Source organism: Apteryx mantelli, chromosome 14 (genome assembly GCF_036417845.1).
Source record: "Apteryx mantelli isolate bAptMan1 chromosome 14, bAptMan1.hap1, whole genome shotgun sequence".
Lineage (NCBI taxonomy): Eukaryota > Metazoa > Chordata > Aves > Apterygiformes > Apterygidae > Apteryx > Apteryx mantelli.
The window spans coordinates 19,762,406-19,817,176 of record NC_089991.1 but is presented as its reverse complement, the minus strand read 5'-3'; the positions used below and the strand labels follow the sequence as shown (position 1 = coordinate 19,817,176).

The 54,771-nt window shown below is 44.1% G+C and overlaps 2 protein-coding genes across 2 annotated transcripts; both read right to left on the bottom strand.

Annotated features, from left to right (window-relative positions):
* Nucleotides 1-5,301: 5,301 nt before the first annotated feature.
* Nucleotides 5,302-13,488, bottom strand: LOC106488062 (kazal-type serine protease inhibitor domain-containing protein 1-like). Its single transcript, XM_013946899.2, has 4 exons — nt 13,032-13,488; nt 7,374-7,534; nt 6,428-6,572; nt 5,302-5,432 (listed from the first exon to the last, which is right to left on the bottom strand). Exons 1-4 carry the CDS (start codon nt 13,486-13,488, stop codon nt 5,302-5,304), a joined length of 894 nt encoding a protein of 297 aa, XP_013802353.1.
* A 12,727-nt stretch (nt 13,489-26,215) lies between these two features.
* On the bottom strand, nt 26,216-45,098 carry GABRP (gamma-aminobutyric acid type A receptor subunit pi). Its single transcript, XM_013946927.2, has 9 exons — nt 45,043-45,098; nt 43,550-43,662; nt 38,869-38,936; nt 36,541-36,758; nt 35,550-35,632; nt 32,967-33,104; nt 31,482-31,634; nt 30,686-30,879; nt 26,216-29,411 (listed from the first exon to the last, which is right to left on the bottom strand). Exons 1-9 carry the CDS (start codon nt 45,096-45,098, stop codon nt 29,097-29,099), a joined length of 1,338 nt encoding a protein of 445 aa, XP_013802381.1. The 3' UTR covers nt 26,216-29,096.
* Between the last annotated feature and the right edge of the window lie 9,673 nt (nt 45,099-54,771).

The window sequence follows — 54,771 nt, the reverse complement described above, 5'->3', positions numbered from 1 at the left end:
TCAATTAGGAAAACACTCCATGTAATGAGAGGTTGAGGAAATCAACATTTAGATTACCAAAGATATGGATAGGAAGTGCCTTGAACAACATGTACAAGTATCTATGGCGAAAAAGGTGTTTGGATGCAGACACCTTCTTAAGAGAAGAATGCATAATTGGTTCTAATTATTATAAACTAGGCAAATTCAGAATAGAAATACGCAGTTCTGGCAATTGTCCATTGGAGTGACACACACCAAAAGATGGTGTATTGCGAGTCACTAGATAGAGACTGGTTGTTTCCTAAAAGGTGATGCTGTAGGTGTGTGAGCTGCTATCTCAGAGCAGAAGTTGGTGAAGTTGTGTGGCCTGGGGTAGGCAGGCTGTCACGGACTACGTGATCAGAAGGCACATACCAACATTGCGTTGTATGCAATAGAAGAGCAACAAGCATTTGTCACTAATGAAGAAATGTAAGACGAGCCAAACCAAGAGAAGCATTTCTGTATTCCCTGTCCCACTAAAGGGGAGTGGTAGTACTTTGCAACATGAAGCCAAACAGAGCCCAGGGTAAAATTCAGCTAGTATTAGTTTAGGTTTCATACAGATACTGCTAGAGTCAGTGGCATGGGGAGCAAGGAGGATCAAATAACAACAGATGAAGTGATGATGTGAACAGATGATGTGATGGTAGGGAGGAAGCAGCAAATGTTGAATGCATGATGACTGGAAGTGATATCAGCACGGACTGGGGAGGAGGATGCAAAGAGTTTAGCAACAGCGAAGACCAGCCACAGGAAGTCTAAGGACTATTGCTGTAGCCAGCTGACAGCATTTATGAATGCTGCAGGAAAAAGCTTGAAATTCTCATTGGGCACCCTGCTTTTTGATGTTATAATACATTAAGAAGAATTTTTGCCTTGATCATCCCTTCTCTGAACTCCATGGTAATTGTGGTTCCCTGTCATTTTTATTCTGGTTGGCAGATGATATGGCACCTTACAGTTTGTGTAGAATTACTACTGTTTCCCTGCTGCTCCATCATCCACATAAAAAAAATTCTCATGCAAAGCCTGATAGTCCCAAATGAGAGGGCCAAACTGGTAGCGATCCTCTGGAAATGGAAGCCTCTTTAGACTGAGAATGACAAACGAATGCTTTTGTACAAAAAATCCTTAAGTATTGGAGAACGAAGTGAAATCAAAATGGAAAATGGTTTTGAACAGTTTCTTGTTCTCTTGCCCTCGCAACTGAATCTGATGGTCAGCGCTTCCGAAAATCAAATGGATTTTGCAAAGCTGGTTCAGATTACTCAGTCCCCTAATCACTGTGCCTCAGACCTGACATATGCCTTAACACCATTTTACACCCCTTACTCTGTGTAGAAACAGAATCATTTATCTGTAGCCATAGCCTGTAAGAAAGGAGAAGTCACCAAACTTACCAAAAGGCACAGAAAAACAGGACTGGAGATACACACAGAGGAAGGGGGACAAAACAGATTGTAAAAGGAGATCAGAGGGGGCGGACCAAATAGGAATTCCCAGGACCAGGGAAATGTGGAAAGAAACAGTGACTCAGGGGTGATAAAAGTTAACTGTAAACTATAATGCAGAGACTGTGGGAGAATTTCTGATGCAGTATAGTCATAAACTAGCCAAAGAGCCAGAAGAGGCTTGCCAATACAGGTTGGAAAGGTCTTGCATATCCTTCAAGACCTTGACCCCGTGAGCAGGGTTTCAGCTTCAGCAATGACTCCCATGGATTTTGCTCTAGGTGATGGACCATTGCTTAGGCTATGCCGCTAAGCTATGCAAAGACATGCAGAAACAAGGTTAAACTGTTAGAGTTCAAGCGCTTAGCATAACCTAGGGACAGCATAGGTAGCTAAGTGTGAGAGAGGGTGTGTGGCTTCTGCAACGCTGACCAGCTGCTAGCTTGTTTCTTTTGCCCAGAGACACCCATTCCCTTCTGGCCTTGGTCTTGGTCTTGCTGTGTTGACGGATGAGCACACACACAAGTTAAGATCTCAATGCTTGTAACAGGAGGTAGGTGAGAGGCACTTGCTTCACTGGATGCTCAGCTGCACAATGTGGCCACTATAACTGTTTGTTCCTTTTTTTAATCATCAATTTAATCTCTCTCAGACACAGGCAATTCTGTATCTGATTTCTGTCAACTATAGCCTGATTATTTTAAGGAAAAAAAAGTGGTCTAGCTAAAGAATTAATGGATTCCTAGACTAATACCTAGCAAACTCCTGAGATTTAACATAGCAAGTAAGAATGTTAAACTGTAAAACTAGCTCAGAGTATGTCAGAGTCCTAGCCCAAAGGACAAACCTGTGTTAAGGAGTACAATTTATTCAGGAACATTTCATATAATTCCCTCATCTTTGCATGAGGAGGTGGAGATAACACGGAGAAGATGCTTGTGTGACAGGCATTGCCAGGGAAGGAAGGCATGCCGTAAAATTCAAAGTTGCTTCCATGGAAGATAACACCAGAATTCTTCCTGTGCTCCATGGAAGCTGAGTTAAAGAAAGGTTGTAAATCTGCCTCACAAGATACAGTACTGAGACCTCCCTGCACTATTACTATACTGTTCCCAGCTCAAGTCTCTCTCTCATTTTCTGCTAGGTGGAATAACACCAACTTCCTGAATTTGCTGTTACTTTGGATTATGTGAATAGATCTGTTGCTACAGGCACTGCATTCGCAATTAGATCCATTCATTTGCAATTCTCCTTAGAGAGGATTCAATCTTCTCCCTCTTTTTTATTTAATTTTAAGTGACTTGATAAAGCATATAAACAAAACCAACTGTTTCTGTCCCCTCAAAGAAGAGTTAGCAAAAGTTCATGAGTTCATGGTATCAACATTCCTTCTTTTTTTTGCATTATTTCAGGATTTTTCCAGTCATGCAGTTTTCTTACTGAAAGAAAGAGGAATTATAATAATTGACAGCAAAATGAATGATTAAATATATAAAAGAATACAAACATACACAAATGCTGTGCGTTTAATTTTAAAACCCTTTGTTCTAGAAAGGCCTGCTTTTTTAAATAGACATAGTCCATCAGGTGAAACAGCCTCAGTCCAGTATTTGATATGGTTCTGCTACACATTTGCTCCTTAAACTATTATTTTCTTTCTGTTTCTCATTTTACATTAGCAACAGTAGAAGGCCATGAAGAATTATAATTCATTTCTATGGCTAATGTTTTTGAGATTAATTTCTCTGCCATGTTTTAGTCTATGCCAATATATATTGTGCCACAATTTAGTGACAGGTTTAGTAATCTAAATTCATTAATTTGTAAAGTAGATCACAACTGATCTTCAATCTGTGTCTGCAGATTAAACAATTCCATTATAAAATACCCCAATTTTTTTAAATTAGTTATTTCTACTGGAAAAATTTCTGTTCAAATTGATACATAGTTAATAAGCAAAAAAATTATTAAACATATCACTAACAAGACCAGGAAGAGCCTGTAACAACAAAACCAGTAGTTAAATCTGAAATCATTTGATATTCCTAATTGAAACAATCTTTTCAATGACAGAATGGCATGGTTTCTACTCATAAGTTGACAATACTCCAGGAAGTCTAAAACAAAACAAATTATTCTTTGCTTGTTTGCTACCTGGACAAAGATCAATAATACCTCAGGGCAAACACAGTCTATAGTCAATCTATTAATGTAATTCAAACTGAATGAAAAAATATCTGTCTAATGGCAAAAAAGCACAAAACAACACATTAAAAGAGGAGTTTGTGATGAACTGCGTATACATTCAAAAAACCTACAAAGCATATATATGCATACAGTACGATTGCCCTTAAAACTTCCTTAACATGATTAATTCAGCTTCAAGTTACCTCAGTGTATATAGCAGTCACTATACGATTTTGTGCATTGAATAAAGAAGATTGCAAATAATGAGGCTTTAAATTCAGATGGCTGAACTTTTGCTTCCTTAGTCGTAAATGAGACACTTCATCTTACTCAGCTGATGGGAACTGATAGGTGAAAAGGCTTCCAACAGTGGTTTTTAGTTTGGTGTCTGAAACTTGGAGAAACTTCCAGCACCCACGAATGCAGAGTCTGACCTCATGTACTGTAATTAGTTAGCAGAAGCAATTGGAGAAGTTTTTCAGGATGATCGTTTTGCATTCCAAAGTCTTGTGTTTTTTGAGTCGCATTTGATTTGCTCTCTGGTTCACGCTGAAGTGATTGACACAATTTGAAAAATATGTATATGTTCTGGTGTGGTTTTAGGAAAGAAAATAATGCCGGCTTTTCTGTCTGGCATTTCCAGAAGCATGGCTGGATGTGGGAATCCTGAATGCACCCAGGTTGGAAATAATATAGACAGGACAGATAGTCTTGGACAATCCAGAAGGGGCAAATACTGGATCTGTTATGAAGATCTCCATGTGTCTGAAGGGCATGTACAGAGCTATGGAACAGCCACCTTCCTTAAACTGCAGTAATTCCCACCAAGCATAATGCTGATGAAAGCATAAATAACGATCCCAAATTTTGAACCATTGTCTAGGCTACGGGGAAGGAGCAGCCACTGGTAGGACTAGCTTGGGAAATGGTATAGAAAGAAGTCAGAGGATGTGCTCATCAGTGCAGATGCACCAGAAATGCTTCCTGTGTATTTTTGAATATTGCTGGTAAAACACCTGCTTAAGACTGTGATTGCTTCATGTGTCTATTAAAACTAAACCAACTAAAACACCAAATTGCAGATAATTCATCCTTGATGAGACTAAATATGGAAATTTTCAAGAAAAGAAAAATCTTCCTGGAACTTAAGAGAAAACATGAACTAAGGAGATTAAAGACTGTTTTCGACCTTCCTACTTATGCTTGTTGCCATGTGAACAATCATCTCTTGATATTTCTTAGTACATTATAGAAAACAAGAAATTGATACAAGGCGAATTTTTTGTTTAACCATGGACATTTTTTGGTAAGCAAATTAGAATATTTTAAAGAAATTATGCAATAATTTACCATTTAAAAAATTAATATAAAAGGTCGATCCTTTCAGGATAATTAATAGACAGGTGCATGTTTAGGAATTTTATTTAACAGTCTAAATGTTTGAACTTATATCTGTTCTCATTTGTGGTAAGTAGCACAATATACTTCAGCCCAAGTTGAATTCCTTGAGAAAGGTGGAATTCACAGGTGAATATTAGTGTTACCAGAGCAGCCATTTACAGCACAGATTATACTAGTAAATGTAACTGAATGTGAACGGTATTGGACAGCAGCTGTATAAAAATTATTATAGACAGTTTCAATTTTCATAATCTCCAGATTCATATTCTTCCTCATCCTCCTCTTCAGAATGGTCATAATAGGCATCGTAATCAGTGTTGTAGCTTGCACTTCTACTGCCAGCAGTAAATGCAAATGTGGAAGATGAACCTGCACACCAAGACATAATTGATTCCAGATTAAATTAGCTGTAAAAAGGAATGAAGAAGAAGGTAGGATTTTGGATTGGTACAGCAAAGTCAATGTTCCTCACTCCTTGTTAGTCAGAGAAGTAATATTTTTAAAAGAAAGTGGATCTATCCAATGGCTTGACCTCATACCAGTGAAGCTCGTGATATATGTCCCAAATTTTTATATCACATTTTAACATGTTGAAGATGCATTTAATTCCAAATACTAGTAAACTATGAGTTCAGTCCCCTGAAAATCCTCTGCACCTAAAGATACATCCAAAGCCAAAAAGGCTTTGAAAACCACTTACAGAAACAAGCTTGCTGATAAATAGAAGAGCCCTACATCAGGGGGCAGATACAGACAATGTGTCTTTATCCTGCATTTGCCAGCAAACCCAGTTTTCACTGCAGTCAGTAGGATGTTATCCTGCAGGACTGGGTCCAATGCAAAACAACAGCAAAGCTATTTCATTTATTTTTCCAAACACTATTGTTAAGAGCAACAACTGTTTCCTTTCTAACTTTTGAAAAGTAAACAGATGAGCAGAAGTGCCATGGTTCAAAGACTGCCTCAGCTCCAACAGCTGTTGCTCTGGGTGCAGAGCTCCTACTAACATCAAAGGGCTTGTGTAGGACAAGAATAGGGGAATAATACTTGTCTCAGCTCTGTGGCTATAAGCCACAGCTTTCTGTTACACTGGAAGATGGTATAATTTGCAGCAAAATATTACAATATTAACAATATTTTTTTTCCCAGAATTCCTACACACTTCTGACTAAAAATACCTAGAACTGAATCTCTTTGAAGGGGTAAAGTAAGAAAAACACACAAATAAAGTTCAAACATGGAAATCTTCTAGGTCATTTCTCATATCCTTCATTTCGATTCTGATAAACCCATACCCTTTGCTGGCTGTTTCTCTTACTTATGCATTTTTGTATTCTTCACATCCAAATAAAAAACAAAAGTACCATCAATGACTTTCAATCTTGCAGAGGCATATGTTGCACCATACTTATTCTTGGTATGGCAGATGTAGACACCCTCATCTGATTTTTTGAGGCCTTGTATCTGCAGCCAGCCAGTCACACCATACTTCTGAGGCCCACCTCTTGCCTTTGAGAAGACAAAGAAATAGTTGACATTAAGCAGCTATGAGACATGATGATATTTTTGATGCTAGCTTCAGGCATACTGCAGTCTACCTGTACCTCTGGCTTTGTTAACTTTTCTCCCAGGAATGTTATTTCTATTAAAAAGAACTTACAGTTTGAGTTATTTAATTTTAGCCCAAACTTTACAGCTATTTCTCGATTTCCTTGAAGTCCCTACTAATGCTATTCTACTCTTTTCCTTCAGGTTCAAATAGTGGCCTTCATAAAATTAGACAGTTTCTTTGCTTTCCTTTTGAACACCTCAGGGGCTGAACACAACCCAAATGGCAGGTCTCCAGAAACAGCATCTCACAAAGGAGATGTTGAACAACTGCTCTGGTTTTCTGGGGACATCTGCCAGAAGTATGCACCTGCATCAAGAGTAGAAAAACAGTTGCCCACAATCATCTTTCCCAGAATGAACTTTCTTTTAGGTAGTAGGCTAAACATTTCCCTTTATGTATTAACCCATTCTTCCAGAGCCATACATAAACAGAAGCTTCCATCTTTTCTGTGGATTATACCCTCCCTGTTATTTCTTCTACTCGGACTGCCAAAGCAATGCTCACTGCACTGGTTGAAATCAGGATTCTTTACATGATCAGAAGGCCCCTATTGGGAATCTTTCTATTGCAACAGTATTGTTTCTTGTTACTTGCCTTCAGATAAACTAGTCTGTGTACCAAACGTAGGAGAAATTCGCTGGTTAATCCCCCTTCTCCTTATCCCCAAACATAAGACCCACTGAGAACCCATGTTCTACCTGTACTGAGATATGGGCGTCATCTCCTGGCAGAAACATTTTATTCCCCTTTTTTTTCCATTCAAGGTGTGGCATAGGATAGGCTGACACCTCACAGCCAAAAATGATATCATTGCCTGTGAAATTCTGGGCGTCCTGAGGCGGCATAGAAATCACAGGAGCTGCAAAGAGCCGGCAGAGTACTTCATTAGAAGAGAGTGAGCAAAAAAACCCAAACAACGCAAATACAAGAGCATATAACATAAATTCCTATTTTATATGATAAAAACAGTTTGCCTTTTGCCATCTCACTTCAAGAACCAGTATAAAGAGTCCCATGATTCCCAATGGCATATACGAGCGTGAACAGCCTAACAACACAGACGGCTGTGGCAGGCTTCGACAGCATTTAAAGCTCAGAACGTGTTGCATCCCATTAAAGGGTGAACAGACTATTTAAAGATACATTTTTCTTATATATTCCAAAGGACCTCTCTGTCCTTTCTCCATGCAAACAGTCGTGAAACCTAAGCTGAAATTAAAGGTTTAGTTTGTGTCCCATGAACTGTCATTATGGACTCGACTCATCAGTCTAGCAACCAGTACTAGGCTAGACCTTCAGAGGAAAGTACAAGAAATTCTGTAGTAGCCAACTGTAGAATAACATGATTATAGATGACAGTTCTTCTTAATTTCCATTACATTTGGGTTAGCTTAAAATTTAAAATACTGAAATTGCTAGGTCATAAAAATTGCTTTTCTGTGTACATCATTGCTTTGAACTTACTAAAGTCTTACCTCCCTCAATAATCCATGGAACTCATTGCAACAAGTTAACAGAGTAACAGTATTATTTTTAATAGGTTTTACACTTATCTTTCGATTTCATCTGATGTTCTTGTGCTATGAAACATGACTAATAAAACTACTTGCAATCCAGTTACTTGTATACATTATGTTTATTACAGTTATTAGATTTCTACTTACTTGTTTCCTATCAACCTCTTACCCTCGTTCTTCTCCTCCACTTACCTATTTCCTCTCTGAATTATCCTATTCCACTTTATCCCAAAGAAAAAGCTGATGTAAACCGGCAGAGGGAGCCAATCCAGGGCTTTGAAGACATTAAGAAAATAAACATCTCCTGATGTATTCTCACATGATTTAAATACATAGCCCTCTATAAATATGTATGAACATACTAAATATTAACAGTAGAAGACATGTTCCTTAGCAGCAGTGGAGAAAATAACATATCTACTGTTATCACAGCTTTCCTTCTTTTGGTAATCTTTTTGCATTTTTCCTCATATATTTATCCTCAGCAAGAAATGTTTTTCATTCTAAAGTATGTTTTCCTTCTCTTTTTATTTCCTGGCCAGTTTTTATAAATGAATATATTTTCTAGGCCATTAGACTTATTAGACTTATTGACTGTTTTCTTTTTTTTTTCATAGACAAGATGTTTGGAAATGGAAACTTCTGGTAACTAGCAAAAATATTTTTACTTGCAGTATTTGAATCAATAAGTAGATACAGCATTTATGCATCAGCATCTGAAATTATAACATTCTGTACCAGGTTTCCAAACAATGTTTCTAATACATGCTATCAGATTTTAACAATTGATTTCTGTGCAGAAAATATCAAATACATACTGGTCAAAATTAATCACAAATAAATTATCCAGAAAAGTGTCTATTTTCCCATTTATGCCTTTCTTGTTAAACAATCCTGGTACTCTTCAAAAATAAGATTGTCAAACTTACTTACTAAGATACTTAAACCCTTAAATTCTTATTCTTTCATGGGAACTGGATATTCACAACCTGTGTACTGTTTCAAGAATCTCACATTCAAATCAATGTTGACTGAATATCTTGGATAAGAATTTTTTTTGCCTATGAACTTATCGTGTAGAATCTGACGTTAAAATTCACATTGAAATATTAAATTTCAGTGCAACTGCACTGATTTTAACGGTACTAACCACTGTAATTAAGCTTAATATGTAAGAAGAAACCAAAATTTGTACATTGTCTCACATTAGTTTTTTTAATTATTCCTATATAGAGATAGAGTGAAAAAACTTTTTAAATAGGCGGTTGACTGGTTAGTACCCCTGCTGAATTTTGGGAAGCTTTTGTTTCTGTACTACCGCAGATGCCCTGCTGAAGTACTGGCCTTACCGAGATATTCCCAAGACCAGAATCCTGCTGATGTGCCTGGGCACCAACAGGGCTCAGCCGTGCACGGCTGCCTACGCTGGCTTCACCGTGCCATGGAAACACATGCTTAGCCTGAGGGACATTAAGGTCTCATTGACAAATCTACTTCATAGTTGTTCACATATGAGAAATTTGTCTAGCACTGCCTACCATACGCTAAGGTGAACTCCACACTAGACATACATGTTTCTTCATTAAACGTAAAGAGCATCTAGATGATAGCTCAGCTGGAAATGTCTAGATGCCGTGCGAGTCCCACCCAACTGAGTACACGCAAACATGTGCTTTAGGGCTCTGCTGGACAAGGGCAGACCAGCTTGGCATCATGTGAGCTCAAACTCACAGCAGATAGGAAAGAGCACAGTTTTGATCAGATCAGACTGCCTTTCTGAATCTGAACAGTCACCAAATACTCACATTATTTAACCAAACTTGAAGTACCTTCAGAAATAACAAAACACAAGTATTACAGCAGAAAAGTGAAGTCATGGTCTAGTATTTTAAGAGAAAATTTCAAACTTCATTTTTGAGTGTTTTGTATTTTGTGTTCAGCCAGCTTCACCCATGCATACCTCTACGTACTTTTTATATAACTGCGTCTTTGAAAAACAGATCTTTACTGGTATGATAACCAATCATTTTAGTGCCAAGAGTACATAAATTTTTCTTGATAGCTATAGACTGCATCCTAATACCTCCATGTCTGATTTGATGAAAATGGCAGAAATTTTGGTGAGTTAGTTTGGTTTTTACCCCAAATTTACATTTAAAACAAACTGTTATGTGGCACAGCTAATTATAGCGAGAATCACTGCTAGATTGTTCTGTTGCTTTGCTAAATCATCAGCAAGAGAGGTTTGAATGGGGATGGATTAAGTGTGGAGAATCTGTATATAATCAATGTACTTAGTAACCTTGGTAAATTATTAGAGAAGCTGATCAAAACTAGTCTTTGCAGAAAAGAAGGGCTTTTTTCACGCTGTTACTTTAGGGAGCTTGGCCTTTTTTTTTCCACTTGCTTTTTCTTTTTCTGGTGATAGACAAAAGATAAAAGGCTATACTCTTCTGATGAAAGGGGTTTATTGTTATTTATTTATTCATCGGTTGCTGTATACAATTAATCCATTTGGCATCAATAGGACACAGCAGATGCTTCAAAGGGGAAATAACAAAACAAAGTACTTGGAGTTGAGCGAAAGTTATATTTATAGAACGGTACCAAAACCCCATAGTGTTCAGTGTTTGTTTCTCATGCAAATTGGAGCCAGCGCAGAGGCAGTGCCACAGCTAGGTTGCTCCTCGTGGGGCCTGGCTCCCCGTTGCCTTTTGTCATCAGCTGCAGCCATGTAAAATCAGTGCGAGTCACTGTGCCCTTTCACATGCCCACGGTGCTGCTTCAAATACCTGCTGTGGCGACAAAGGGACTTTCTGCTAGACCCCTAAGGGGGACGGAGGCAGGGTGCCACCGTGGTAGCACCTCCATGCCCTGCTGCTGGCCATAGGCTTGACTGAAAGGCTCCAAAACGCAGTCTATAAAACCAGCCTGGTCAGCCCCCAGCTCGGAAGAGGTGGGCAGAGGAGTCCTTCCATTCCCCCCCTGCCGGGGAGGCGAGCACCCACAAACGCTCTGCTGCAGCCAGGCTCATACACCAGCTGGGCGCTTTTCTCTGCAAGAGTCACTGTTTTGCTTAATTAAACTCTGCACAGCAGAGAGAAGTCTGAATTTTTCCCCAGGCTCCTATGCAGTTCAAGCTAAGCTATCCTAGGAAATTTCTGCGTGTTCCTGAGAGATGGTTTGGCCTTTGGGGGAGATGGGGAGCACTGGGAAAGCCCTGGGGGTGATGCCTGCGTGCAGAGCAGTTGAGCTCGTCTTTACTGCTTGCTGTTAAGCGCCTCAGAGGGGCTCCAGGGCCTGGTGGATGACGACACCACCAGTTAAAAATGCTAGCGCTTCCAAATTAAAGCTTTTTGTACATAGCCAGGTCTGTTTAATTATTCAGCGTTAACCATTGCTTTGAGCCTGTATGCCTCAACACCTGCCTCTACTGCAAAGTTAAGATCAGTTGTCATTTGAGTGGCACTTCAAACTGAAATCTTCCTGGAAGGGTTACGCTGCAGGAATTAGTGCTCTTTTAATCCCAGATAAGAGCATCCCCCCAGGACCTAACAGGCTTTCAATCATGTTATTAGCTGATTTGCACTGAGCTTTCTGAACATCTTTTTACTGATGAGCCTCATTTCTCAGTTTAATGCCATAACGGCAAATAAGGAATTCTTTAATGGATGTGTCTCTTGCAACTAGAGAAAGAAGAAAGAAGCCTGGTACTAGCTGTTCATCACTTTGCCTTTTCAGTACTCAATATCCAGTGTTCATTCAATATAAAAACACTGCATACAACCTAAATTGGAGACAACAGACTGCTAGTAAGGAGTGGGTAAAAGGTACCCAAGTTACTCTCATACATAGACCTTTGCCAGAGATACAATTGTGGATGCAGTTTTCCCAGAACTGTGACCCATTTGTGACCCAAAGACATCATCTACTGATTTCATTTGAGAAAATATTTCATTAACTTTAAGAAAAAAAATTCTTATTCGAAAGAACTCTGCTCACTTTTCCCTTTTCATTTTATATTCATGTGACTTAGGTGTTTATGAAAGGTCCAGGAGTAAAGACTTATAATCATGCAAAGAATGGATACAGCCTCTGAGCAGGAGGGAAGACTGTCCTGTACAACCTGGCTAAGAATCCTCCACTGACAGTCTTCTCCTCAGACTGCAGTTCATGCACTCAGCATGATTGTAAATGTCTTTAGGGAAATTGTTTTGATTTGATTTTGTCCTAATATTTGGATTTCCAAACCACAGGTACCTGGATTTTGTAAAGATTCCTAAATTGGATTATTTTGAGATATATATATATATATAATATATATATATTTACAAGAACAGACCTGTTTAATTAAGCCCTATCTTATTCTAGTTCCTCTAGCTCACTGATTACGGTGTATAAGCACAGGTAGACATATGTATGCGAGGTCTGTCTTGCTCTCACTCTATTAATAATAATCAGGTCAGTCTTCATATAGTAATAGTTATTTGTCCAGTCCCCCCTCACCTCGTCATTTAACTATCCTATCTGTTCATCTAGTCCCAACTACACATAAAATTTTTGTAAAAACGGTTGCACACTCTGCTTATTCAGAGCAGAGCTGGTCTGTAGTGGCCATGTGATATAAAATCCACTAGGCTAATATAGAGGCTTATAACGTACAAGATTAAACACTGACTGCTGAACTGTTTAAGCACAAAGTAGTATCGTAACAAAATAATGAAATTATGACAAAAATGCAGTATTAGTTTGTTACAGTTAGACTGAAGCATTTAGTAACACATCTAAAAATCAGATTCAGCTCTTTCTTTAGTTTGAAAGCATCTCTGTACATGTTACCTGATTCACATGGTCCTTTATGTTTCACACTGATATTTCCTCTTGTGGCATAAGCCATGTTGAATTGACAGATGTTCTCATAGGTTTTTCCTTCAGGTCCGCAGACGCTCTCTTGAGACTTGCACACGCACTGGGGTTCAGGCACCTCCCCAAACCTCGCTTCATCGGCATCCAACCTGCACTCTAGGTTGTCTCCGCACTGCCCGTAAAAATGATTGCCCTGGTCCAAGTCGCAGATCTGACCTTCCACATTTCCGCATTCAGGACAGCAGCCACAGCGATCCAGTACGGTCCCGGCTGGACAGTGTGTAAGCTCAGAACAAAGTGCCAAATCACATTTTCCACAACTATCTCCTTCCCTTAGCAGTCTCCACCAACCTCTGTGGTATAAGGCAGGGAAACTCTGAGAAACCTGTACCAGTACTACCAGCACAGCTATAACCACCGGGGGCTTCATCTTGAGAATGCAACAAACAAGCAGGAAAGGTCCTTGGAGTAAAGCCAGGAGAAAAAAAGGCAAGCGAGTGAGAGAGAGAGAAACGTCACAATCCTTTTTTGTTTTAGAATACCAATTCTACTGCAAACACAGGCTTTAAGAAGAAATTAGCATCAGATTCCTAATCTGGAACTGATAAGAAAAGGCATACAGACCCACCGGCTTTCCTCTAATGCAGGCTGGAATGTGAGTATTACTCGCACGGAGACCAAACTGCCCCTTCTGACAGCTGAGCTGAAGCTTGCAGAAAAGCTGTTTGCTCAGTGTCTCCTTGAGCCAAATTTGCAAAGCATTGCTCTATTGAAGCTGCATTATATTGCAGCTATTGTAGAAAGGGGAACAGGGTAGATTAGTGGAAAATGAAGTGAAGTGATGTATTCCTCTGGGTTTTTTTGCTCATTGGTTGAAAGAGAAGGTCACAAAAAGACAAACGTGGGTAGAAAGTAGCACCCCAGGTATCAGGATATGCCCATAGGGCTGAAGCCGTGCTCTGGAGTCTGGAACAAGGTTTAACACCAAATTTCACCCATTAACACTCTCAGCTACCTGTTTCTGAATTAACAATTTGCTTACGGACTCTTTACAAGCGAGAGACAACCCAGGACAGCTGGAATTGGCTTTGAGCTCTTGGATTTAAGCTGATGGGTGCTTAGACCCATTGAAGAACCCATTGTTCTCACTCCAGTTAGCTTCTTTTCGGTGTTTATGGGTTGGTTTGCCACCCAAAATAATGTGGTCCACATGTTTGGCTCTCAAAACAAAGTGCAAGTGGTTTAGAGTGCGGGCCAACCCAAGCGAGCTGCCGCAGCGTCTTCAGAGCACGGCAGAAGCAGGCTGTGCTGAAGTTAGATGCCTCACTCATCTCTCCAGAGCACTTTTCTGCTTCTGTTTCCTATTGATGTACTTACATGGGGAATTATGAAGGAAGATGAAGGAGGTGATTGCGATTTACCCTGTATTTTTTCTGTACATGAGCTTCCATTGATTTAGGGAGATAGGCTTGCAGAGTCATTTCTGGCCCTGTCTTATGCTTTGCTTTGTAGAGCTGAGGATTTGGGTATGCTCCCTGCTATTCCTACCTCATAGCAGAAAGCTCCCCTCCCTCACAGTGCAAAGTGGAAGATGTCTCATCTGCTGTGTTACCACTGTTCAAAGCACGTGCAGCTCAGTGGAGACACATCTTACTATCCATTGGAGACAGAGGTGAAGCATCTTGGGTTCATATACCCTGCAGGCATAGCTCAATATCAAGGGTCAATGATCACCACTCCTTACAAATGAAACATCTTTGTGTGCTAGTTAGCCTAAAATCACTCTATGTGCATACAAGGTAAAGGCTTAAAAAGTTCATTTACAACTATAAATAAGACTAAGACACCGTTAAAAAGGCAAATGAAATAAAAGAGAAATCATTCTTATATCTACTTGCCCCAAAATCATACACAAGTGACTTTTTTCTACTTTTCTTTATCCGTTTCGCTTAGCTGCTTACTTAAGCGCAGATAAGGATGCCTTTTGTTGTACCAGCCTTACCTCCTCTGGTCATGTCTGTAAGGGCAAATCTTAAGGGGAACGTATGTTTACTGTCCTTCTCAAACATATTTGTGGCATTTTCCTGAGTCCAGCTTCACACCTTCTGCATCAGCAGAGCTTACCTCAAGCCTCGATATGAGTAGGAGATTGTTTTGAGATCACTTCCCTCTCCAAACACTGCATGTAGTGTGATGTCCCCCTTGCCTGCCTTGGTGGAGCCCTTCTTCAAACTTGCCAGGAGAGACCTACAGGACCCTTCTTACCGCTTACGTGGTGCCTGGGCACATTCATCTTCTGTGCTGTTGCCTGGCTTTGAACACAGAATCAGACTGTAACGGAGTAAATTATGTGTGTAATCAATGCTTTTAACATTGAGAGTCAGAAAAAAAGTAACCAATGAATTTAATGGGAAATTGATTTCATGTCCCACCTTCTTATTCTGCTTAATGTCTTTTATTTCACACTTCTTCATCAGATTTTAATTGGACGTTTTAGTTTCGCATTATAGGGTTTAGTCATCACTGTCTATTTTATTATTTGTGCCTACAGCTGTGGGGGATGACTATATAAAGGACAAGGATTTGCTGAGCCTTACACGAAGTTCAAACTGGATGTGTTTGTAGTGGGACCCCACATATGCAAAGTGGAGCCTAGGCAGGCAAGGACTGCAGGCCAGCACTGCCCAGGATAAGACTGAACTTTGCACACCTCCTTCCAGATAACAATGATTTAAGAACTGGAAAAAATAAATATGCAAGGTCCTACGTCCTGCCGCTGTCATATAGTGGTTGGCACCAAAAAGTCCATGGTAAAGCAACATCAACAAGACTTCATGCTGCCACTGAGGAAACCTGTCATAAATGTGCTAGTAAGCATTTTTTGCATTGATCCAACTAATACAATCTGAGCTCTTGGTGGGTTTAGCCTGTAAATTAAAAAGCAGGCAAGCCTGTGGTCTCATTTGACCAGGTGCCACATGATAGTCTACAGCTGAAGGCTGTTTTGCCCAGTGATTCCTAGCTCACCTGTGACAAGCTGAGGGGAAGCAATGTGGAGCAATGCAAACACAGGGCAGATGTGTTCAGAGGTTCGTAGTAAGGGTTGGGAAAGTGTGGGAGCAAGCGCAAGGAACGAGAGAGTCACATTTGGTCTGTGAAGCGTAACGTATGAAGGTACAGTCCCATCTGGTTCAGTAATAAAATATGCGTTATTTCAGTATGCCTCTAATCCCGGAAGCTTGCTTGGTGGGCATGGCTGAGAAACAGCATTGATTTTCGTCACGAGTCCCAAACTACCTGAACTGCTCTGCAACTAACCTAGTAGCCTGGCCCCAGAATGAAACACAAGCAATAGTCCCTAGCAGCGCATTAGCGTTGCTGTTGGAGCAGCAAAACGAGCAGCAAAATGCACTGACTCTTTTGCAGACATCATCCCCCAAACATTGCCAGGAAGACTGAAAACCAGGTCAAACGAGCCCCTCCGCTGAACCTCCAGAAGCTGCTCCCCCCAGACGACGCTCTGAGCAGGGCTCGTGCTGCCGGGATCGAGCCCCAAGCTCACGCAGGTGCTGCTGACGGGCAGCAGGAGACCAGCAAGGAGAGTGCAGCCATGCGCCCCTCAGGAGACCCAAAACTCACACGTGCTTGCACCACTGTGAGCTGGATGTCCACGGAGGTAGGCAGCTGCAGTGCAAGCGGGGATTCTTCTACCGCCAACTACAAAATAAGAGCAGCGCAGTGAGTAATTTCTTTAACAGGCAAACTGAAGAGCATTAGTGTCTCCTTAGTCCCAGCGTGGGAGCAGTGCTGGACACGGAGCCCGCTTTGTTGGGCTGTTTCCATGTGGCACAAGCAGAATGAGGAGTTCTTCCAGGTTTCTGCAGAAGGGGCAATATTTGAGTCAGGCAATGGGCAGCGAGTGAAAACAGCAAAATTGCCTGCTCTTCCAGTTCACTCAGACTGTTTCTTCCACCAGAACAAGGGCAAAATCTTGCAGAATAACTTCTTCAAGTGAATAGTTTAGGAAATTGTATTCCTGTTCATTTCCTGCCTTCTTGTGGCCCAGTGTTATGCTAAGCTGCTGTGTTGTATTGCATTATTCATCTTTGCAGGGTAATATAAGGTATGTGGCTGATGCAATTTGAAATCCTGTTGCTAGCAATTCCTGAGATACTGTTCTTTCAGACAAAACACTGTTCAGGTGACCAAGACTGTGGGCTTATTCCCAACATCTTTATTCTGTTTCTATTTGCATCAGTGGGAGTTTTACTTACGTAAAGGTCTCCAAGTCTGGCTGCTGATCTCTGTAAGCACTCAGCACACGTTTCAGACTCACAGGGCAGTTCTTATACAGACTTGTGCAGGAGCCCCTGCAAAGAGTAAGGGCAAAGCGCAAAAAGTTTTGAAGTTACTGTTCTGCCTTCTCTGTCCCTCACTGGTTCCCCTGCTTGAATAGGCAAAGTGGAGTTTGTAAACCATAATGCTCTGTCTGTTAGGTTGTATTTACTACCTGTTCTTGAGGTTTATTTGGAGAGAGTAAATCTTAGCTGACTCCACTCATTTCCATCCAAGAAAGCTTACATTTAGCTTATTACACACACAGAAAAAGAATTAAAGAAAATCAGTGTTTAGTCTGTTACAGTGGGTAATAGCAGATGGCTGCAGGTGGCTCCTGCTGTTGGGTATATGCCGTATAATGCATTATGTGATACTATGCCAGCCCTGTAGGATACCTTTTTTCTCTAGAGTATCTGGCATTGAACTTCATTTGAGGTATTCAGAGAACATTCTTTATTTCACTTGCTGCAGGGGCTGCTTGTGCAAATGTGATAGAGATGTCTCAGAGCTGCACCCAGAAAATGAAACCGCTTTACTGTGAAAACGGTGACATGAGCCACCTGCCTTGCATCTCCCAAGGGTTTGGCAGGCCCTTCCTGGGATGCACAGTGCCTGAGGCTGTGCCCTGCTGGTTTTATAGGGGCCTCTCTCTCCGCTGACTCCACTGCTGTTACTGATACAATGCAGCGCAGAAGCAGCTGTTGCTTATGGAAGCAAAATGGTATTGGAGAAATGGTTTCTCAGGTCATTTTACCACTTTCCTGCAACCTAGCCCTAAAAGCAGAAAGTATGCTGCCACCTGAAAAGGATACTTTATTTTGTAGAAGCAAGCGGATGGCAGCAAATGGTGGAGATTAACGACAGATGAGGCAAAAGTGCTGGGATGCCATTTGTGGGTTCCCAGCAGAACTGCTGACCTGCAGCGGCACAGGCAGTCCTGGCATCTCTCAAAGTGTCCTTTTTGGGTGCCAGTCCTATATGATGACACATAGCTTTCATGAATCTCATCATTAGTGCTGTGAGCACATGAAGTATAAGTTAATTCTACTGTAACATGATTATTAAATCCATTAATCAAAGGCAGGAGATCCGTAATTAACTTATTCTCCAGCATCAAGTAAATGATTCTACTGTGTGCTTTAAGAAAGCAATTGTTCACTAGCATGCAAAATACAGTGGGGCTATTAGACCATAAGGCTCCGTAATTGTATAATTAAATTATAAATTTTACATATTTTAATCATATGGCATATATACTTAAATTGTTTTCTTCATAAGCTTAAAATAGAGAATCATTATTATTATTATTATTTTTTTTTTAGCTCTTACATCTAATGTAACAAAAAAAAAAAGCAGTAATGGTTGCCTGTTGCCTGGAAGCTGACTGTTACCTTGTGTGGCTTCAGCCAGGCTTTTGGTGACTCAGCTTAGCCCTATCTCTAGCAGTGGCCGACTGTAGATTTTTGCCGTTTCACACTTCAGCATTGTTGTCAGTGGTGACTGTAGGCATTCAAATTTCAACCTGCAAAGACCAAAGAAGGGGCTGCTAGCACTGTTCTAGCCCCAAATGCTTGGGCTTGATTTATAGAGGCTTACTGATTCCATTTCACACTAGTGAATCTGCAAGTCCCTTTTCACAAGCTAATCTTGCCTTCCAAGGGACCAGATATTTCAAGGGGTCTTTTCCCATCTGCTTCACTTCTGTGCTATACTTCAAGAAAACCAAATTTCTGAAAGCTTTATAGTTTTAGTGGAAACACCTTAGCCTTCTATCCCATAACAAGAAGGTGACACTGAAAACATCTGGGGAGTCAGCACGAAGTAGTCAAGTGTTCTCTGAAGCCATTCTTTTAAGGGGTGAGAGGTGTCTCCAGTCTCCCTCCTCGGGAGGGAGGGAGGCATGAAGGGTCTCCCGCCTTTCGCCTTAATTTTAGACAGGGATGACAAACAGGGTTTTGCATAGACCCCAAGGTTTTCAGATGTCATGATTTACTGCAGCAGAGGCCATGTAAGCAAACATTGCCTTTTGCTAAAGATGCTGCCTTGTTTCACTGCAGGAAGGTCCAGTTTAATGCAGGGTGAAACAATCTGTGTGTCAAACGCAGTTGTTGTCTGCATTGACAGTGACACACCAGTGCTAGCGGTACCGCGGTGCTTCAAAGACACCACAGCTCAGGGAAAACAAACCAACCCTCTTTCTAAAAACAGACCAAAGGGAAAAGGAGGAGCAAGGCACATCCACCAGCTACGAGCAGCAGGAGAGAAACGGGGCAATGGGCTGGTGGCGGACGTGCCGGTGGCTAGAGATGTCCGTGTGCACCTAGCGCTATTCTCAATGCCTCCCAGGTGCGACTCGCACCTTCAGCAGTAGGTTTGAAAACTGGCCTAGTCATCACTGACCTGCAATGAACAACTTCTGAGCATTTGGAGAGGGGCCAGAAGATTGGAGAGAAAAAAAAGATGATGGTGTTGGCTCTGACCAATGTTTTGAGGTACATCCATCCAACGACGGCTGAAAAATAACGTTAGTTCTGGCCAGTGGCCACCGAAAGCAAGGCGTGCTTGCATGTATCTGTCCATCAGCTCCCCACCACAGAGACAGCGAGAGGAGACGAGAGGACGTTTAAGCCTCAAGGACGACCCTCGTGACTTTAGCAGTTGCCTATGCCAGCAAAATTCTTAAAAGGTCCAAAGCACAGTGTTTCCTGGGGAAGCCGAAGGGAGAGAGGCAACTCTGAAATTTGCAGACAGTGAATATAGTCATTCTTCTTGGCAGTGCTGATGTTGACAGATAGGACAGTTTGCCTTGTCCAGTTTATATAAGAGCAGCTGATATAAAATGACTTCATTGTTGGATATTTATGAGAAGTTTCATTTCAAATAATATAGTTTTAGCCTCTGGCGGTGCTGTGGTTTAGTCCTCTTATTACTGGGAACTAAATCTTTAGGATATTCTAACTATAACTGCAGGGCCTGTTTGATCTACCCAGCAAAGTTAATATTTTCCAAAGCAATGGAAACTTTATAATGGAAGGTCTCATTAGCAAAAACTACCTGTCCCTAGAAGCAGCCAGAAAATCAGCAGATCAGGCACAGAGAGGAAACTTTAAGGATTTTCCTGCAGTTTCACATAGTTTGTATCACACAACAATACTGAAAAAAAGCACTGCTTTCTATTACAGGGACTGTACAGATAGATTGCAAAGGTCCTTCTCTAGGAAAACAACTAGCAACCAATTTCTGTTATAAAGCAAAATTCTCCCCGCTTGTCTCCACTGCATGTGGATCTTGCATAAAATAGTTGTCTCCTGAGGAAAACAGGATCCACCTCCAATGCCAGATCCTGCACCCAGGCCAGCGTTGCTCTGTGATCTGTGCAAGGAAAGGCCTAAGGAGGAGGCACTAATACCCCCACTGACACTTCCAAGGTTGTATTTTTTTAAACAACCGATTCTTCCAAAAAGTCTATTGCTTGGACAAGGTGATGGTGGTCAGCTCAAAATGCCCCAGCAGAGATGCTGCAGAAGACAGCAGGTATCTGCTGTGCCACCACTGTGGTCATGAGTTAGGTTAAACCTTCCCAAGATTGCTGGCAGTTAGGCTGGAATTGATCCCAAATTTAACACTTCTAACAAACATCTACGTTCATCTGTGACCAGAGAGCTGGAATGCGAGATGTGCTGTGCCACCGAGGCGGAGGGGCCACGCGGGTTGCCTGTGGCAGAGGAGGCTGTGCTGGCTTTGATGCGGGAGGGCTGGTGCATCTGGGAGTCAAGGAGCTGCGAGAAGCGCCGGGGCGGGCGAGCGCAGCACGCGTAGCCTGCGAAGGGCTGGGGGCAGCGCTCGCGGGCGGAGAGGCGCTGGGAGCTGGAGCGCAGGCGCTGTGCGAGACCTGCTGCGTTCAGGGCTCCGTGCATCGTCTGTGGACAAACAGGACTGCGTCCAAGAGCCCCTCAGACGGGCACCCCTCGGCTCTCGGGCTCATGCCTTTGGTCACAAGGACTAATCTCCCAACAAGATCATTCCTCTAAACACTTGGAGGTTAACAAAAAAAAAAAAAATCAAGTCAGCGGTGGATCTGTATCGCAAATGCCAAAGGCCACGTTGTGCCTCCGCAAGGATGAGGCTTGTCTAGGGAAACTTGCTGCTGCTATCAAAAAGGAAAGCTGTCTCGTGCTGGCTTTGCTTTCCGCGGAGGAGATGGGATGAGGGTCTGAGCTCAGGCCTCCCACGTGCAACCACTCAAGGGGCATCTCTTGCTGGGGAGGTGCCAGCATGATGGTAACTTCCTTGAAATTACTCTAGAGGTGAGGAGGACTGATGTACGACCAGGTCGCGCTTCTGGAGATCGCTCCTCGCCGAGTTGCTGTTGTGGACGCTGCGCAGTCAGTTGCTAGAAAGCGAGAGCCCTGGGGATTCGCCAGCTGCAGAACAGCAGCTCTGGGAGCCACGGACAAGGCACTAACCGGGGCCAAACAAAACGCCTCCCCTCCCCAGGCTCTAAGCGGCGGCCAGTAACGCCCACCCGCTTCGCAAGCCCAAGAAGGCAAGCGCAGATGGGACGGATTTGATCTCGGTCCTAGCAAGGCTCCCGCTCCCCGCTCGCCGGTCGGCTGGCAGCCCAGCGCTAGTCCTGCACCTTGCTGTCCTGGTTCAGGGCGCCGCAGGACGGCGGCAGTTCATGCCGCGACAGCTCTTAGCCTAGCTGTTTCTAAAGAAAAAGTCATGAAAAGCAGAAACATCATTATACGAAGGAAAAACGTGGACGAGTTAAGCAGCACGGGTAAAATCCTGCGTCCGTTTAAATCAATAGCCAAACTCCCATTAACTTAAATGCGCTGAGGATCTCACCCAGCACTTTTAGCTTAGCTGGTTTCCTGTTTAAGTTGGCAGGGCGATGGGCTTTGCCTCGGGCCAGCAGGGCGTCCTGCAGGCTGTTTTTTCGCGGAGGCTGATGAAACACTCTTAGGAGTCTCGGTCTGTTCCAGCTGCAGCGTGGCTGGAGGTGCCGAGCGCAGACACCTCGCACGCGCTGCAAGTCGCTCTGCTTTCGCATGAAACGCTGACCTACTTGCGCTAACGTCGACGGCTGAAAGCACAAGCTCCGTCCTGAAGAGCTGACCTGGTCGTACACTTGTCCTGATCAAATCACAGGAATCTAAATTTGCGCTGAAGAGGCCTAAAGTCCCAGTCGAAGAGCAGCCATTCGTGCTGCGGGGGCGCGTTGCTTTTATCATCCGGGCCGAGCGAAAGGGATGCTGCTGTTCTGTAAGAACACGGCAGCAGAGCGATGACCGACTCCTCTCCTACCTCGGCACGTGGCACAGGCAGACCTGCTCCTGTTGGAGCTTTTGAGCTGGAGCTGGTGGACTGTAGCAAAAGACAACTAAAAATAGCAGGACATCTCTGGAAAAATCTGAACTGACAGTCCAAAACCAAGATGTATTATCTTTTTTGGAGAGGAAAAAAAAAAAGTATTTCTAAAGCAAGGCTCTGCAGGTGGACATATTCTTCAAACTGGACAAACTAAGGGCTGAACAAGCCTTAAAACCCTGGAGCGGTGGGAGGACTTGGGCCTGCAGCAATGGTCAGAACTGTCTGCACAGGCTGACTCGACCTTCGGGTTTTTCATTCCGTGTCATTCAAAGTTTGGGGAATCATCTCACGGGCCTCCGGCTCCAACAAAAGCATAACAGGTGCCAGATTATTAAAAATCAATGTGTTTTGTAATATAGTGGAACTAAGAAAAGCATCCAAATGAATATATGCCATTTCCAAATCCCTCCTCTGGTAGAGGTTTGGGTAAACAGAGAGACTCTAGAGAGCAACTGAAAATAAAAAGAACAGTCTGGAAAAAAACAAAAGCAGAGATGCCTTGTGGATTCCTGGACTTGCCAAGGGGCTCGCTGTCGGGTTGTGCCTCCGCGCAGCTCGGTGCTCAGCGGACGGAGCTGCCCAGCAGAGCCAGCTCCAGCTCTGTCCCCTGGAAGGCAGCATTCGGGCCCTCCCAGGCTGATGCTCCCCGACTCTGAAAATCTCTTCGGTTTCACAGTTGTGCCCATGTACGTGCATCTTTGCTGAGGGTCTGGGATCTCTGTAAAGTACATTGGCATTATACAAAAGCCTTCCTTAAAAAAATAATAATAATCCATTCATACCATCCTTCAACTAGATTTGCTTTGCCTGCGTCTCCTTTCCCTTCTTGGGTCACAATTCATAATTCTGCTGTTAATTTAGCTTACTAGCAGGGATGATCACCCAAATGTTAGGTTTGTGTGAATGCTCCCAAAATATGGATTTCTGATTTGCAATCATAAGTACCTGCCCAAATCCAACCGAGAAAATAAGACATGACACAGACTTTTGTGTCCTACCAAAAGAAGCTTGCATTTCAATACTGCATTTCAATTCAATACTGAATTCCCTTGGTGAATTGCTAGCAAAGACGACAATTAAAATGAGTCTCGAACCATAGGAACTTTCAGGAAAACCGCACAGATCTCAAAAGGGGAGGGAGAAAGAAATAAAATGCATCAAATTATTCATTACAGACTTAGCACTCACCTCAGATTAACAATAAGCCCATTGTCTCATCCCAAGTGTAGCAACAGATCATAATTTAGAACAGCTTTTATTCATCAATGAATAGAAAAGTTATTTCAGTGAGAAAGTCTGGAGAAAACCTGGGCCAAGTGCCACCACTAAAGAGTCTTTTCTTTGTAAAGACAGGGCTTTCTAGCTGTCTGTATGCTGTGATAATAAACACAGTAAGCAAATAAGAGTGATTTCTGCTTCCAGTGCAATGAATACGTTTGAGATGGAATTAACCTTTTAAAAATGCAGAGTATTCCTTGCAGCAGACGGTAGCGTTTGCATATACAAATACCTTTTGGCAATGATGAGGTAAAGCACGTGCCCCGAAACAATAGGATTCCTGAGCCGAATCCTTTGTCCTCCTGAAAATAAAAGCTGTGACTCCTCCAAGTTCAGACCGGAGGCTGCTGTGGCAGCACAGCCCTCTACGGTGCAGCTGCTTCGTATTTTAAAATGCATAAATGAATCCCCCAAATGCTTTCTGCTACTGTGGCTAGACCACTTTTGGTACCTGTACTAGCTGGGATGAGTCCATGTTGCACACTATGAGGCTTTATATTCCTCTGTACTGCATGAGATGGAAGCATCACAAGCTCACAGCACTACCTTGAAAGCTACTCAATGTACCACTGTTACCACTTTACCACCATTAAAAAAAAAAAAGGAGAGGAGAGATGGAGACAGGAGAAGAGAGGAAAGACGGAACAGAGCAGGAATGAAAGGAAAAGGAAAGAGATTCTAGAAGTTAGGGCTCTAACAGAGATGCGGTGTAAGGAAACATTACAGCAGATGAGAACATTGCTGCAAAGCAGAAGAACTATCTCGAAAAAGAAAGTCATTCTCTTCCTCCATACGTTCCCATTCTGCCAAACAAACCAGCCCCGTGGGGATCGGTCAGGAGCAACACTGGGGTGACTTGGTCCCATGGTTTGTCCAGATCTGTGACGCAAAGCTCCCTCAGGTCCATGGGGCAGATGTGGTCGGTGGGATGGGAAGCAGCTCCCAGCTCGGGCCCCCTCGACCCTGAGGCTGGGGCTCTCCCCGCAAGCGGCTGCTACTCAAGACGCCTCCATGTCGTGGCAGGGCACGCCCGAGGCCGGACCTTCAGCCCTTCCTCTGTGTGCAGGCCTTACCTGGGGCTTTGCTCTCACGTTATGCACCAGTCCTGGGCAGAAAAAGCTGGTTTTCAGCTGGCGCCCGTCAAAGGAATCAGGGCTTGTCTTCTCGCACAAGCAACAAGGAAGCTGCTCTGCTCTCCTAGACGGACACGAGGGCTGTCCAATGCAGCGGCACTTCTAGATCACATCGGAGAACCCCTGCGTGGGACAGGAGAGGCTCAGGACAGTGCATGGTGTCAGCGGGACCACACTGAGGAGGACCCAGGGGCTCATGAACCTCTCACTGCTGCCTGCCAAGCCTCTTGGTGGGCCTGGAGCAACGCCAGGAACATCGCAGGACTGCTCCATGGCCATTAGGAAGCTCGGACCTGTGAAGCTCGGTTTCAGTGCCTCTGACCTGCCTGAGGTACCTGCAGCAGGACAAAGCCCAGGGCACTTTGTCTCCTGCTCTCCAAACCTGGTCCTTGCTGAGGAGCACTGAAACAGCCCCAGGACCCCACGTCGTGTGTCACGGCAGGACCGCACGGGGAGACGGGCACATGGGAGGCATGGTATTTAGGAAGCGGTGAAGGCCATCACTGAAATGGAAAATGGGATGGGGGAGGAAATGAAGCAGGATTCCACACTCTCCAGATTTTAAGGGGTTTTGAAGTTAAGTGTTTCCCTGGCCAACGCAACAGCTTTTTAATAATATTCCCCCCAATAAGGTATCTGAAAAACCCTACCGTTTTCTCTCCCTCCCATCCTCCTCGCAGTTACCAAAATCAGCCACAAACGGGAATAGACGGAGCTCAAACCTTTCACGACATCTTGTTTGCCAAGTGGGGTCAGCAAAGACCAGTTCAGTGGACAGGGGATTTCTTCAACCAAGTCAGGAACAACTTCAAAGCAGAAAAGTTATAACAAAAGCTGCACATAATAAAAGCAAGCCTTGACACTGGCAGCCCATACCCCATCCACTATAGTCTACAAAGGAGTTCCTTTTGTTAACATTAATATTTGACAGCTAGGGTAGAACACACAAGGGCATTTTACTTGGGTTTTAAAGAAAAAAACTGATGCAGAAAAAGGCAATCTTTTTTTTTGTTTTTTTTAATAGAGGATCTCTCTGGGGGAGTTGTGTTCATATCACAAACATTCACTTTATTACATTTTATGGAACAGAGTTTAAATGCCAGTATATACAAGCCAACATTTCATTACTGAAATTTGTGTTTATTCACTTGCCACTGTCAGTCTGTTCCCCTTTGTCTGCTGGTGCTGCTCTTTATAAAAATCCATGATTTATGAATATGTGGCTTAGATCCTTCACAATATAGCGTGGCAAACTGGTTCGATAAAAGTTATTAAAGTAAAAAAAATCCATACAGTTTCACGTGCTCTGCCCACTTTCTACAGCAAACCCCAGCCAGAGACTCCTATACTAAGCAAACGCCATGCGCATGACTGCATAATATAAAATACACGCTGAGAGGCCTTGCTCAGCCAAAACTCCCGCTGAACAGTGGCCACTGCTGCCAATTCCAGTTCTGCCTGCACAAGAGCTGCAGGATTATTCCCTCAGCAAAGTTATGAAAGTTGTGTAGACCAAAAGGGAGGGGAAAAAAAGGGAAAAAAAAGTCTGCCATAAAAAATTCATTTGAAAATTAGGAAATGAAGACTTTTCCAGTAGCCTAAAGATACATGTACCAAATGGCGTTGGGTTCCCAAGCGTTCAGCGTTTGAAGGGCGTACGCCACATACTTAACTCGTTTCTAGAACGAAGCAGTCAGTCCCGCTGATTGCGGACTAGGCAAAGCAGACCGGCAGTTCCCAGGACCCACTCAGAAAATGGATTTCTGCAGAAACGTGGCACCGCTTTGGCCTTAAATAAAAGCGGAGCGAGGGAGAGGCGAGAGGAGCCGCAGGCAAGGCCGGTATGTCCGAGCCGGCCAGTGGGATGCCGTCTCCGCCCTGCAGAAGGGGTTGCCAGCCCACGGCAGCGACGGGGACCCCGGCAGGGCAGCAGCCGAGCCACAGAACCCCATACTCTTTTTGCTCCAGGACCCTGCTCGCTCTCCGCACAGCGCAGACCTGTTCTGAGCACGAGACGATGCTGGCTGAATTGACAGGATGCAGTTCAGCTAAAGCTGAAATTCCCTTTCCTTAGGCACTGCTCAAAGATGGGGTTATTAGATCTAGGCAAAACCTTAACAATTTAGCACAAGTAAGATGAGCATTAAACGTAAACCTTTTTTCATACAACAACAAAAAACCTTCCAATCAAAACTTAAATCCAGAGTATTAAAAATATTTAGGTATCTTAAAAGCATACTCAATATTCAGCATGAACACAAAACCACTGTCACGATGGAGTCTTCTCAAGGTGTTCCTGAGATGGGAATAGAAAGCACTTTGAGCCAAGGCCTGCAAAGGTCTGATTTAAAGCAGTACCACGTCTGGTTTACAAACTGAACTACCTTGAAAATATGCCCTTTCCCAAGCAGAGCATGCCAGGCAAATCTTGCTCAAGAAGAAGGCATGGTCAATAGTTGGAGTGACCTTGTGGTATAATATTTTAAGGCACAGCTTTGAATTTAGGTACTGTGTAAAGACAACAAACCCTCTATTTCAAGCCAGATTAATCCCTTGCATCTCAGGTTTTTGCCTTTCCCTTTTTCACTGGAAGAATTAGAAACATATAATTCACAAAAGGGCTGGAATCTAAAATCACTCCTTTCCATACCCATGACATCCTTACCACTCAAAGGCTTCCGCACTTTACTGAGACACGTGTGCTGTGCCCCTAACTGTTTTTGGCATGCACTAACTATCACCCACCTGCGTGTTGAATGCAGCACGTGCACATGAAGAACCAGGTTTGCCAGAAGACTAGTACACGCAATACCAGGAGTGCAATTTTTTGAGCAGGAATCTGGGGCAGGTACTTAATAAATCAGCTACACCAGGCGGCTAGAGCGAAAGGCTGATTTGGATCATCATACCTTGGTCCTCACCCAGCAGTACTGCTGATGCTCTGCAGCTGCACAGCCATGGAAAGGAGGGGAGGACAAATTAGCCGCTCTTGCATATGGCTGGCAAGAAACAGGAGCTGCCCGGAGCAGCGAGAGTGGAAGGAGATGCTCTCCAGCGTGAAAGATGATCTGTTTGGCAGGAAAACACGGAAGGTGGCTGAATCTGCTTGACTGAGGCACAACAGTAGCCAGCACAACAGGACGAGTACAAGAGCAGGGTTACAAGACCGTTCTGCTGCCCTTATTTCCTGTTCCCAAATAGCTGAAAAAATACAGCTCTGCAAACAGCTATGAAGAGCCCTCTGTCTTTGTGTCAGAGCTGGATCCTTCAGCGAGCAAGGATTACCCCAGCGAGCCTGCCGCTTGCTCCAGGGAGGCACATGACTGCGCCGATCCCAGCACTGCCAGAATCTCTGCTCTGGCCCTGCACCACCCCGGGACAGGGAAGTGTCATCATGCAGGGGAGCTGTTCCTCTCTACACACCATGTCCTGCTGCCTCTGGGCTCAGCTACTTGAACAGAAGAGCTATCGAGACCGCACAGTCCCTCTGTCACTGTTCTCTCTTGCAAACACAGAATAACACTGATAATCCTACATCCTTGTGGGGATCTAAACTAGAAGGTTGCAACCTGTTTCAGGTAACTGGGATAATTTTGCTAGCACTGGTGCTCTGTGGCCTGCCACATGCAGACCTATGCACCCATCTCCAGTGCGGATGAGAGGCTGGACGCTGGAACAGAAGGCAGGTACAAGCATGGGCACCCAGCACAGTGACTCAGCTGAGCAGGCAAGAGCCCAGGATCAATGTCGCTGCTGCTGAAACACCAGGGTTTTGCATCTCACATACCCACAACTCCTCTGCTCCACATCCCAGGAAACGCAACAGAGCATTTTGTTCATGTTGGATTCACTGAAGTTAGATACCTAGATGCCCACCTGTTCCATAGAAGTGGGAGAACCAGGTGACCCCCTTCTAAAAATATAGGTAATAAGCCCAGTAAAATACATTGACCAACATGAAGAACAAAGGGAAAAGCAATTTAGAGTAGTGGTCTACATTACTGGGGTTCTGAATAGTGAAATAACTGATAATCCTGTGCATTTTGTTTCTCAAGACAAATTTGATTTTCTCATGAGTTTTCATGGTCAGGTCACTGCAGTTGACATTATCACTGGAAATCTCAATGCTTGTAAAGCTGATTTTCCGTTTGTAGCTGGTGATGGAGCTGTTGAGGATGTTGGTGATGTTGACTTCTTCCATTTCTTTAGTAAGTTCATTTGCAGGCCCCTAGGAAACAATAGTATACAGTTAGTTTGGGGGTTGGTTTGTCCCATAGAGGAAAATGGCTTGATCCACAGAGAGACCATAAGGATAAGGATGCAAGCACACAGCTTCATCCCTGTCCATTGAAAAGTTCAGTATTTAAACCTGATTTTCAACTGCTCCCTATTTCTAGAAGTGCCTGAAGTCCCAGACAGGCCTACATTTCCACTGTATTTATAGCAGGATCTCAACTTCTTTGAGCAAGTCTCGCTCTTGGTGTCACTGAGCAACCCGACATCCATCTCTTACAAGACATTCCACCTTTTCACTGGTTGGACAAACCTGCTCTTAGAGCTGTGCTCAGAGCATGTGTAGCAGATCCCTGCTGCAAAACATTAGCACAGGGGACCTTCTGCACAGTACTTAATGGCTTGGGAACTCACAGATGATATGGGAAACCTCTTTTCTCTCTGACAGGTTTTGGACCCTCTGTGACCACTGGGCTGTAGGCATGCTTGAATATTTACTTGCTCCCACTAAAGGAGAGTGGTTTCAACAATTCACCTCTATAACAAATCCCTGAGAACACCACACGAGCTGGCCATTGACAGTGTCTTCTGGGAAGGGAGAAATAAGGGTTCAGCCTTCTTCTGGCAGAGGGAATTACCTTCCAGTTAAGTGTCCTAATCATAGATTTATTGCCTAAAAGAAAGAAGTGTGTTATACTGGCTCTCCCTTTGGCTGCAATTTGAGAGGAACAACTGCCCACACCTTGTTTTGGGAAAGACAGACAGACAGAAAGAACTGCCCAACTACTCGAAACGTCACATGGAGCAAAGGTTTCCTTCCGAGTAGCGCAGAGATTGGAGAGTCATTCCTGTGTTTCCCTGCATGTTCACTAATGGGAGTGGCCAAAGCTGCTCCCGCAGGACATGTGGCCTGTTGTCAATTCATGTTCTGAGGTGCTTCATGCTCTCATTCAGACAGAAGCTCAGCTCAGGGCTACAGACCCTATTCTAGTGGTCAGCTAAAGTCCCTTCCTCAGTGTGGTCTTGAAGCTGGCATGACTAACTTCTAAGGCTGTTACTCCTTTGGCTGGTGTCAGAGACCTGGAGGTCTAGCATTATTCATGACCAAAAATACTATGTTTGTTAAACACAAAACTTTAGATTTACGGACAATTAGGAGAAGCAGCTGTTACTGTACCCATAACAGCAAGGCCATTTTGTTCACCTAATAGAGGACTAATTGTTGTTGATCCAAGCTGATTATGCTTATTAAGGTAGACCAGGCCTTACCTCTTGAGGTGCTTTAGCTGCACATTTTTGTGATGAGCTGTAGTGAGCCACTGCATATTCCACAAGGGCACCGAAGATGAAGCTGAAGCAGATGCCGAGATAAACATCAATGGCCTTAATAAAACAGTTGGTTTTTGAAAGCGAACTTCGTGAGCCGATCATCAGAGTTGTCATGGAAAGCACCGTCGTTACTCCTTGAAAAGCAGAAAAGGAGAGTCTTTCACTTGTGGACACTTTGGAAGAGGCTTGGCCTACCCTTTTGCACATGGTGCCACCCCCTCTATTGCTAGCCAGAAAGAGCCCAACACCTTCTACCAAATCCAAACCGTTCATCAACTGAACTGCTCTTGTAGCACTAGCTACCCCGTTGGCACAGATGGGAGTCTACTGAGAAGAGCAGCCCCAGAGATGCTGGACTGTAGGAAGCTGGGCCTTGGCACCGGCTTTCCCCTCCTTTGGCAGCTTGGCTCAAATAGGCACGGGGCTCCGTTATTTTTCTTGCCTTCAGTAAAGAAGCTCAACCCTACCCAAGCTTGTTATGGAGAATGGGCGCTCTGTCCTCTGCCAGGAATCTGCCAGGAGCCTTGACCATACACAGCTCTGCAGGTGGAGAGATGTGCCAACCACAGCATCTCCTTCACTCTTTGTACTTCTAATCCAGCTCTTTACATCAAGTAAAAGCAGAACATGAGCAGGCCATTTTATATATCACTATAGAGCAGAGAGCTAAAAAAACCCTACCATCAGAGGCTCCCCTGCCTTCTTAAATCTTCTCCCTTCGTAGGCAATAACTCACCAATGCAGGTTCTTGCAGGGACTGAATCCAGCGTGATCCAAAAAGAAACCCAGGACAACATGACGAGCAGAGTGGAGGGAACATAGGTCTCCAAAATGAAGTAGAGGACATTCCTCCTCAGCTCAAACTGCAGTATCAGTCGTGGGTAACTGCCTGTTCATGAAAGGAAGAAACACAGTGAGTATGGAATTCCCAACCACCCTCTAACTGAAATTCAGACACCCTAAAACCAAACCTTCCAGCTGACAAATATCAGCAAAGCTTCACTGAAATCATGGGAGATACATTACATACACAAGCTTGACTTCTTGCTTGAGTGGTCTTACTTATCTAACATATCCTAGATGAGAGACCAACTATGCACAGCATTGGTAGGCAAGGAGATTCAATTAGGCAGAAGATACCTATAGCAATCTGCGGCTTTCAAGAGGCTCCTGAACTTACTCCACAGTGGAAATATATTATTCCGGGGTCTTAGCTCACAGTGCAGAAGGGCTGATGCCTTCATCTGTTCTCAGATACTCAGCACAGCATATTTTTCCTGAGAAGCACTTTGAAGGGGCATTGCCAAGTTCAGTCTTATCTGATGGCCAAGAGATAAAGAAAAGATTTTCTCGTGATTTCAGCAGGCTCTGGCTCACATCCCAAAGCATCCTGCTATCTTACCATCACAGGGATTCAGACCCAATGCATTCATTAGTAATTTGTGATCTTTCATAACTGGGTCTCTGTGCTTAAAAACATTAAGTCAGATTAATCTATTTGTTAAATCAGTTTGTCATAATACTGACATTTGAGTTCTGGGGCTGGATTGCAAGCATTTTCAGAAGACACTTGTGGTGTTTAAACAATAGTTCCCTTTGAAATGTAAAAACAAAACCCATGTTGTTCTTGTGCTGTGTATACTACAATAAACAACCAAGTGTTGTTTATTTTTAAAACCTGGTCATTCTAAGGAAGTTTTGTCCCCCTTATATAGTATCCGTGATAGGACAGAAGAATTTTTACACTGATGATGAAAAAGACATTGAATTCTGATGTACAAAGGGATCTTATTCCATCAGAATGTAGTAGAGTTGTCATTTAGAAACAAAAGTATATTTAAAAAGTTTTTTTGCTCCCAGTTATTGTAAACGTGTCTGGGTTGGCTCCCTGCAGTGTTTATAGCCTGCAGACCTGGGAGGAAGGGAGAGGATTTATTCAGGTATCTGTGGAGAAGGAAAGAAGTGGAGAATTAAAAAAAAAATTTTTTTGAAAAGATATCAAGTGAATGTAGCGTGTTAAAAATGCATCTCTCCCTGAATTTCCATCTTCCATAATATCTTGATTACAACTGATTGGGTTTCACCACCTTGCTATCTCTTTTCCTAAGATTAAGATTTGCTAAAGACTTCAGGGGCTCTTGAGTCAAAGGAGCAGCCCCGGGGAAGGGAAGCGGGGAGGCTTCAGAGCGCTTTGGCTCGCGATTCTCTGTCACTGCTTCACCTGTTTCCTGCTGCGACTTGGAGACGAGGGTGTAGTAACGCTCCACCGTGTACTGAGAGAGGCGCAACTTTTCTATGCCATGGACGGAGTCATTTCCTCTCAGCCACGTGAACATCACATCATTTTCATCGTATCCCCCTAGGGAGACAAAGAACCGTATTACTGTGGTGGCCCAGCAGATGCCCAGCTGCTGCCCTGCCCTCCCTTCTGGGTGGACGCAGGAGTACGATATAGTCATCGTAGGCTCGACAAGGCCCCTTCTACTGGTTCGGGCCATTGGAGGAAGGTGGCTATTCTTTCGTGTCTGTATTTTTAGTCTGATGGTTCACATTTGAATAGAAACACGCAGCACTGTGAACAGTGCACAACATGCAACGCTGCGGAGAATCTGTTCCAATTGTTTACATTGGTCATTTCAATTTAAAAATATTTTAACACCTTCAAAGATATTCTTGTCATCCCCAGTTTGATTACATGCAGTAGGACAAGAAAACTACTGAAATGAGCAATCCTAGAGTGTAGTTTCTTCAGCCATGAGAGGGAAAGCAGGAAGAACAGTGGTTAAAAAGAAGAATCCGGATCCCCGTTAGTCCCTTACCACAGAGAAGCAGCACATTTCACTGGACCAGTTATGCAAATGTTCTAAAATATCAGAAAAGAGGTTTTTGTGTTCAGCTGGGCAAGAGCTTGGCACTGAGACTGCTCTGCAGGTACGAACCAGGCTATTCTGCATGTACATGGATCGCCCAGAATGCTTGCTCCTAAAAGCGGCTTTCTCCACAAATCGTTCCTCCTCTTCCTGAAGGCTTTAGTTACTGAGGACAAATAATATGCCTCCCATGTGTAGATAACATTGAACTGCTGCCCCAAACCACTGAGACAGATGAGATCAAGAGTTCCAGCAGTATCAGTAAGTCCCATTTCTGGTGGCTGAGTAATTGCCTCCAGGAATGCAAATGATGACATAGCATGACCTCAGGTTAGACTGAGGGATACCCTAAAGCTTGTATTATTTCACCAGTGAGCCATTCACATCCAAAGTTTCACTTAATTTATGAAACCAGCCCATCAATCTCACTGATTTGATTCTTTTATTAAGAGCCTTTCTTTGAGAAAATGAGTAGGGATGCTCTTACACAGATAATAACCTATTCATCCTGGTAGAAGGCACTGGACACAGTTGCTCTATTTTGATCTAATTGTGTTTTCTTATTAGACACAAATTACCAGAGCTTGAGTGTGATGAACTCCTAAATTAGATGTCCAGGGTCTGAATCCCTGCGTAGAATCTGAAGCAAGTGACTTTTCAAAGTTTCTATACAGTTTTATAAATTGTGGTTACTCAGGAAATGTTTATAATAAATGATAGATTGTTGTTAATTCATCTGGCATATATTTAAATAGCATTATTTCTGTGCACTTATCCTAATGAAACCTCCAGTGAGCAATGTGCATGTAATTTCATTGGAATTATGCAGCAACTGAGCATGATGTAGGCTCCAATCACTTTAAAACACGCCAACACAAGCTATACTTTAGCAGAAGAGACCAATCATTATTATTTCAGGAGCTATTCCTTGTAGTAAAGTTAATCAAAGTGAGCTAATACGATTTTAATGCGCAAATAGTATGTGCTTCCATAGGTGCTGCATGCTGCAACCTCAGAAGTTCAAATCTGGTCATTTCAAAATTGAATTTTAGATGTTTCCTTTTGTGATGTGAAATGGGAGATGGTTGCTTCCTCGTTTTGGAGCTTCACAGATAAGCTCACAAGACCAGCAGCGGTGTTCTTGCTGAGTTCCTGTGTAGAATCCCTTTGGTTTCCTACCTTTTCCTGGAGTCTTTGCATTTACCTGTTATCACTTCTTAGTGAGTTTTGCCATGGTTGAACTTTTAGTTGAACTGAGAGCAGGACTCACTTTTCCTTTTCTTGAGATTTCCAAGGCTAAGGCTCCTCATGAATTTCTGTTGAGTGTCCCATCACCTGCATTACTGTAACAGAGGGCCCTCACAGAAAAGCTTATACCACAAAACTAGGTTTGGCCTTAGTTCATCGGTTTCACAGGCATATTCCATTCCTCTTCTAGTAAGAATAACCCTTCACACTGTCTTGTTCATGCTTGTAAAGCCGGTGGCTGGGTACTGTAGGTGCAACAGGTGTTATATATGTAAAAATGTGAAAAGTTGTTCCCTGCTGCACTCCACTCCATGCACTGATGCCACAGGCTGGTTTTGATGAAGTGGTATGGGCAAAAGGGAGTGAACTTGGAAAACAACAGCTATTATTTAATCCTTCATGTGCAAGACCAAACTATCTACCCACTCCTCAATAAAGATATGATTTATTACCACTCTGCTTCTATATAAATTGCACAGTGACAGGAATCCTCTAAGCCATGGATTAGAACATAAGCGTTTGAAGCATGATGAGGGAAAGTTGTTTTCTTTTGGAAATTAGTATTTGCAGGAACAAAAGCCTATTTCGGAGGCCCCTGTGGTCAATCCAAATATTCCAGACACACGTTTACATAAGAATAAACAAATTTCAAGCAAAGTCAGGTTTCTCTAGAATATTATACTTACAGCTTTCTAGCTGCAGTCTGCACGTTTGTGTGTCCATGGGATATTTTGACAGGTCCATGTTACAAGCAACGGTGGTAGTAATCCTGTACGAGGAGAAAGAACTCCAAAGGTTGCAATAAAACCATGTAATGGAGTATCTCTATTTTTCATAGCAAACTAAACCACGAGGATTCTGCTCTGTCATTCAGATCATTTTGACTTATGAAATAAATGGACTGATAGGAGAGCCTCCTCTTTAGGAGAATACACTCTCTGCAGCCACACTGATGACGATGTAACCTGAGGACGAATTGCTGGGAATGTGCTGGGAGATTTAAGGTAGATTCACGTGTTTTCAACTGCTAGAGTTTACACCTCTTAAGAAATTACCACTTGTCCACTGGGACAGAGCAACTGTCCGCACACATACTGTGGCCTGCTCCAACTTGGCGGGTAAATGAGGTAGCTTATAGCAACCTTACTTTGCACTTGAGGTAACTAGGACATGCACAGTTACTCTGAGCGGAGAAGAGGTAATGTCCCCAGACTTGCTAACACAATCACAGCGCACATTTTGGCAGCAACATTTACAAAATAGGCCTTTTGCTAAAGAGCAGAAATCATGGCACTGTGGCACTGGATAAGCAAATAGTTTCCCACCATCTGTTAAGCTGTTACCGTTACGACATCCTCTCTCCCTTCTTCCCCTAATCCACCTGACTACCTGTCTTGTCCCCTGCAGCACCGAACTTGGGAGCTTTCTGAGCAGGCACTGTCCTATGTACGTAGCTTGTCCGGCACGTACCATCATGGGGAATCCTGGCCCTTGACTGGAGTTTCTAAGCACCCAGGACTGTGGGTAACAGATCAGAAGAGGACTGTCAAAGCTGCCTGGCTGACCCCAAACTCATTACCCCTGACACTTTATATCTGCTCTAGTCCAGCATCGTTCTGGAAACCATCAACGGTTTTCTGAACCAGCAGCAGCAGCAGCATCCAGAGGTAGAGTTACCTTAAGGCGTACAGGATGGTGCCGTTAGAGAACAGTCTGATGAGGCGGTTCCCCACTGTCACATCATGCAGAAAGGACCTTTTGGACTCCACAATGTACGTGTCGGGCACCCAGAGCAATTCCACCAGGCGAGCATCCAGTGTGAAGCTCTTGTTGCCGTGAAAGACCAACCGGGGGTCCGTCCAGCGCTGCCGCAGATAGATGGTGGCTGTGTAATCCTGGGGGAGAGAGGAAAACCTTTGAAGACACATATCCAGAAGATCCACGTAGAATTAGCCTCGAATATACCATGTGCCACAAGAGGCAAAACATATTTAACACATTGGATTTAAATAACACATCAGAAAGACTTCAAATGCATGCAGTAAAGCCAATAGATTTTCACTACTGCCTTATTTACTATATTAAATGATGTTTCCCACTTATTTATACTCTAAGATATTCTGTTTGAGGACTACAAAGTATACTCATAACACTTAGATTTAAAGCTGACATGAGAAAGTATTGTAATTAGTATTTTTCCTGTTCATTTTACAGGTAAGAAAACAGATTGGGAGTGCACACTCAAGACCAGTCAGCAAGTCACTGACATTAAAAAGCAGTCATCTTCTAGATTTGGAAAATTATACATGTACCATATACATGATCGTGAAAGAGACACCTGCGCTTTGGAGAAAAAAAGATAAGTAAATGCAACCTGTTTACTATTTCACCAAGGAAGTAAAAAAACAAAACAAAAAATACCCCCCCCCCCAAAAAAACCTCAAACCCCAAAGATTTGCAGCATTTTCTATAATAGGAGTTTTTAATATAAGGATGCTAAGATTAACTTAGCTTGAATTTAGCCTGCCAAAATCTACCTGCAGTGACTGAAGTATTTCCATATTGCCCCTTCACAAAAGAATAAGCAATGCTCAGCTCTAAAGATAAATCTTTAGAATCTAGCGTACCTTCTGGACAGACGCAGGATGCTGCTGTACTACTTGGCTTTCTTCCTTACAGAAGAAGTAAATGCAGCATTAATGCCTTTTAGTTTCAAAACATCTCTATCAGGTCCAGACTAACACTGGCAATTGCAGAACAACGTTAAGCTGCTAATGTTTTACCCCAGATATGGCTGCCTGTACGTGGTGGATGAGGCAGCTCTATTTCATACAATACGACTTGTAAAATGCTTTAACAGAAAAGTTGCTAAGCAAATATCAGATAATAGCATCATGGTTTCTTAACTTTTAAGATTTTACTCTCAAACTGTGACAGAGGGAAAAAAAAGTGACTGAAATGATGCACTGCTACAGCTTTCAGTACAGCGAATAATAATAGTGGAAAAAGTGAAAAAAACTGGTTGATTTCAAACATTTTGGGGGGGTATACAGTAAGCCTCTGCAATGTTCTCTGCGATACTGGAGGCATTTAGGTGGATCGTGCCAGAACATGGAGCTATTTGAGAAGGCCCTGCAGCGAGAGCGGTGTGAATAAGCGATTGCTGGTTCAGGGGTCAATCTGCCCCTTCCCCAGAACAAAGAGCTTTATCATTGTTCCCATATTTTATTTGGTGGACTTGTTTAATTTGTCTGTGGGGTTAAAAAAAAGTTCTTCTTGAAAACACTGAAACAAAGTGTTAAAATAATTCCTATTACTCCACCCTTTCTTTGACTGAAACTACTTGCTGAATTTGACCCAAGTTGCCCAGAGTTTTGGTCAACCTGAAACAGGAATTTTCAGCAATGAAGTGCTTGAAATCCAGCTGGTATCAGAAATGGAGGGAACCAGACTCAGAGGTGGGAAAGTGTTCTCTCTCTAGTTAAAAATTATTATTTTTTTTCCTCCTTGAGATGACTCCCAAGTGTCCTTCTCAGTGCAAAAACCCATTTCTCCTCTCTGAGGCTCTGCCTGAGAAGAAACATAGGCAGTGTCTTCAGTCAATCAGGGCCAGCAGTTACTCCATGGGGAAAAAAGGGAAGGAAGAGGGAACACCACCACGAAGGACTGCATCCAAGGTCACCCAGTGAAGAATGACTTGGAGCTCTTCCATTTCAAAAGGGCCTGATTTGCAGGAGATGCTGAGGTTTTTTTGACCAGTAGGACCTTTGGAGTCATCTCTACTTACAAGCCCATGTTACCACGGCACCTGAGTAATCTGCAGCTACAAATAAGTCTCCTCCTCCTAGGAGTGATCAGCAGCCACAGGAAAGCAAAGTGGCTTGGCTGTGACCCCACAGGAAGGCTGAGCTGGTACTTTCTGTGCTTGACACACAAGAACATATGACAAGTCTCTCATGCAGATCCTCTTCTCTTCTCTTATGAAATGAAAATGAAGCCACTTACCATGTCACTCTCAGATATACTAGAAATACTTGCGATGTCCAGACTCATTGCAATTTGAACAGGTTCTCCTGAGGAGGAAAAGAAAAGCTTAAGCAGAGAGAAGAAAAGAGAAAAAGGAGCACTATAACCACTGAGGATCCTGCACAGTATGGTCACAGCTCCCAGCCTCCCCCTGCTCAATTATGCCATCTCTAAAACTTCAGCAGCCCAAAGGGCTAGACTACGTGTCAGGGAGCTAGACTCACAGACACTTCATAACACAAAATAAGGTTTTCACTTGCTCTGCTGTTGGGGGGCTAGACTTCTTTATTTGGTGGTGGTAGCAGAGAGCAAATATTCATCACCACTAGCTATGAGGATCAGCAGTGCAGACAAGCAGCATTTCAGTGGCATTTGCCCAGAGGAGACAAGGGCCAGTTTATCCCTTGTTACCCAGTTTACAACGTCCATACAATGGCAAGAACATTAAGTTTGTGCAAAGTATTTCTCATACATAGCACTCAGAGCACTCTCCACCAGTAGGTACCAGTCAGCATCCTGTTTCTCAGGGAGAAAAACTAAGAGGCAGAGAAATCTGGTGATTCCTGAGACCATGCATGGGGATAGAGGCAGAAACAGACCCAGGGTCCCGCCTGGTGGCCTCTGTAGTTACCTACAGCCCTCATCCTTGTTCCTGCCCTGGCTTCTCTCTTTGGTAGGCTGAAATAGTAGCTGCTAAGGGGCCACAGAAAGGCTCTGCTGCACCTTTCAGCCTGCCAGTTAATCTGAGAGAGTGGGATTTGGTACCTGGAGTCCTTGGGAGAACACCTGCAGAATCCCCCATGGCCCACAGCTTTACAGGAGTGTCAAGTGTGTCCCCCCTTGAGAGTCCTGTCAGTGATACTGCTTCTCCAGGGAGCAACATTTCTCACCAAGAAACGAACATTTCAGCCATTCAAAAAGCCATGCGTTAGGAACCTTCCCTGCTGTTGCTGGACAGATGGCCTGAATGCTTCCCAGGGCACTAACCTCTCCCACAGCCCAACCCGAGGGCTTGCTCAATGGAAGAGGAAGAAAACTCAGGCTAGTGAGCACACTGCTCCAGTGAGCTGTGGTTTGGCAGCAGATGTTATGTTGTGCAGGTGCTTGTTCCTGCAGGCGATCACCTCCGCTCCTCTCCCTTCCCCATGGCGGGTCCTGGTCAGCATTTCCAATATGAATCGGGGACTCTGGTACTCTCAGGGGATAGAAGGAGAGACACCAAATTTCTGCCCTTTGCCCAGGCACATCGGAAGCCTCATCTCACGGTCTCACTGGCTACATGCGGGTCTGGGCTCCAAGACAGCCCACCTCTGCATCACTGCGCCTTGGCCCTACGCGTGGAAACATGGGTGCTGACTGCCATCAAGCTTGGAGGTACCATCTGCAGCCGCCGCTTTAGTGGCAGCAGGAGTAGTCCCAAGGATGGGTGTGGGAAGAGGACTATCATTTCTGTAGACCTCATGGTAAATCACATGTGATTATACAGTGAAAGGGAAGATTGCAACACTACAGCCTGCAGAGCAGCTCTGCTGAAAAGGCCCTGGGAGTCAGGGCAGGCAGCAAGCTGAAGACGAGCCAGCAGCATGCCCTGGCAGCTAAGGAGGCCAGCAGCATGGGCTGGTTGAAGAGGACCACAGCCAGGAGACTGGGGGAAGCAATCATGCCCCTCTGCTCAGCGCTTGTTAGACCATTTCGAGCTCCTCTGTCCAGTTTTGAGACATCCGATACAGGAAAGATATAGATAAACATAAAAAAGACATAAAAAAAAAGAGCAAAATCAGGAGAGGGCCACCAGGATGGATGGAGCTGGAGCACTTGCCCTGAGGAGAGGCCGAGGGAGCCAGGCTTGATCAGCCTCGAGCAGAGACGGCCCTGGGGGGGGGGGAACCCAACAGAAGCCTGCCTCTGCCACGGGTGAGGTCATCAAGATGACAGAGCCAGGCGGTGCATGGCAGAAGAATGAGACAACAGGGATAAGTTGAAATGAGATATTCCAAGTCGATATAAGGAAAAGAAAAGCCTTTTTCCTCAGGGGAACAATCCAGCAGTGGAGCAGGTTGCCCAGAGAGGCTGTGCAGTCTCCATTTTTGGAGTTTTCCAAGACTTGACTGGAGAAAGCCCTGAGCAGCCTGGTCTGACCTCACATCTGACCCTGCTTTGAGCAGGAGAGACCTCCTCAGGTCCCTTCCAACCTCTGTTACCCTCAGCTGAATATGATCTGTCCTTGGTACAAGTTTCCGTGCTTCTAGGCCATGGCAGTCAATACACAACTTGTGACACTGCTCCCCAGTGTAACTGAAGAGTCTTAGATGACCTTCTCCAATTAAATCAATAGGCCTCTAAGTCAAAAAGACAGATGTGCAGTCAAGATTATCAGTAGTGAAAACAGCTTGCAAAACAGAGGCGCAACAGCCTTTGCTTTTTTTTTTTTTTTTTAAACATCCTAAATCTTAGTGGTCTGTTTTTTTCTAACATTAACTCTTAAAATTTACCACAAGAGGGCAGCTCCTCCCCAGGAAATGTCACCGCTGGTAGCTAGAGAAAGCTCACCACGTCCAGCAAGATAGTAATAAGTATCTTTGAAAGATATGGGTAATTATTATAAGAGCAGAAAGACCGAAACAGGCCCAACTCCAGATGGCTTCAGTATGAATTTGGGGCCCAGAGAATGGAGTCTGTCCCTGGACTGTGGGGACTGTTGCTCCGATGCACACAAATCCTTCACTGTTAGTAGAACTAGCCAGGCCTTGGTGCCTTCCAAGACTCGGCCCTCTCTGCCTAAGTGATCAGCATAGTAATGCCTCTCCTCATGAGACTTGCTGAAACTCCTTCTCAAGGTCTTTAAATAGCATTTAGGAAAGTTCAGAGGAACCTGCCTGCTAAAGCTTCTTCTAGACTACTTTTTTTTTTTTTTTTTGGTACTGTTCCAAAATCCAAAATATATTCATTTGCAAAAGTAAAGTAATTCTCATTTAGGTCCTTCCATCTTGTTTTCAAGGTCCTCCCACATATTTAGACACTTGAAACCCACTAAAATCAGTGACCGATGGGTAGATCTTTGAGGACTTAGGCTTCTGGAGGAGGTCAAACCCAAGTCCTGATTGTATTTGTTATTTATTTATTTTTATTTTTTACATTTATGGCTATGCTAGGTGTAGGCTGGTGTAGATGCATTTAAATCTCTATTGTGTAATTCAGAAGCATCTGTTAATTTATCTGACAGGTTTCAGTGAAGCCTTTATATTCCTGCATGAGATCAGACATCCTGGGCATAACAATCTGTTAAATTCCTTATTGTCCCACAGTGGGGAAAAAAAGAGGAAGAAGCTAACAACTCGCAGAAGTACAAGGCCAGTCTGCAGGAGCTAAAGTAGGAAACATGCAAGTCCCAGCTAGAGCTGATGAAGAATTTTTCTACCAAGCATTGTTTCAGCTATGAGTTCTGGCAGAAAAGCAAAATTTATCAAAATTTTCATAATATCACTTTTAGTAAAACTTTCATCAATATTTTTCAGGTGCTGAATGTAATTCTGAGAAACCCATTCCTCTGAGCACTTACAGCACTCACGTGGGAAGTAGGAGACTCCTGACAGTAGACTTAGGTGAGTTCCTAAATAACTGACTATCCATCAGGTTGCTCTCTCCCTGAAGTGTCACAGAGGATTAAAGCAGGTTTAATTTGTGTCCCAGTGCTGAATGAAAGCATGTGCCAAAAGTCAATATTTTCCATAAAAATAATTTTCGGTTTTGAACTTGCCCTGCTTGTAACACTATATTTTAAGGGCAGCTTCATGACTAAATTTGCTGATTGTCCACATAATTTATCTGCAAGAATGCCTGGGGTAGCTGAGCTGATATCCTGGGGCAGAGGCAGAGCCTTAGGTTTAGAGCACCTTCCAGAGCTTCTCCATCTGGGCCTGAATGGCCCAGGCCACCTTCATGCATCCCATGCTTGACATCGAGCAATCGACTATTCACGATTCCCCTGCGATATGACCATTTTTGGTCTTCCTTAGAAGGTCACTGTTGTTGTCTGCCACACGGCAGGTAGGATTTCCAGACAGCCTTGGTCCTCAGACCAACGTGGACTCATAAGCCGGGTCTTGGGAGAGCTCTGGACGCAGCCAGTTACTCTGAGAGTTCACCCTCTGCACCTCACCAAGTGTGTTGAGCAAAACCTAAAAACAGACTGTCTAAAAACTAAGCTGCAGCCCCCTGTAGTGGAAATAAGATCCCTGACACTGGGATCAAACTGTTCAACCAGACAAGGAGAATGGCCACAATCTACTAAATAGAGATACATTAACAAAAATAAACAAGACCAGCACAAGGGTCAGACTCTAAACAGAAGCGCACACAGGTAGGGCTAGTTTAGGTCCAGCTGTTCTGCCAGATCTTTCATGGACACGTTGAACTTTCGTAAACTCCCTGTTCTTAGCTTCACAGATGGACATGTTCTAATGTCCCACATGCATGTGCACAACTGTGCAAGAAAACACGGGATGCACAGAAATGAGGGCAGGCTTTGGCTACTAGCTGATTAGAAGGGACATAACCTTTTAAACTGGGACACGTTAAAGAAAACTTAAAACATACTCTCCCTTCCGCACAAGCCTCCCAGGCCTTTCGTCACACAGTCAAACGCATATAGCTGACATACCGCCGAAGTAGGGCCGGAGGTATTTGTTGTATCCCATGGTGAGGTTCTCGAAGCCAGGGAGGGATGTCATGTCGCTGCTGCGCATGTTGGGCAGGTGAGCCAGGGAGGCCCTCCTAGGAGCACAAACACGAGCTGTCACACGTGGCTGGGCATGCTGGGCACAGCTGGTGGGCAGCTGCAGCCGTGCTTCGAGCACATGGCCGGACAAGCAAGCAAACTGCATCAAATGCTTATTAAAAATAAGTAAATCATTGAAATTGCTAGCACTCACTCCTATTGCTTAACTTGGCTGAATAATTGGCGCCATGAAGAGGTGGGAAAACAGCAAAGGACCTCAAACTTCACCCACGGGTTTGCAACATGACTTAAGGACATTCTTAAAATGTCCCAGACAAATCAGTCAAGGTCTACAAGTCTCAATAACCTGCAGTCTCCTCCTTCTGACTCCCCTCATACAATCTGTATAAGGAAAATGCATTTCTTTTTCCATCAAGCTTATGATAGCCTGAGGCAGATCTTACTAAGAGCTCCTCCTCCCAGACACTAATCCCCTAAACAAGCTTTCTTCCTCATTTGTTAGTGTCAGACAGCATCCCCACAGCCAATGTCGGGGTAAGACCTCTGTGGACCCTGGATGGGAAAGGCAGAGCCACTAGCGCTTCACAGACAGCCACAAAGCTTTGTGACCTGGCCTGTACTTACCTGCAGTCCGTTCAGAGGATTTGATGTCAGTCTACTATTACATTGTCAAAATTAGTATTTTATGGCTAGGCAATAAAGCTAATATCTGTTATTGCAAGGCTCTCGAATCTATACCATCCCATAAATAGACAGCTATCTAGCTTTGGGGACTGTAAGTTTTAAGTTTTACAGTGCTATTTCCTATGTGGTCATGTAGTCACTTGATGAAAATGTAAATGAGTGGATCGTTAGAGTCTGTTATTGCTTTGCGAAGGGATGAAGGAGGCGGAAGGCAGTGCCTTTGCCTCTCCCAGAGTCTCAGGACAGCTGGAGGGTGTAGTAAGAAACTCAGCAATTCAGTTACTCAAAGCTCTGGTGAAGTTTTTGCTCCTATTCTCTTTAAAGCTGGGTTAATAGCCCCTGGAGCTTCACTGCAGGTTTCCCACCAGAAAGAACCTACCAGCAAAACGAGCCCATCAGAGCTCAGCAGAAACATAAACCGCTTAGGAGTCATCAGGACTCCATCACAGACAAAGCACAGGGATGCTGAGAGTTGCGAGGGTTTGGATTTTCCAGTGAAAACTGCGGGCTCGCCAGGTCCCGAACAGAGGTAAGGGGTTGCACCGCCAACGCGCACATCGTGCTCTGGGGAGCCAGGCAGGTTGCTCTTGTCCTTGTCTCATCCCTTACTGCACCCAGCTTGCTTTGGAAGGGCTGCAAAGCTGGAAGCGTAATTTCCTTTTGGCCTCCGTACTTTGTACAAAACATAGCTCAGATGTTCACCCACAGAACAAAACAAACTCTCCACTTACCTTTCAGTTGGAAGGAAAAGGCACAGACTGAAGAAGCAAAAAGATCTGCAGAACATCTCTGGAGATTATTTCACTGCTCTTCTGTAAAGCAGAAAAGAAAAGAAAAATTATGTGGTTTAAGAAAAAATATTTTTAGGGAAGGTGACAGGGAGAAGAAATTGTGCAGAATCAGAACCACATGCTCTGTGATGTTTAACACTCCCAACACATAGTAACCGCTGCCCTTTCTTTCTAGCTTATGTCATTTTTCAGCACGGTGGTACCTTAACACTTTCCAAACAAAAGACTAGTGACAATTTGGTTCCTAAGGTCCTTCAAGGCATCAGCAGATTTTAGCTACTACTTTGTTCTGGGTGGGGCTTCTCCTCTTTCAGCATGGGACTGTGGTTACCTGATGTTGAGAATGACACCATGGGGAAAGGATTTATTAAGCAGAAAAATGTTCAGACAGTTGCTAAAGGTAATCAGACTCCGAAGTCATGCGAGACCCTTCCCACAAAAGACAGGTTCAGCATCTTTCAGCCGTGGGCTCCACTAAGGAGCTACATAGATCTGCTGTAGCTCCACGCTCTGCTAGCTCGTGCCTGGGAGAAACCTGTGCTATTACTAGTAACTTTGGCAAGTCACTCAGCATTCGGTACAGGATGAAATCATCCCACTTTAAATGGGTTTCGTTGACTTTTCTGGGAGTGGAACTGTACCTTGGCTTTTGGCCCGAGACTTCCACAGCTCTGGGTTTGCCTCAAAGTGGGTGACATGATGACCGGCTGTAACAGTGCTCCAACCCCAGTGCTGAAATCGTTCCCTGCATGCAGTGGTGGATCAATTAAACACCTTTCCTTAAGTGTATGGATGGTCATGGCCACACACCTACCACGTTCCGCCAGGGAGCCACTGCAGGCAGGAACCAGCTGATCAGAACAACAGCACCACAGAAGCCAAGGTCATTACTTGGCCATCGTTAGCTTGAGCTGGAAACACAACGCTGTCCTACCTACTCTACTGGACTATTTAAAGTATATCCCCACGTGTGCCAGAGCTTTCAGACAGGTATTGGCAAGGCAACGTCATTCTTGGACAGATACAAGCTTTTCTCTTTGTTATACTGTTATAAATTGGAAATAACCCTGCAAATCTTTAGTCACTGGTGAAAGCAAGATCACATATTCTGATTTAGGGTGTTTCTTCTCATGCACTGCAGTTAAGGCCTCAACTTCAAAACTGGCTGTTCCATAGTAGCCTAAATATCGCAAGTTTTCTGCTCGGTTTGGATCCCTCCTGTGGAAGGTCACCACAGCCCAGAGGATACGCTGTCTTCTCAGCTAGTCCTACAGCTCTGGTGGGGTGCAATAGGACAGCAGTTCTGCAGGCAAGAAAAAGGTCTTTGCTGATACAGAGCCAGTAAAAATAACTGAACATTTGAGCACCAAAAAAGCAGAGCTGTGTAATGAGAATCCCACTGGAGAAAGACAGAATGTTTCTCAAAATAAAATACACTCTAATATCTTTCCTAAGTCCGAATTCCTAACAAAGCTTTGCATTTCTAGCAGCTTTCTGTGGACACGGTGTTCAGATGTTTCCAGACTTTACTAAGTGCCCCTCACTAAAAGGTGATCCTAGAGGATTAGAGTGAGAAATCATTTACTTGCTCACAGCAACGTTAGACTACAACTTCAGCAAGAAAGAAGAAAAATCAGTCCATTTTAAAGAAGATCTTCTAGGAAGGTGGGATAATTCCACAAATTAGCATTTGGTTAGAAGCATAAGAATTAATGAATTTCACCTTACAAAACCTTTACAAGCCTGTTTTACTGTTAAGACCTTCTTTTCTCGTGGTTTGAGAGACATTACCTTCAGATAAAACTCACCGAATCAGCACCCTCATTTTCTGGAGCACAAACAGATGCTGTGGCCCAAAACAGCCAGTCTCAGCTCAGGGTGGCATAATTAAAAGCCTACATAGGCCAAAGGTTACTACAGGAATGACATTATATTTGGCTTCTTCAGTTCCCTGGATGAACCAGTTCTTATTTTACTGTCCACAGCAAAAAATAAAGCAGAAAATTCATGTGCATCAGTTTTGCTCGGGAGCTGTGGTGGGAAGCAAGGAGCGCTAGCGTTTTGGTGTGTCAAAACAAGGCTCAAACAATTTTATCCCATCTGATCTTAGTTACAAGACCTTATTTTGAAGAAAGCAAGCCAAATTTATTTATTTTGACAACTGAATAATGGATGGAAACATCTTATGAGGTAAAAAGCCTTCTTGGGACCCTGTTACGTCTTCAGTTAACCGAAGTGAAATGTGCCTGGAAATGTGTGCTAACAGTGTCTAGCAAAGACAGATGGGAACAAACCAACTGGGATAAATTTAAAGCTGCTGCTGCCACAGACCTCAACGAACTACACAGTCTCAATTTCTCTGTGCCGCTGTTAATCCTTTGCCAAACAAGGAAAATCTTATTTTCCTCCTTCAGAGGAATGCTGTGAAGACAAATACATGAAGGACTGAGAGGCAGTGAAAGGATGATCTATAAGTACCTAAGATAGCTAGAAACTTAGCATACCAGTTGACTGGGCACCAGAAGGGTGACACCAGTGCCCAGAACTGAATATAACAAGGCATTTTCTTACTATTTATTGAACTACATCAAGACAGAGGAGCACCAAAGCCGCTGGGCTGTGATCCTTGTCGAAGCCCAGGAATTCCAGTATGTCACTTAATGCGATCGCCAACCTGATTTACAGTCCAGGAGCCTTGATCAGAGATTATGAACCTCATTAGTGCAGTGTGGTGGGAAGATACGATTGTAGGAATGTATATTCACGTTTCTCTATTCAGTAAAGGATTTTCGTTGACTCTAACAGAAAAAAACGTAAGCACTGTTTAATCATGACTTTTTCTTCTATAGTCAGCGAAAGCACAGGAGAGGCAATACTAGAACCACAGAAGTCAAAAATGCAACTGATGCAACTGATCGAGAGAGAACTTCCAACTCTAAAGATATGTAAAAATCATTCACTGTGTAGACTCATAGATAATGAAAACTGTGAGAATTTAATAGCTCATTCAGCTCCATGTTCTTCCTCTTGACTGTGAAAATTATACAAAGATGGAAGTATTGCAGAAAAACAGATCCAACTAGAATCCTAAGTGCTTAAGCCTGCGTTTGCTTCCAGAGAAGTTAATGAAATAATGCTTATTTACACCAGCCAACAACAGCCCGCAGCAGCAGTATGTGTCTCCACTACAGCTCAGTCCACGCTGCCTTAATCCTGCTATATTCCTCTTTGAAAGGGTGGGAAGAACGAAAACACAAAAGGAGGAAAATCACTGGCAGTTGCAATACTTCAGTTTATAGGGAACAGGGTGAGAGGTGATATAAAAACGTACACTCTCCCCCTACGGGGCCTGAAGCGGTATCCGGGCTCCTCGACACTAATGGAAGCATAGCCAATAGCGGCAGGCTCCTTCATGTCAAGCAGTAATTAACGCCGAGGGAAACCGGCCCAGACCACTGCAGCCCTGCATGACCTCCCACTTCACATCCAAAATCACTGCCTGGGCTTCACTGCACAGAGAAGAAAATTAGCATATTCTCTGATTTTCTAGTGGCCACTTGCATCCCAGTGCCTGGCAATGGGAGCACTTTCGTGTGGGTCAAAAAAAAAACGCCCAGAAAACCAAAACCCATATGGCAAGTTTACTAAGGTTCAGGTAATAACTCACAGGGTCAAATTTTACCAGCACCAAATAGCTACGACTGCAAAATACTCCACCCGTGCACCCATATGTAAGAGAAAACAACTTGGCTAGAGAAGGATAGAGAAAAAATAAATGCTGAACTAGAAACAGGTTATGTTTAATTTGCCCATTTAAGCGTTGCCCCTATTTATTACACAAAGCAAAGACTTTCCTTATGAACTTAGGCATAATCTGCTCCATCCTATTTCACTTGCACCTGAAGCAAAATCCCCCTTCCCAAGCCAAACATGAGGAAGAGACCATGTCGGCATTTTAGGACAACCGGTTTCACTGCAGGGTTTTCCCAGGTGCTTTCATTCCCAGGGCAGGATCTGGCAGTGTCACCTGAGGAAGCTGATCTTCACCTCAAGTGCTGGGTTCATCTTGCACAAGGATAGCAAGAGTTATCCTTGGCCAAGAGGACTGGCGCACTGGAGCCTGAGGCTCCCTGGGGCCACTCGCAAGAGGATAAGCCTCCAGGAGACCATATCAGCACAGCACCGTCAGGAGCTGCCCTGGCTCGAGATGGCCTCGTGCCTGCAAGCAGCCACACTGTCCTGTGCCAAGATGCTTTTGGCTACTGGCATCAATGGAAGAGTTGCCAAATATAATTAGAAAATGATTAAAAGAAGTGAGCAACATCATACACCCTGCAATCAGACTTGACTGGCTTTGTAGAATCCAAGATATCAATTCAGGGTCAGTATATCTGTGCATCTAGAAGAGATTTTGAAAAAAATCTCTCTCCCTTTTTTTTTTTTTTTTTTTAATGTTTCCTTCCCCAACCCCCAGCCAGCCTGAAGGGAAAGCAGCCATCCGATCTCGCAAGCAGCCTGCCGTGGGGATGCGGGTGGGCAGGGGTAGTAAGGAAAGGTTCACGGAGTGACTTTCCTCACGCTTGACGCAAGAGAGTCAGGTATCCCGACCATTTATTATGAAAGCTGTTCAAATTTTAACCTAATGGCCAAACCGAGGGATGGTGAAAAGCTTTCATTTTCACAGTTGATCCGAAACCAGTTTCCTCTCAACTTCCTCGACTTTAACTTGAAAAAATTTCTTAACTTTAAAGCTTGTTCTTCCCTGAGCAACTGCTTAATTTCTATCTTTTTAATTTTTTAATGTTGAAAATCTATTTTGGCAGGCCAGGAGCAACTGGAGCCAGGAAAAAATCTGGAGCACCTACAAGGAAAGGAACGGAGTTAGAGCAGGGACCCGTTTATGCGTAAGCAAGCCAGTCTTCCTGGAAGCCTTAGCTAGCAGACACTCAAATCAATTTATACAGAACTAATCGCGTTAGGACAGAACCGAAGAGCTAGCAGGATCCTGCCATGTGTCAACAGATACAAGAGCTCACTCTTTGGCTGGTCAGGAAAAAACAGGATGGTCGAGGTGGACGTAGGGAAAGGGGGTGGGAGAAGGCAGAGGCTGCGCCCACACGCTGAAGCGGGGAACAGGCGCAGGCTTTCGGTGGCTCATTAAATCCTGAAAATAGACCTGCAGGGAGTGGGAGGGAGAGGGACCCAAATGGTCTGTAACTATGGACCAGCTGTGGCAAATTATTTTGGCAGAAAAAACAGGACAGGCAGAAATTTGAAAACACTAACATATATATGTATTTCTTAATCCAAGGCTTAATTTGGAAGTACCACCAAGGTGATACTATTGAAATGAAGCATTTCTGATTTTTTAGCTTCAAAATCTTTCTTTTTCTTTGCTTCTAATATTTTCTGAATAAAAAAAGGAAATTGAGAAAAGACTTAAAGTGCGTTAAATAATGGAAAGCGAAACAAAGGACATCATTTTGGGCTGAAAGGAACGGCTCACGCTGACTTGAGCCTTTGATGTTTTTCCATTTAGCCAGAACCTCAGAAAGTTTCTACTTTGCTTCAGACTGAACCTGTTTTTCTCCTGCTGATTTCTCTGCTTGAGAAAAACCAAATTCAACCAGCTTGCCTAATAACTTGGCCAAATCTAGAAGGTCATTTTTGGGCCAGCTTTTTTCTGGAAGAGCAGAAAGCGCATTCAGAAGCGGTGGCCCTAGTGCCAGGAAGGCACAGCCAGCCCAGCGCTGAGACCTAGCCTTGCAGTGACGGAGATGAGCTTTTTTTCAGTCGTGCTCTTGGTTTTCCCTTGCCTCGAGCGGTTACCTGGAATCAGGGGCAGTTAAATGAGAGACTTCATGGTACTTGTAGAAATCCTTCAAGAACTTCTGAGAAGTTTTGTTCTTGGTACCAAACAGCTCGTTTCCATTCGTGGCAACGTCATTACATCACGTGAGGAATCACCTTTCAATTCGGGCAACAGCAGGCGGTGCCGGGGCGAGCGGCCGAGGCCGCGGGCAGCTCGCAGCACACCCGGCGCCCGCGCGCGGCCGGCGGCGCCTGCTCCCAGCGAGCCCCCGGCTGCAGACCAACACGGAGCAGCTTCACGAGCCGGAGCCCAACTGCGGTTCCGTACGTGCTGGTGCCCTGAGCGGCTCAGCCATTTACACACGTTGACTTTACGCCCAGCACTACTCCTGGAGCACCAGGCCTAGAGAAACGGAGCACCAGGCCTATTACTTATACGACACCTCAAAAAATTGCGGGCCCGATTCTTGTCCCATTCATTCCCAAGAAAGGCAGAGGTAACTCCAACATACTATATATATATAATTTATACTCCATCCTCACATGAAGACTGTTAAAATCATGCCTAAGTGATGCACTTAAGTTTCCAAGATGTTAAGCTCTGCTCCTTCAAGCTGCCGTGGGAAGCGGCAGCTCATGCTCACAGCGGCCCCCTCGGCACGGTACATGGGTCCGCCTGCAGCTTGCAGGACGGAGTTCTTTAAACATATGCGGAAAGTCTTAAATTATATCAAAATGCAAGTTTCTGAGATTTACTTACGTGAAACAAATTCTTCTTCCAAAGTGTCAAGTTTGGCTTCTGTTTGGCCAATTCACTTACTCTGCCTGAGCAAATACGATGTATAGAAAACTTAATTACAATTTTGTACAGAAATTTATCATGCTCCGCCAGGCAGCTGTTCCACCCGCTTTGCTTCAGCAGCAGATATCTTACCTCCAGCTCTAATCTCGACTTGCCTGCGACGCTCAGTCCGTGCAGCTGCAGCCCCGGCCCGCGCTCAGGCGCCTGCTGCAGTTATTCCAGAGCACAGCTGCATTCGCGCCGCAAACCTGCCCCCTGCCACCAGCTGCAAGATGTTCATCTCTCCTTGGAGAGCTCACGAGCCCAGTAACGGTGCTTGCTATGATTTTGCTCTCACCGGGCCAGCCCTGAACTTGTAACCCTGTATACACGGTCCCTCCCTCCTCACCCGTTCGCTTCGCCGAGTCTCCTCCGTTGCCTATGTGCAGGCATTTAATGCGAGACATGATTATTCCTGTTCCTATCCGCTGAGATGAGCGTGCACAATTTACCTCCCTCTTGGGACACAGCATGCACCTTGAGACCCTTCCAAACTCTGCATATGAAGAGCTGCGTAAAGACTATATGAACTTGTTGCATTAACAATAAATAAAGCAAAGGTGCTTCCCTGAGCACTCTGCTCAGTTCTGGGTGCGCCAGAGGAGGGAATGGAGGCAAAAAAAGGTAATTCTCAAGGAAAGGGTCCCACGTGAGCAGCATTTGGAAAGACTGAGATTGTGTCTTTCAGACAGAAAGGAATTTGAGGGGCACAAAAGAGAAAAAAAAAGAAAAAAAAACATGGAGAAAACATATCAGGCATTTCGTTTCTAATTAGTCTCATTCTGTATCAGCCCAAGGGCACAGTGGATAGACTGAAAGGCAACTCTTTTACAGCAGACACACACAAAAAAAATTATTCCTAGCCAGAAATTCCACAGTAAAAGTGGGAAATTTTTCTTAGAAGCTTCCAAGGATTTGATCCCTTTGCCGGGATGCTTGTCCTGGCCCGCCAGGCTCGGCGACGGCAGACCAGGAAGGGGAAGGGATGCAAAGCCATCTAAAGAAGGGAATAAGGACGAGGAGAGATGCCAGCAACTCATCAACCGAAGGCTTGACAACACGCTGACAAATGAGTACGTAGGAAAAATCCCCGACAGCGCCCCAAGGAGCACAGTTCAGACACAATCCCTCATCTCACATATATATATATATATATTAGTCTGAATTTCTGTAGGGTAGTGAAACGTTGCTCTCCGCAGCAAGCGTCAAGGGAGAACAGGCCACGTAACGTCTCCAACGCCTCCACAGACCATTCTTTACCCACAAGTTTATTTTGCTGTTGCAGCCAGCTCAGCCTAAACCGCGCTGTGACTGCATGGCCTTCCATGCCACATTCATTTTTCTCAATAAATATTCAATATCCACAATGAAGCCATGCGCACAGAGCCACCAAGTGCTAGCGTTTGACTCGGAGCAGAATTTAGCTTCTGGTGGATGTATTCTTTTACATTACTTATTGCATTAAGAGGAATAATTTATACATGAATAAATAAAAGCTTATACTCGAAGCCAGGGAGCGCACCCACAGGGCAGCACTGCAGCTTCATGTGAATTTAGGCTTCTTTATACCACTTTTATAGCTGCCGCAATGCTTCTGCATGGCCGGGTTATCTGGCCGGGAACGAGGGGCAGGCTGGTCCCCGCGCCACTATGAACTGCGTGGCCTTGCAGACGCCAAGAGCTTGTTACAGGGGAAAGACTCACCTCCGGACGGGAATTAAAAGGAGACACGGTACTTGAAAACAAACTATGACTTATCTGCCCACAGCAGCTGGCTCTAAGAAAACCGGATTTGAACTGAAGCCCTCCCCCCTGCTCCAGGACCCATCACCGGGCTCAGGGGGTTTAAGCTGCCTTGCATTTAGTCTCGGGAAAAATCATCTCCTGCAGGAGTAGCCTGGCTTTAACCCCCTTAAGCCTAGCTTTAGCCCAAATACCTCAAAGGTATTTGCCCAAGATGTCACATCGCCTCCTCTCCTCTGTGCTGCTTTTAATGTAAGCCGATGCCTCCTGGCAGGATGACCTCACACGGATAAACTCGGGTGCATAAAACGTTATAAAGCCGAGATGGATACTTCTATCTGGCCATCTACCTGCAGACAGCCCACCACACCCTACCATGGAGGAACCAAGGCATCAAGAAGTCCAGTTATTTGTCCTTTCATTTTAATCAATAAAGATGGGAATATCTGCCAGGATGAACAAACCTCCTTCAGACTACAGGCCAACATCTCCTTACTCGGATCAGGCCCTGATTTTACCTGAAAGCCTTTGGGAAACTGCCGGCCACCAGACTCCCGTAGGCACGGGAGGTTATCAAGCGCAACGCCTGCGCCGCGCTCCCAGCCCAGGAGCAGGGAGCAGCTGCCACCCTGCAGGCTCGCGCTCCGATTTCCCTCCCATCTCATTTATATTTATTTGCCCAGTAGCCGAAACACCTTCCCGCCCGGAGTCGAGACGCAGCCCCATGGCAGGCATCGGACCGCAAAGCGCTGGCTTTATTTAAGATAATCCTTCATATGAGTGATCATCAATAACTGCTAACCTACTCCCTAAAAGACACAGATCAATTGACAGAGAACTATAATCCCTTAAAATATTAATGCCCTATCAGGGAGACAATTTCACTGGGCCTAGAGACTCTTCCATTATTAGAAATTATGCCCCAGCCTTAAATAAATTAACTCAATAAATGTCTTACCATGAATACAAATTCCTGCTTAGGGCTTGCAAATAAAATGATTTAGAGCTGTTCTCCAAGGAAAGATGAGGTGTTTAACTTGCAAAAGAGGAAGGGCTACCATATTCATTGGTCTCTTGTTTTAAATGGATTTTTTTTCCTTTTCTTTTTAAACCAAAGGCATCGCTTTTGGAAGGGTGGCGGTGGGGGGAAATCTTCGGAAAATTAAGTTATTACGTTTTCTTACATTGGGCTGCAAGGTTTCAGCTTTGCAGAGGATGCAGATACACGCTCAGCTCCAAAGGTGCCCACTGGCACACGAGCGGCTCCGGGAGCC

Bases quoted from the DNA above. Each gene is read 5' to 3' on its own strand.
- GABRP (XM_013946927.2), bottom strand. From the start codon at position 45,098: ATGTTCTGCAGATCTTTTTGCTTCTTCAGTCTGTGCCTTTTCCTTCCA. The intron at 43,663-45,042 runs GTAAGTGGAGAG...TTGTGCTCCTAG, and splicing joins CTTTTCCTTCCAACTGAAAG to GAGGGCCTCCCTGGCTCACC. The intron at 33,105-35,549 runs GTAAGTATAATA...TTGTCTCCCTAG, and splicing joins CAGACTGCAGCTAGAAAGCT to GGGGATACGATGAAAATGAT.
- LOC106488062 (XM_013946899.2), bottom strand. From the start codon at position 13,488: ATGAAGCCCCCGGTGGTTATAGCTGTGCTGGTAGTACTGGTACAGGTT. The intron at 6,573-7,373 runs GTAGAACATGGG...GTCTTCTCAAAG, and splicing joins ACGCCCATATCTCAGTACAG to GCAAGAGGTGGGCCTCAGAA. The intron at 5,433-6,427 runs GTACTTTTGTTT...CTTGGTGTGCAG, and splicing joins AAGATTGAAAGTCATTGATG to GTTCATCTTCCACATTTGCA.